General features: G+C 44.3%; 1 protein-coding gene and 1 long non-coding RNA gene across 2 annotated transcripts; both read right to left on the reverse strand.

Moving 5' to 3' along the window:
* Positions 1–13,590: 13,590 nt before the first annotated feature.
* Positions 13,591–41,159, reverse strand: LOC141092312 (uncharacterized). Its single transcript, XR_012232760.1, has 6 exons — positions 40,909–41,159; positions 22,539–22,643; positions 19,783–21,128; positions 14,195–16,552; positions 14,044–14,120; positions 13,591–13,724 (listed from the first exon to the last, which is right to left on the reverse strand). It is a non-coding gene; the product is annotated as an uncharacterized lncRNA (long non-coding RNA).
* A 690-nt stretch (positions 41,160–41,849) lies between these two features.
* Positions 41,850–44,446, reverse strand: RASSF10 (Ras association domain family member 10). Its single transcript, XM_073578349.1, has one exon. It carries the CDS (start codon positions 43,998–44,000, stop codon positions 42,660–42,662), a length of 1,341 nt encoding a protein of 446 aa, XP_073434450.1. The 5' UTR covers positions 44,001–44,446; the 3' UTR covers positions 41,850–42,659.
* Positions 44,447–72,089: the final 27,643 nt, after the last annotated feature.

A 72,089-nucleotide genomic window follows, 5' to 3' on the forward strand; every position in this document is an offset into this window, starting at 1 on the left:
TAACATCCATATTAGGAAGATATGTCGATTTTTGTGCTACAATCTTTTGGTTATTATGCTCAGACTCAGGGCCGGCTCCAGGTTTTTGAGGGCCCCGGGCTAAAGAGTCTCAGTGGACCCCCCCCCCCTTAACACATTCATGATGCACAGATACAGCAGAGAAATATAGGTATCGTACAATGCCAGATTTAACAAGAATACAAGAATATAACTACTATAATACTGCCGCTATGTACAAGAAAATAACTACTATAATACTGCCCCCTATGTACAAGAATATAACTACTATAATACTGCCGCTATGTACAAGAATATAACTACTATAATACTCCCCCTATGTACAAGAATATAACTACTATAATACTGCCGCTATGTACAAGAAAATAACTACTATAATATTGCCCCCTATGTACAAGAATATAACTACTATAATACTGCCCCTATGTACAAGAATATAACTACTATAATACTGCCCCTATGTACAAGAATATAACTACTATAATACTGCCCCCTATGTACAAGAATATAACTACTATAATACTGCTCCTATGTACAAGAATATAACTACTATAATACTGCTCCCTATGTGCAAGAATATAACTACAATAATGATCTTTTTATTTAAAAACTGGCAACCATATATTACAAAAATGTTACATTAAAATCTCAAAGCAATAAATAGTAAAGGAGATAAATGTTGTTACATCACTTAAACAATAGCATTAGCAAACATTGACAAATTCCGATACATGGATGTTCCTCCAGTTCATATTCCCTGGGGTCCCCTTTATATCCTTCTTATATACGGCCTTGAGACTTTCTAGGATCTTATACCTGACAGTATCACAGGACAGGACTTCCTTATTGATGAGCAGGCAGCACCGCGCACACCACAGATGGTAGATGGTCACCACATTTATTATATACAGAGAGCTTCTGTCATACGCCCTGAGCTTAGGTTGGAAGTCTCCATATAGCAGCTGACCATACGACTGTCCCACCAGGCGCGGCAACTTTAGGGACAAGGACACAGACTCCCATACCTGCATACTGAAGGGGCACTCTAACAGCAGATGGTCCATCGTCTCCAGTATATGGGGGCACTCTTCTCTGGGACAGGATCTGTCTGATACATTCCTGCACTTTAGATTATCTCTAACGTACATTTTACCATGGAGTGCCAGCCACGCTACGTCTCTCATATGAGGGGGAACTCTGGGATCGAGCACGTTTTTTACAGCCCATTTTACATCCAGACTTGGAGCGCCCCTCAGTTGTACCTGTACACTGAAGTGAGATGACAGGACATTCTTATACAGCTCCTTCCTACTAAGCTGCTTGACGTCATCATACAAGATCCTCCATCTGACGACCTTACTTATTATGTGGACACCATACCAAGAAACATTATTCTTTAGTCGTCCTGAGATTCTCTTGATGGGGTCCCCTACCGACCACAGAGACACAAACTGCTGGATCTGGCTCTTAAACAAACAAGACCATGGCACCTTCTCTGAATTTTTACAAAACGAAAAATTCTTCATGAGAAACAAAAGATTAAAGAAGAGCTCCGGACAAGGCATGGCGAGACTACCATCCTTGTGAGGGAGATAAACAATGTTTCTCCTGACCACATTCACCCTGTTGCCCCACAAAAAGTGAAAGAAGACATTGGTAAGTCTGGGGAGCAAATATCTGGCAGCGGGAACACCACACTGATATAGAGGAACAGCGGGAGCAGGAAGGTCTTCAGCAGGCGGATCTACTCCAGATATGTCAGCTTCCAGTGTCTCCAGCTCTGCACCTTCCGCTCACACACCACCAGCTTCTCCTCCCAGTTCACCTTCCCATCATCTACAGCACCAAACACAACTCCCAAAATCTTTATCTGATCCTGAACTGTTCTGAAGGGCACAGAGAAGACATCACAGTCACTCCCCAGCCACAACGCCTCGCTCTTCTCCATGTTCACAGAGGAGTTAGATACTTGGGAGAAGGCTGTGATCTCCTGCTGTAGAGCCGCACAGTCACCTCTAGAAGACACCACAACCGACACATCATCCGCATAGGCACAGAACTTTACCTCCTCTACCATACTTTGGAGGTGGCAACTCAGCCCTGTAAAATCTCTATGATCCTGCAGTTTTCTGAGGAAAGGATCCAGACTGAAAACATACAACAATGGGCTGAGAGGACAGCCCTGCCTCACCCCTGACATGATCACAAAGGGCTCGGCCAAGTGACCATTAATCAGCGGCAGGCTTATAGCTTCCTCATACAGAAATCGCAGCCACTGCACAAACCGCATCGGGAGGCCATACTGTAACAACACCTGATACAGGTAATCATGATGGACTCTATCAAAGGCTTTACTCTGGTCTAAGCCCACAATATACGCCCCCACATGGTGCTGCTTCATGTACGTCACGGCTTCTCTCACCAACAACAATGAATCCTCTATCGTCCGACCCTTCACACCACACGCCTGGTTGGCAATGATAAGCTCACCCGCCACCTCACTCCCGATAATACAAGATCTTGGCCAGAATTTTATAATCCGTGTTCAGCAGAGACAATGGACGCCAGTTCTTTATATCTTTTAGATTTCCTTTTTTGCCAAAAGGACCAGAACAGATTTATACTGGGACGGTAGAAGCTTCCCTGCAGAGAGGCAATCATTATAGACCTGCACCAGGTCTGGAGCTAATAAGTCCCTGAACTCTCTATAAAACTCGCTGGTCAGGCCGTCCAACCCCGGGCTCTTGTTGGCCTTTAAGGAGTCAATGCTCTTCTTCACCTTCTCCTCAGTTATGGGACCGGCCATACTATCTGCCTGTGTGGGGTCTAATGTTGGTAGGGACACCCCCTTCAGATAGGCATTAATGGCTTCCCTATCAACATTAGCCCCTTTATAGAGATCTCTATAATAATCAGCAATGATCTTGTGGACTTTCTCCGGCTCTGACTGCTCCACCCCATTCTGATCCAACAAACCAGTGATTAGCTTCTTACTGACCCTGTTTTTACAGGCAATGAAAGGATCTGGGTTATGAACGCCCCAATTATCAAACTGTCCCTCCGCCTTGAGAGACTTGAGGTGATCATACTGCAGCTCCCTCATTCGCTGCTTTATATGGCTGATGCTCCGTCCATCCACCTCCTCACCACCATTCATTCTGCTATATAGCCGGCTCAGTTGCAGTCTCAGGGCAGAGTATCTCATATAATCCATATTACTATGTCTCCTGGCTGCTCGTATAATAAACTGCTTGATGTCACTTTTCATGGTCTCCCACCACTCAGCTGTGTCATCACACATACATTGGGTGGTCCTACGATCGTTATAGAAGGTGGAGAAGGCCTCCCTGAACCGTGGATCTTGGATCATGGAGCTATTCACCTTCCAGTACCCCTTTCCACAGACCACAGCTTGGGCCAGATCCAGCGTCACGCTCACCATGCAATGGTCAGAGAACTCCAGAGGGCTGATCCTGTACTGAGAGCATCTCGCCTCTCTCTTTATATACACCCGGTCTATTCTGCTGGCATTACCACCCTTATGGTATGTGTATGTCTTACTGGTATGGTGGGAACCATAGGGGTCTACTAGGTGGGCCTGTTGGACTATATTATTAAGAAACGTCTCATCATATCTCAGTTTCTTGTGACTACTGGATCTATCCACATTACAAGACACATTATTAAAATCCCCACACAATATAAACACTTTAGAGGTAAAGCAATATGGCTTCATACGGTCAAACAGTTCCCTCCACTCTTTTCTTGTCTGCGGAGCATAAATGTTTATTGCTCTATAATGGATGGAGTCCAGTACAAAGTCCAGCATCAGATAGCGGCCTGGACAGATCTCCAGGACTCTGTCCACCTGGACATCCATGGTATTAAAGAGGATTCCCACACCGTCATTCCTCTCCAGCCCGAAGGACCAGAATGATGGACCTAGTCTCCAGTCTCTCTTGGCTGCATACACATGGGCATTACATTTCAGATACGTCTCCTGTAAGAAGAAGACGTCAGATCTCTCATCAGACAATTGCTGGTAGATCGCCTGCCGCCGGCTACCAGTCCTCACACTGTTCACATTAATAGAGCTTAGTCTCAGCCGCATCCTGATCACTTAAACTTTCTGGTCTTCTTTCTCCTTCCACTGCTGTCACCTGCAGTGCCCCATCTCTTTGTGGACACGGGAGAGTCAGGATCCACCTCATCAGAGTCATTTTCTATGATGTATGAAGAACCTTGCTCCATTTGTGCCTCTTCTTCGTCTTCTTCTCCCAGTACATTGTAATGTCCTGGACTTATCAGCAGCACTGGAGGCTCAGAGGTTTTCTGGACTGTTGTGATTTTCCTAGAGGAATCCACAAAGGCTTTTTTCCTTTTTATGGTCACAAAACCTTCGTCATCCACACTGGACACTGCGGACAATTTATCTACTTCTACAGATGTACTGGGATGAAGCTTGGATGGTTTGGTGACAGGTTTTCTAGACACCTTAGTGACTAGTATTTTAGGTCTTAATTTAGTGGCTGAACATTGCTTAGATCTCACTTTACTGGCTGATGGTGGCTTAGCTCTAGCTGGTGGTACTTTAGGTGTTTCTTCAGTGGCTGGTGGTCCTAATAGTGCAGCATCCATCGATATTATATCAGACTCTGGAGCAGGCTCGCTGTTACTGTGACTTATCACCTCATCAGTGCCGGCTTCTTGGACAACATCTGCACCTCTTGTGGTTTCTTTTCCCATAATTTCCAAGGAGGTCAGGCCATTATATTTATTATGCTCTGCATGAGGGCAATCACGAAACGTATGCCCGGGTCCTGAGCACAGGTTACAGATGACGGTTCCTGTGCATTTGTCCTTTGCATGCCCGAACTGTCCACACAATGAGCACGTGATACGAGAGCAGTTCATGGCGAGGTGCCTGCCCCCACATCTATGGCACAGACGTGGCTGACCGGGGTAATAGCATATCCCCCTCTCTGAGCCCAGGTAGAAGGAGTGGGGCAGATGTCTGGTTACACCATTCTCCTGTAGTAGCTGGATTTTAACAGAATATCCTCCATTCCATATTTCTCCTCATCATAGATCTTCTGGGGATGACTTTTCACCACGCACTGCCGGCTCAACCAGTGCTGCAGATCCGCCAGAGCCACCACCTCAGACTGGAACAGGACAGTGGCCGTTATTTCCTGCGGCTTAGACAGCTGGATACAATGGAGATGATCCCAGATCTCATCATCTGTAGTGTCATTATAGATGTTCCAGAACATATCCAGATCACACTGAAGCTTAAAGCTGATGTCATAGATCCTGCTGTATGGAACATGGATCAGTGCGTAGACCTCAGTTGCCTTAAACCTCATAAAGTCTTTCAGAAGAACTTTTCCAATATAAATTCTGGATGGGATGTTCTCCTCTGGTCCCGTGTACTTTATCCTGACTGCATTCCTCCTCTGAGATGGAGGGTTCACTAGTCTTGTTACATTGGAGAACAGTCTCCTGAACTGATGTTGGTCAGCAGGAGGATCAGTGCTGGAGCTCTCCCCAGCCGCAGGTGGAGCAGTGCTGGAGCTCTCCCCAGCCGCAGGTGGAGCAGTGCCGGAGCTCTCCCCAGCCGCAGGAGGATCAGTGCCGGAGCCCTCCCCAACCGCAGGTGGAGCAGCGCCGGAGCTCTCCCCAGCCGCAGGTGGAGCAGCGCCGGAGCTCTCCCCAGTCGCAGGTGGAGCAGCGCCGGAGCTCTCCCCAGCCGCAGGTGGAGCAGCGCCGGAGCTCTCCCCAGCCGCTGGTGGAGCAGCGCCGGAGCTCTCCCCAGCCGCAGGTGGAGCAGCGCCGGAGCTCTCCCCAGCCGCAGGTGGAGCAGCGCCGGAGCTCTCCCCAGCCGCAGGTGGAGCAGCGCCGGAGCTCTCCCCAGCCGCAGGTGGAGCAGCGCCGGAGCTCTCCCCAGCCGCAGGTGGAGCAGCGCCGGAGCTCTCCCCAGCCGCAGGTGGAGCAGCGCCGGAGCTCTCCCCAGCCACAGGTGGAGCAGTGCCGGAGCTCTCCTCAGCTGCAGGTGGATCAGTGCCGGAACTCTCAACAGCCCCATGATCACTGACACGTGTTTGTGCTGAAAAAATGCCCAGATCCACTACTGATTGTTGCACAATGTGATCTTCATTCATTGACATGGAGGGTTCAGAGTCCATTACCACTGACGGTTCAGAGTCCATTATTATTGCAGTGTGGTCTCCATTCACTGACATGGAGGGTTTCAGAGTCCATTATAATGTTTGTATCTGTTGCAGACATACATTCACTAGCACTAGTGAGCGGGGTCTCACTCACAGCACTGAGCAGGGTCTCGCACACAGTGACAGTACAGGGGACACTTACTTCATCACTTACAGGAGCTGAGCTCCCTTCATTGCTGTACACAGAGTCCACTGCGGTTAACCCCTTGGTTGCTGACACTTTCCTCTGCAGCGCTCCCAGCATTGTCTGCTGCCTCAGACCCCTCACATTGTGCGGCTGATATAAGTGCTGCATTTCTTACCAGACGTCCTTGCCCCACACTGTGCACAATTTCAGATTTAATGTCCTTACTAATGGAGTGTTTTCTATTCTCCTTCTGGGCTCTGGCTCCCCTCTTTTTCTCCATAGCCCAAGTTTCCTTTCTGGGCACAGAGTTCACATCTTTGTCCAGGTTTCCTTTCCGAATGTCCAGCTCTCGTCTGCAAACATCCAAGCTCTCACATTTCATCAGTTTTATCTTTGGATCAGTCTCATTCTTAATTTCATCTTGTAATTTGCTGATTTGCATTTCCAGCTTAAAAATGCTTTGCCTTGTAACTTTACCACTCAATCCAGCAACATAACAAGCAGGTTTAGAAGACTCACCAGCCACCATTTCCAGTTTTCCATTACCATCAGGTCCATGCGGCAGGCTAGGGGCTTTCCCTGGATCATCAGCCCAGCTTCCCTCCCCTCCACCTGGGTCAGAAGCCATGCCTCCGCCCTGCTGGGAGCTCACAAACACACGTCTATCCTCTCCTATGGACAAGAATATAACTACTATAATACTGCTCCCTATGTGCAAGAATATAACTACAATAATACTGCCCCTATGTACAGGAATATAACTACTATAATACTGCCCCCTATGTACAAGAATATAACTACTATAATACTGCCCCCATGTACAAGAATATAACTACTATAATACTGCCCCTATATACAAGAATATAACAACAATAATACTGCTCCCTATGTGCAAGAATATAACCACTATAATACTGCCCTTTTGTACAAGAATATAACTACTATAATACTGCCCTTTTGTACAAGAATATAACTACTATAATACTGCCCTGTTGTACAAGAATATAAGTACTATAATACTGCCCTTTTGTACAAGAATATAACTGCTATAAAACTGTTCCTATGTACAAGGCTTGGCTATGCCTATGACAATGTCGACTACCTTTGCTGTGTCATGCCTTCTGATAGCGGTGCTGCATTTCCTTCCCTTACAGGAGCATCTGTTTCTCGGTCCTTGTTCCTGGAGCTGGGATGAGTTATAGACGTGTTATTTGAGATGTTATTATTATAATTTGCAGATTTTCAATTTTATCACATTTCCATATCACAAATCTCCGGCTTCTTCTAGTTGGAAATTGCATTGACTCTAAAACTGTCATCCTGAATTAACTGCCCATAGATTACATTGTTGTAGCTAGTGCAACATGCTCATTTTTCATAGTAAAGTGTGCAATTCACCGACATATGGTAGCAGCACTTTTCTATTTTTCACCAACAAACAGTTGTGAATTCGCAGAGACATGTGTCACAGCACACCTATTGATTCATTAACTTTAGTGATTTCTGATAGTAGGGGGCAGTTTTTATGTATCTGCATTTTTTTGCACATTATTACTGTAATAGTCATATTATAGGCATAACAGGGGCGTAGTGATCAGAGTCGCAGAGGGTGTAACAACAACCAGGCCTTTGCCGGAAGGTTCCTCTTACGCAAGCTACCGAAGAGGACATTATACAAGGACATTATACCAAGAAGGGGCCTAGGATGGAGAACATTATACCAAGATGGAGCCCAGGATGGGGGAGCATTACACTAGGAAGGAGCCTAGGATGGAGAACATTATACAAGGACATTATACCAGGAAGGGGCCTAGGATGGGGAACAGAATACTATGAAGGAGCCCAGGATGGGGAGCATTATACAAGGAACAAGCTCAGGATGGGGAGCATTATACAAGGAACAAGCTCAGGATGGGGAGCATTATACAAAGTAGGGTAAGGGTTGCAGGATGGGGAACATCATAGAAGGGGCCCGGGATGGTGGTCATTCTACAATTAAGGTACACAGGATGGAGTCATTATACAAAAGAGAGATTCAGGATGGGGGACATTACAGAAGGATTTGGCCCAGGATGGTGGACAGGTAGGTGGATGAGGGAAATTATTAGAGGAAACAGCCAGGACAGGGGACATTATTGTATGGGAGGTGAGGTGAACAATCATGTCATTATAGGGTCTAGGGCACTGCAAGGGCCCATATATTTGCACATCTTGCAAATGAGGGCCCCAATCCAAATTTTGGAGAAGGGCCCATCAGACTCTAGTTATACCACTGGCACTACATGTACTACAATGCAGCAAAGCCAGATTTGGCTACAATTAGTGACAGCCCGAGCCCGACAGCCCCATTCAGACAGTTGCATCTAATTACGGACTTTTAGCTACTTTGTCTTCTGAATGCCTATGCAATTCATTTTTATAGGAATTGTAATTAAGCAGCCACACAGTCTCCCCCAGTCCCCCCTAATCATTTTTTCATTGTATACTACTACTACTATCACCCCCCCCCCAAAGCCAGAAATCACCTTTGTTTTGGGTTGAGAAGTCGTACTGACTGAGTCACTGCCAGCTGCCGCAGCAGGATCCACCACGGAGTGAGGACTCGGAGCCTCAGCGAGTGCCAGGCCCAGGAGCCGCCAGGAAACGAGGATACAAGCTCCGAGAGTCGGGAGATGTGTCAATGTCCGGTGCGGCGGTGCCAGCTGAGCTGCTGCAGCAGGAGACGGCGCCACGGAGCCTCAGCGAGCGCCTGGCCCTGGAGATGTGTCTGTCGGTGTCTGGTGCGGCGGTGCCACTGCCTGGAGCCGCCACTTGGAGCCTCAGTCACCTCAGCGAGCGCCGGTCCGGGAGATGTGTCGGTGTGTCCGGATGGTCCCTCCGTTTTCAGAGATGCGCGCGCTTCACAGCTGCTGTGTCCTCCGCCCGCCTCGTCCTGTCTCCACCTCGTCACTTCGTCCCTGCGGCACACGTGAGAAGAGACAAGGGAGGACCATTCACAGGAAGACACTCTGACTGTCTGGGCTCTGATTGGCTGACGGCGCGCAGTCGATGGCCTGCTGAATCACTGATATGCGTCTCCTGCCGCCGCCACGGCGCCTCTGATTGAAGGTCGCATTCCCAGCCAGACAGTGTGAGTGGGCCCCCCCGTCTCGCCAGGGCCCCGGCATTTGCACGGGTACGCCGGGCCTGTATCAGACTGCTAGACGCAGCAAAACTTATGTTTCTAACTAATACTTATATATGAACCAAAGGTCTTCCTCATGTTTGTTCTCTCATCAACCAGCCCAAAACTCAGCTAGTTGTGAAAAAAAGAACACCGGAATTAAATATTTAGTTTGCTCCAGTATTTGTCTGCTTCAGCTCTTGGTGAGTTTCCATGTCAAATCTGATTTGAAATCCAAGACATCTGCATGGGCTGATTTTGCTGCAGCCTGTGCTGCACTTAAATGGTGAATCCTGCAGTGAAACTCAGCAGTAAAAAAAAAAATGGCAGTTTTTTTTTTTTCATCATGTGGATGAAGTTTAGAAAAATTTCAACCACCTTTCTGCTTCTTTAAAACTCTGCAAATTTTCCGTCCACTCCAAATCCACATGGAAAATCTGCAGTGTCTTTGGCTCTGTAGACTTAATTAGATTGAGTAACTAAAGAAGTGGTTATACGGCATTATTTAAATGACCGTATGGTGGACATGTTTTATTGTCTGTGTTACAGCCACATTACTTCACTTGACAATGGCCGATGAGGTTGTTAATTCAAGTCCTACCATCACACCTGGGAACTGTGGCTCTATGAATGCTTGTACTCAGATATACAGTGGGGAAAATAAGTATTTGATACACTGCCGATTTTACACATTTTCACACCTACAAAGAATTTAGAGGTCTGTAATTTTCATTGCAGGTTCACTTCAACTGTGAGACAGAATCTTAAAAAAAAAAAAAAAATCCAGAAAATCACAGTGTATGATGTTTTACGTAATTAATTTGCATTTTATTGTATGAAATAAGTATTTGATACAATAGGTAAACAAAACTTAATATTTGGTACAGAAACCCTTTGTTTGCAATTACAGAGGTCAGATGTTTCCTGTAGTTCTTGAACACATTTGCACACACTTCAGCAGGTGTTTTGGTCCTCCTACATACAGATCTTATCCAGACCTTTCAGGTTTCGACGCTGTCGCTGGACAACATTTTTTCAGCTCTCTCCAAATATTTTCTATTGGATTCAGGTTTGGAGACTGGCTAGGCAACTCCAGGACCCTGAAATCCTTCTTATGGAGCTGTTCCTTATTTGCCCTGGTTGTGTGTTTTGGATCATTGTCATACTGGAAGACCCAGCCACAACTCATCTTCAATGCTCTTACTGAGTGAAGGAGGCCGTTTCTAAAATCTCTCGATACATGACCCCATCCATCCTCCCTTCAATAAAATGCAGTTGTCTTGTTCCCTTTGCAGAAAAGCACCCCCAAAGTATGATGTTTCCCCCACCGTGCTTCACGATTGGTACAAAGTTTTTGGGGTTGTACTTATCCTTCTTCCTCCAAAAACAGCGAATGAAGTTGATACCAAAAAGTTCAATTTTGGTCTCATCTGACCACATGACCTTTTCCCTTGTCTCCTCTAGATCATCCAGATGATCATTGGTGAACTTCAAATGGGCCTGGACATGTGCTGACGTGAGCAGGGGGATCTTGCAAGCCCTGCAGGATTTTAATCCATGATGGTGTAGTGTGTTACTAATGGTAGTATTTGAGACGTTGGTCCCTGCTCTCTTCAGGTCATTGACCAGGTCTTTCTGTGTTGTTCTGGGCTGATTCTTGACCTTTCTCAGAATCATCCTTGCCACATGAGGGGAGATCTTGCATGGATCCCCAGACCGAGTGAGATTGACAGTCATCTTGTGTTGCTTCCATTTTCTAATAATTACGCCAACAGTTGTTGCCTTCTCACCAAGCTACTTGCCTATTGTCCTGTAGCCCATCCCAGCCTTGTGCAGGTCTATAATTTTGTCCCCGGTGTCCTTAGACAGCTCTTTGGTCTTGGTCAATGGTGGAAAGGTCAGAGTTTGAGTATGTGGACAGGTGTCTTTTATACAGGTAACGAGTTAAAAAGGTGCAAATAATACAGGTAACGAGTGCAGAGTAGGAGGACTTCTTAAAGAAAAACTAACATGTCTGTGAGAGCCAGAATTCTTGCTGGTTGGTCAGTGATCAAATACTAAATTCATGCAATAAAATGCAATTTAATTATTTAAAAATCATACAATGTGATCTTCTGAATTTTTTTTCAATATTCTGTCTCTCACAGTTGAAGTGTACCTACAATAAAAATTACAAACTTGCAAAAGCGGCAGTGTATCATATACTTATTTTCCCCACTGTAGCTACACAGTGGATCTAATGGTAGATAGAAATTAATAAAAACATATAATTTTTCAAGCACAGAAAGTTTAGATCTCCCTGACAAGCAATAAATCTGTAAGTGCTCATAGCTACCATAAATTTGCATTGTATGGACATATAGCGTAACCATGACAAGCACGTAGTCCCTGTGTACATTGAGCTGGCACTCAGATTTTCCTTGTTACAGTGTATCAACTCTCGTATGTAAACCTTCTAATGACTCTCTGGTTCAAAAATTAAAGGTATTCATAAAATGATTTGTTAGCAGATCGAAGAGTCAATGCCCTTTTCAGCTCCTTCTATAAGCTGCTTTTCCCACAAGCTTGGTGTAGCAGCTAAGCAGCTCCTGATGACAGATAGCTCTTTTATCTCTTCTACTTCTTTCAATTTTCCACTTGTTTCAAAACTCCATCTACAAAGATGTGGAAATGCACATTCCTGTGGCTCAGCAGAGCAGGTCCCCTTCACGGCCTGTGCTATATGGTGCTATAGACACAACCCCTTGTTGTAATGACCTATTGTAGACAAATTATACAAAAGAGGCCTCTGTGCAATCAGCAAAGACCAGGTTACCTTAAAGAGCAAGACCTGGGACCTGAAAAATGCTGCTCTACATAGGTCAGCTCAGTCTTAGAGGGGACATTTCAGACATTCAAGGGGTCACCAAAGATTTATGTAAGCTTAACCATTGTACAATGAAAACTTCCCCAACCTAATATTCCTACCTAATATTACTTTTATACGTGAATACATGTATACTTGTGTAATATATTGTGATCCTCATTCATCACGCAATTATTGCCAGTTTTATGGCATAAATCTGTTTAAAATGCCTCAATTTTGCAAGGTGGTCATTTATTTACCAGTGTCAACCAGCTCTGGTACAGGAAAGATGTATATCTTTGTACCGTGTTAGCCAGTAGATAGAAGAATATTCAGAATTGTGAGTCCTCAGTAGTTGATACCTTTTAATGGCTAACTGAAAAGATGGTAACAAATTGCAAGCTTTCGAGACTACGCAGGTCTCTTCATCAGGCTAGACTAATACACAATTTCTTCAGATGTTGTATTAGTCTTTGCCTGATGAAGAGACCTGAGTAGTCACTTCGAAAGCTTGCAATGTGTTACCATCTTTTCAGTTAGCCATTAAAAGGTATCAGCCACTGAGGACTCTCAATTCTGAATATTCTTCAACCAGCTCTGGCAAATTTTCAAAAAAATGTAAGGAAATTTTTCAAAAGTGGGCACAACCGAGCAAATCCGGAGTATGCACACATATGAAATGAAGCTTTTATTACCTAAGCCCAGATTCAGTGCGCATGCCAAGAAAGCTAGTAGTCATTGCGCAAGAACAGAATCTGCTAGGGGATTTCTGTGACGTAGGGGGCAGTGGAGGGAATGTTGTGATGGGTGTGGAGAATTTGAAAACGCATTTGACTGAGCATGACTGGAAAGCTAGAGATCCCCTCCGCTATGACTGAAGCAAAAGGTATGTGGTGCAATCAAAGTTTAAATTTTTTTTTTTGTGAAAAATACTGGGATGTTTTGCTTGAGAAAACCATGTTAGTGAAACAATATGAATCATTAAGACGATATTGGGGGCAGTTTAATAGCCAAAAAAAAGACGTGACAAAGTCCCTTTAATGCAAACTCTGCCTTAGTAAGTGTTTCAGTGTTTGACTTTCTATCCCCAATACTAAGCTGTTGACTGTGCTCTTTCTATCCAGATTCAAAACAAAGTCTGCATTCCCTGCCTCTGCTTTCATATGTGCAATCAAAACTCACCGCACTCTTTATTGCTTAGTTGATGCAGGAACGTCTCATTTATTTGAGTCAGTGAAAACAGGAAAAAAGCAAAGCGCAGAAAAATAGTTATAACGTTACAGAGCGACTATCTCCAATTGCAGACGTTTCGACCCGTCCTAGGTCTTATTCATTACGTCGCTGTAAGAAAGAGAAATACATAAGTGACATGTTCACTGTAACAATAATTAAATAGCAACAATAAACATTCAAGACAATGAATTACATCTAAAATCAAATCAAAAGGTACTAAAGAAGTCAAAATCCCAGGTTATATACATTAGGATAGCATAATGACATACGCGTAACTTGAAGATGTATGGCATAAATTTGGTATGTACCAAGTGGGGTGGGGGAGGGTAAGAAAGGAGGTTTTCAATATAGCGTACACCTCCATGCGATGTGGAGGAGGTAAATACGTGGCAGAAGTGGCCGACCTGTAGACATGAAGGGTGCTTACTTGTATATTGCTGGAGATAGAGGCAACTGTGGCTCATATAGGGGTAGTCCCCAGTATGCAAGATTATGGGTAGAGAGCTGCAGAGAGAAGGGAGGGAAGAAATAAACACTGCAAAATTCAATGAAGTGGGTGATGTGATACAGTGAAATACCTGTATAGTCCTCAGTTCAGCAGAGTTGTTGTGGTATGCTGTTGGAGTAAGTGGATATAGTTAGAGAGTGGAGGCGGCATGAATTCCAGCTCCTGTACCTGTATTATAGGCTAATAGCGGCGCTCTCACGCCTTGCCCCTGTTGCTGGCGTACTGCTGGGGTGAGGTAGGGGATTTTAAATACCAGCAATTGACACCACGCCGGAAGAACGTCACTGGAAGTGACATGGCACCAGCGTGTCAGAGCCAGTGTGGTTAACATTGTTGGCAGGAGCGATGACGCGGAAGTGACGCGGGGCCGTGTATTCTTGTGCATAGATGTAAACCGAGGTGGTTATCATGGAGGCGGTTGTCATGGAAGAGCTGATGTTTCCAGGGGGGGTGCCTCCTGCGTCAGTCTAATCCCATGTATCTGATGTTATTTAATGGGGGATACGTATACAGTACAGTATAAATTAATATTGTTATTTTAGAATTCTAATAGTAGCTTAGAGGACTACAGGTGTGTGAGGCAATACTCACCAGGGACCTGTTATGAGGACAATCACTGTAGAACAGGAGAAATTTATGTAATAAACTAGCTGAAGAGCCCGGCGTTGCCTGGGCATAGTAACCAACTGTGGTTAGTTATAACAAATTATAATGATTATATTGCACATAAAAACCATGCATCTAATCCTATCCTGTGTGATACTGACTGCTGAGCCATGTATCTAATCCTATTCTGTGTGATACTGTCTGCTGAGCCATGTATCTAATACTATTCTGTGTGATACTGTGTGTTGAGCTGCGTATCTAATCCTAGCCTGTGTGATATTGTCTGCTGAGTCGTGTATCTAATCCTATCCTGTGTGTTACTGACTGCTGAGCCGTGTATCTAATCCTGTGTGATACTGACTGCTGAGCTGTGTATCTAATCCTATCCTGTGTGATATTGGGCTCCCCCTGCAGTCTGTGTCAGAAGGTGGTCTGTGTTGGCACGGTAATAATTTGTTTTACTTCCAGCTTTACAGAAGGACGATAACACCATTGAAAACTGTTGCTGATAGCAACCAATCACAGCTCATTTTTCATCTTTTAAACAGCTCTGGGACAGCGTGGCGAGTTTTGAGTGGCGACTTTTGTGTTTTGACTTTGATGTGGCGAGGTTGGTGTATGTGTGGTGAAATGTGTGCTGAGGTTGGTGTATGTGTGGTGAAATGTGTGCTGAGGGTGGTATATGTGTTGAAGCACGTGGTAGTGTGTGGCGCATTTTGTGTGTGTGTTCATATCCCCGTGTGTGATGAGTATCCCATGTCAGGGCCCCACCTTAGCAACTGTACGGTATATACTCTTTGGCACCATCGCTCTCATTCTTTAAGTCCCCCTTGTTCACATCTGGCAGCTGTCAATTTGCCTCCAACACTTTTCCTTTCACTTTTTCCCCATTATGTAGATAGGGGTAAAATTGTTTGGTGAATTGGAACGTGCGGGGTTAAAATTTCGCCTCACAACATAGCCTATGATGCTCTCGGGGTCCAGACGTGTGAATGTGCCAAATTTTGTGGCTGTAGCTACGACGGTGCAGATGCCAATACATACATACACTTTTTCCCCATTATGTAGAGAGGGGCAAAATTGTTTGGTGAATTGGAACGCGCGGGGTTAAAATTTCACCTCACAACATAGCCTATGACGCTCTCGGGGTCCAGACGTGTGACTGTGCCAAATTTTGTGGCTGTAGCTGCGACGGTGCGGATGCCAATCCCGGACATACATACATACACATTGAGCTTTATTTATTAGATTAACTGGGACACCTTGTACATAAACTGGCATGGTGATGGCTTTAAAGGGGAATGTCACATACTGATAACGGTACCAGTCGCTTACAGAGCCGGGTAATCGCTGGAGAACAAGAGAAATTTATGTAATAAATTAACTGGGAAACCTTGTACATAAGCTGGCATGATGATGCATTTAAAGAGGAATGCTGCATAAAGATATGTACCGTGCCAGTCGCTTACAGAGCCGGGTAACCTGGCAGAGGGCCTGTGGCATTGTGAGAGAATGACAGTACAAGTAGTCCAAACATGATGTATGCATGCAAAATGATTGTGTTGGACTATTTCAGGTACATGTAAAGGGACCGGTATAAGCCTGGTGTGTGTTGTGAACGGGTACTCACCGGTGAGTTGATGGAGGGTCATCTTGTTTGTGGGAAGAAAATGGAAGTTAGTTATTAGTTAAGCCAGTCCATATCCCTGTTGAGTCCCCTGGGTGTCCATGTTTGCAAAGTGTGAATCCAATATGTTTCCCTTTGTTTGAGGAGTCTGATGTGATTTCCACCACGTCTGGGTCTGGGAACTTGCTCAATGACCTGAAACAGTAAATACGCTACTGAGTGTTTTGCTCTGGAGAAATGGTCAGGCAGGGGCAGCCAAATCTTGCCATAGTGAATGGTTGACTTGTGGTTCACAATGCGGTCTTTTTAATGTGCTGGGTGGTCTTGCCTACATTACGTATAGAAGTCCGCAAGGTCACTTAACTACGTAAACAACAAAGTTAAGGGCCTTTTAGACATAGCGATATCGCTAGCGATATCGCTAAAGCGTCACCGATAACATGCACTAGCGATCCTGACCGGGTCATATCGTGGTCGGGATCGCTGGTGCATCGCTAAATGTAACGGGGCCTTTAGAGTCTCATGTATAGAAGCCCTTAATGAGATATGATTTACCCGTCCTGGGGTGTGTTATGTGGTCGGATTTGATCACGTTAGAACAGGTCGCACAATTTAAATATGGAAAGGTGCCATTTCTGCGGCTACTTAGGAAGCGTTGTGTAGGGACGGTATTCGTACTGCCAATGTCCGCCCTAACTATTTTGTCTCTGATGTTTGGGGGTATCCTTCTACACATCAGTGCGGGTGACCTAAATGCCTCTATGTCTGGATATGCTTTAGCCAAGAGGAGCCAGTGTCTCCTGATGGTGACATATATTCTGGGCATCAGGGGGAGACAGACGTGTACAAAGGGGACCCTGTCTGTGTTATTCCTTGGAAGGGGGAAGAAGGTTGTGTTGTGAGGATTCTGGATTCTTCCTCTCTAGCAAGGTCTTGGGGTAGCACCAGTCCTTGAATTTATCTGATATATCCCTGTCTGGCTGTGAGTAGGCTGTGGTCCGAGACGATGTGTGAGACCCTCTGGAATTGCGAGCGTGGGAGGCTATACTTGGTTGCCTTGGGGTGGCAACTAGAATAATGTAAGAGGCTGTTGCAGTCTGTTGGTTTAGAGTACAGATCAGTAGTGAGTAGGCCACTGGGATCCTTGATGACTAATGTATTCAGGAATGAGATGCGATTGGTGTTATGGTTGAGTGTGATTTGTAGTTCATGTCTGATGGAGTTGAGATGGGTAAATAATATTGTACCGTGCCAAATGCAAAAGATGAAAACCACGGAAAGAGGAAAAAATCCTCCAATATTCAGGAAAACACCAAAAACAGGCAGAGATGCTTACCTTTATGAACAGGCCTCAATACATCTGCACTAAACAGGGTGCAGCGGACCCAAGTAAAATGGCAACTGCACAGGTGCAAAATACCAAATGAGACAGCCAGCCTACAATCAGGGATTGGCCGAGTCGCACACTAGTGCAAAAAAAAATCCGTGTGTGGCAGTGTTCACACAGGGAATGCAGAGCATCAGGTTCACAGCCTCTTAGTAACACCACATAGGGGGGCTGCCCAGTGCTAACTATAATGCATCCCGTGTGAACAGAGGCCACAGTTTACAGAACCATTTGGGCGCAACTGCACCCTGAAAAAGATAAAAAGTGCATAAAAACATAAATATATGTAAGGTATTGGTTGATATTCTGGCCATAATACATAAGCTGGCAAACTTCGCCAAGGTTCCTTATACTTGCCAGTCCTACTGTAACATGAAAACCACAGAAAGAGGAAAAAATCCTCCAATATTCAGGAAAACACCAAAAAATGCAAAAGATGTTGCCTATGTAGCTATGGTAACTGATGGAGTGTTGTCTGAAGAGCTCATCGGTGTGGATGTGCTGCTCTTCAAACCTACTCATGTAGGTATTTGCATAAGCCGGTGCCACGTTTGAGCCCATTGCAGTCCCACGTTTCTGGACATAGAACAAGTCACCAAATAGAAAAAAAATCTCGTGAAGTATCAATGAGAAGAGTTCCTGACAGAATTGGGTGGAGTTGGTAGACAGATTAGACTGAGATAGGAGGTGTGACACGGCTTCAAGGCCTCTTTCGAGAGTTATGGAAGTGTGTAGACTATTGATATGAAAGGTACTGTCACACTTAGCGATGCACCAGCGATCCCAACCAGTGATATGACGCGGTCAGGATCGCTGGTGCATCGCTAAGTGGTCGCTAATGAGCTGCCACATAGGCAGATCTCACCAGCGACATAGCAGGGGTCAGGGGTCGCTACTTACCTGTCAGACGCGGCGATCCTGACGTCCTCCCGCCTGCGTCCACGCATTGCTGGTCGGTGCCACAGGAAGCCCAGCAGGAAGCTGACGACGAGAAACGGCCCAGGACGTTCTCACGCGATCAGCGATAGCCAGCGGGGGAGCCGGTCGGAGGTATCAGACATAGCGATATCGCTAGCAATATCACTATAACGTCACAAAACCAGTGATGTTATAGCGATATTGCTAGCGATATCGCTTAGTGTGACAGGCCCTGAAGAGTCACAACAAGGTTCTCCGGTGGTATGGTGGCAAGGTCCCTGATGATAGTAATAAAATTACCTGTGTCCATTATGAATGAGCATGCAGTCTTGGTAAAAGAGGACAGGATTTTCTCAAGGTAAATGGACAAAGGAGATAGAATGGAGTCTGTGGAGGCTACTAACGGCCCAGGGGGGTTATAGAGTGAATTATGGATTTTGGGTAAAACATAGAAAACCGGTGTCACTGGATGTGGGTTATTCAGAAATGTAGCTGTCTGTTGGACAATGGTTTGTCTGTCCAAATAGCGTGTGAGAAGATCCTTGATTTTGTGGTTGATTTTATTAGTGGGATCACTAGGGAGTTTTTTTGTACATGGAAGCGTCTGATAGTTGGCGGCCTATCTCATTGTAGTACATGGTGGAGTCCATGACCACAATGGCACCACATTTGTCTGCAGCCTTGATTGTGATCTGTTTGTTATTCTGTAGTGATCCAAATGCTCATTTCTTCTCTAAAGGGAGGTTTTGATGAGTGGGGAAGAGTTCCAGGTCATGCTGGTGTGACAACTGTTTGATGTCTCTATCTATCAGTGTGATGAAGGTTTCGGTCGCGTGATATGTGCATTGTGGGCCAAATGTGCTGGCATTACGTAGACCCAGTGAAGAAAGCTCTGGAACAGGGACGTCACCTGAGGGCGACACTCTGTTTGCGGAGGTCTCGTTCAGCAAGTCGAAATGAGTTTTCAAATGAGCCGAGCATTAGAAACGCTGGAGGTCCTTTTCCAACTGGAAACTGTCCCAGTTGGGTTTCAGACAGGATAACCCCTTCTGTAGTGCTGAGAGATCCGTAAGGGAGAGTGTGTAACTGGAGATGTTCATCAACAGGTTGGGTGTCTTACCTGGGATCGGGTGGTCATTCTTTCTCTTTGATCTTCTTGTTCTTTGCGTTGGTGTCCACCCCTGCAGCCTTTCCCTAAAAAGGTGGTCTGCTCTGTTCGGTAGAGGTGTCACTTCCGAGCTGAAAGACCTGTTGAGACGTGGATCTCGGTAGCATCGCCGTGAATTCATGCCTGGGTAGTCGTTCCGTCGATAGACCCGATTATTGGTGTAGTCTTTGTTGTCTCGTTATTATTATTTATTTATATAGCACCATTGATTCCATGGTGCTGTACTGTACATAAGAAGGGGTTACATACAAATTATAGATATCACTTACAGTAAATAAACTTACAATGACAGACTGATACAGAGGGGAGAGGACCCTGCCCTTTCGGGCTTATATGCTACGGGATGGTGGGGAAGGAGACAGTAGGTTGGTGGGTTGCAGCAGTTCCGGTGTTGGTTGATGTGATATCTCCGGTAGTGGTGAGAAAGAAGGAGGTAGCGGGGTCATTGCAGGCTGTAGGCTTTCTTGAAGAGGTGGGTTTTCAGGTTCTGTCTGAAGGATCCAAATGTGGTTGAATGTCGGACTTGCTGGGGCAAAGAATAGGGGCAATTCGGGAGAAGTCTTGGAGGCGGTTGGATAAGGAGCGAATAAGTGTGGAGGAGAGAAGCAGGTCTTGGAAGGACCGGAGATTACGTGAGGGAAGGTATCGGGAGATTAGTTCAGAGACATATGGGGGAGACAGGTTATAGATGGCCTTGTAGGTCAGTATTAGTAATTTGAACTGGATACGCTGAGGGAATGGGAGCCAGTAAAGAGATTTGCAGAGGGGAGAAGCGAGGAGAGAGATGAATTAGTCGAGCAGCAAAGTTAAGGATGGACTGGAGAGGTGCAAGGGTGTTAGCAGGGAAACCACAGAAAAGGATGTTGCAGTAGTCAAGGTGGGAGATGATGAGGGCATGCAAAAGCATTTTATTAGATTGAGGGTTGAGGAAAGGATGGATTCTGGAAATATTTTTGAGCTGGAGGCGACAGGAGGTAGAGCTTGGATGTGCGGTTTAAAGCAGTGGTCCCCAACCTTTTTTGCACCAGGGACCGGCTTCAAGCAAGACCATTCTTCCATGGCCCGGAAGGGCGGGGATGGAGGTGTGACAGGGGCGGGGATTTGGTCATAAGGGGGCGGGGCTATGGACACGGTTGTAGTTTAGCAGTGCACACTTATCATTTAATTATAGCATTTATAATGTGACTCAACTCACCATAGGTTTTGAATGAGTGGGAGCACCTGGCTTGTTTCTCTGTTTCAGTGGAAGCACTGGGCTACTTCTACTGATGACCGTCACTGCTAATGATGATTGGAGCCTACAAGGAAATGGAGCATTGAGCGCTTAAGAAAAATTGTACTGGAGTTCTGTACATGCTGATAATTTTCTAATCATGAGAAAATGTATGTGTGGTTCCCCCCGTCCTGTCCAGCTCTGTGTGGCTCCCCCTGTTGTATGCATGGCTCCCCTGTCCCATCCTTGTATACATGGCTCTGCTCCCATCCTTGTATACATGGCTCCGCTCCCACCCTCCCATCCTGTATACATGGCTCTGCTCCCACTCTCCCATCCGGTATACATGGCTCTGCTTCCACTCTCCCATCCTGTATGCATGGCTCTGCTCCCACTCTCCCATCCTGTATACATGGCTCTGCTTCCACTCTCCCTCCCTTGTATATATGGCTCTGCTTCCACTCTCCCTCCCTTGTATATATGGCTCCGCTCCCACTCTCCCTCCCTTGTATATATGGCTCCGCTCCCACTCTCCCTCCCTTGTATTTATGGCTCCGCTCCCACTCTCCCTCCCATGTATTTATGGCTCCGCTCCCACTCTCCCTCCCTTGTATATATGGCTCCGCTCCCACGCTCCCTCCCTTGTATATATGGCTCCGCTCCCACTCTCCCTCCCTTGTATATTTGGCTCCGCTCGGCTCCCCCATCCTCCCCCATCATACTTACCCTCACATCGCTGAACTTCCTTCCCATCGCTGAACTTCCCTCCCTGCATCTCGCGGCGCTTCAGCTCCTGTGCGGAGCAGTCACATGCTATCGCTCATTAAGGTCTTTGAATATGGATGCCACACCTATGGGAGATGAGTGGCGTCCATATTCTTGACCTTAAATGAGCGGTACACTTGACCGCTCAGCGCTGGATGAAGCCGCCGCGCCAACAGGGACCGCAAGGTATCAGCTGCTGCACCGCCGCCGGCTCCCCTTGTGTCCACGGACCGGCAAGGGCACTGCAACGGCCCGGTGCTGGGCCACGGACCAGTGGTTGGGGACCCCTGGTTTAAAGGACAGGGCAGAGTCAAAGGTTACTCCGAGGCAGTGGACTTCTGGTACTGGGGAAAGTGTGATGTCATTAATTGTTATAGCTAGGTCGGGTAAGGAAGATCTGTGAGATGGAGGAAAGATGATGAGTTCAGATTTGTCCATATTGAGCTTGAGGAAGCGATAGGAGAAGGAGGAGGATATGGCTGATAGACACTCTGGGATTCTGGACAGCAGAGAGGTAGATAAAGGTGGTACTGGAATCCGTGGGACTTTGAGTTGCTTCAGACCAAGTGTATAGATTGAGAAGAGTAGGGGTCCTAAATCAGAGCCTTGGGGGACTCCAACAGAGAGAGGGTGGGATGAGGAGGTGGTGTGGGAGTGGGAGACGTTGAAATTTAGAGCGTTTCCTTTATTGTAATAATTCTTGCAGAACACCAGAGATTGTCAGCCTTACTTTTGAGGTTGTTCCCATCGGCTGTGGGGTGTGTGGTTGTCAGTTGTGTCTCAATGGCCTGGATACTCCGCTGGGTCTCAGAGATAGCCTTTTGCAGATGTTCAACTGTAAGAATGATGATATCTAATGAGCATTTGTTTAGAATTTTTTGAAATTTCTCACAATAGTCTTGGTTATCCGCGAATAACGTAGGTCTCATGTGGCTCCTCAGACCCCTCTGAAAGGCTATGACAGTCCTTCCTGATTGGCTGTGCTATACCATGTGACATGATGGCCGCCAAGGCATTTTGGTGGAGCCCACCTAGCTATGTTCGAGGGTCATGTGAGCCTTCTCTGACAGATCTTCTCTAATATGTAAAATGATCAAGACCACTTTAGGAGAAGCAAATCACAAATTCTTTGAATTTGTCAGATTCAGAAAATCCCTAAGCTCTGACTCAAATTTAATTTAGCAGTAAATAAATTTGCTCATCTCTAATGGATATAAATAGTCAATCAAAGCACAAATTGGAGTGTCACTTGCTTGCAATATTTTATTCTCAGAAACCAACACCTTAGGCTACTTTCACATTAGCGTCGTGCGACGCACATCGCAATGCGTCGTTTTGGGGAAAAAAACGCATCCTGCAAAGTTGCCCGCAGGATGCGTTTTTTCTCCATTGACTTACATTAGCGACGCTTTGTGACGCATTGCCACACGTCGCATCTGTCGTGCGACGGATGCGTCGTGTTTTGGCGGCCGCGACGCACAAAAACAGTTACATGTAATGTTTTTTTGTGCGTCGTCTCCGCCATTTTCGACCACACATGTGCGGCCGAAACTCCGCCCCCTCCTCCCCGGACATTACAATGGGGCAGCAGATGCGTTGGAAAACTGCATCCGCTGCCCCCGTTGTGCTCAACTTTCACAGCGTGCGACGGTACGTCGCCCCGACGCAGGACAACGGCCGTCGCACGACGCTAATTTGAAAGTAGCCTTATATAAGTATGTGCATTTCTTATGCAATTTATCCTCAAAGGGCAGTGATCCAAATTTCAAAACAAATTTTTATTTAAATTTTTGTATTTTTCAGTGTAGGTTATAATATAGAAGCAGCCTAGCCGTCATGCTTTACATTGCCAAACACTGTTGTTGCTCTCTAGTAACTGCAATGTCTTCTATCTGAAGATGTCAGTGATTGAGGGCTGGATTTTCTCGTATCTGCTTTCGTACGGTCATGTGCAATCGACTTGTATGAGCAAAGTTATCTGGATGACAACATGTAGGAGTTTTGCTTACTGCGATCAGACCTGTGATCTTGTAATTACCTTCTTGGCTCCAACACAATCCTGTATAAGTATTTAACTATCACGTGGAAGAAACCAGCAATTTCAATGAGCAAAACGATTCTGGTTGTGGAGCTGCTTTTACATTCATGCTATTTACATGTCAGTCACCTATTTATATCTTTATAGACACATGATTAGTGAACTTGACAAACCAGTACCTAATTGAGGTGTTAAGGTGCTCAAGATGAATCCAGGCTCACTTCAATATTTTTAAATAAAGGGTTCTATAGGATTTCATAAATCTGGTCATAGATAAATGGAGTGGTTTAAGGGATTCTGGGACAGGCCCTTTGTTAAATTAACAAGGTATTATAGTTTTAGCTACAGTGCAGTTATCAGAGCTGTCTTACAATGAGCTGAAAACCTATGTCCATCAAATGAGCTGTCACGATCCATTTTGGATCTGTCAGATTCTGGATTCTCTGATGTAGACTTTTTTCCTTTCGGGCCATCGGGGATTAATGTTGGTTTTTGCCCCCAGTGGCCGCTGGTGTTACCACGTTTAGTCTGTTGGTGGAGACCACTCTCGCCTTCCTATATAAGGTCACCTGGCACACCAGCTGACTGTTGGTAATAGCAGGTCCTTTGCAAACCAACCTTTGAGAAGAGAGGAGCTATCTGGAGCAGAGCTTTTTGCAGCATATCTGGAGCAGTGGTGTTTCTGCTGAAAGCTGAGTTCGGGTGCCTTACTCTGCTGCCTCGAAGTATTGGCAGCAGATAAAGCTAAGTTGTTTGTTTTTCCCAGTCCGTTATTTTCCCTTGTGTTGAATTAGTGCAGCGGTGGGACCAGTTTCCACACTTACCAATTCCCTACTGAGGGATAGGTGCAAGGTGAGTGAGGGACTGAGGTATCCGGGTCGGCGACAGGTTGAAAGAACCAGTATAGGGAACGTGAGGACAGTTCAGGGAACTTCCTTAGGAGAGTGCAGGAGGTGTCCCTTTCCCCATTCCCTATTGCAGGGCCCACCGTTGTAATTGTGTCCCCAGTGTCCCCTTGTCTGTCGTGGTTGTTTCAGTGACCGACCGATCATCGGGTCGCGTCACACAGGGCCAAGTCACATCGTGACATTATTACCAATACCAACCCTGAGAGGCGGAGTCCTCGTACGAGGAGGGGTCGGAGGAGGATGGTAGTTCCCTCTCTGAATTGTGGGGGTGTGAGTGTTGTGACACAGGGGGACGCCTCTGTAGTCAATTCCGTGAACAGTTCACCATCTTGTGGCAAACGAGTGTGTGGCAATAAACGTTCAGGTCCAGACCTGTGTGTGAACGAGTATTTATGGGTGTCCACCAAAAACATCCGATGGAGGTGTGCTGCTGTGGTCTGGAGTTCTAAGGTGATCGGGCCGTATCGGGTGTCGGCCGTTCTCGGCTCGGGGACTTACTAGCTGGAGTTACCCCCAGTAATGCCCATTCACAACATGTTCCCCAGGTCGGCGCTCTGGAGATTTGTGGTGCCTCCAAAGCATACAATGCCACTTACATCTGCCCATATTTGCCTAAACCTGAGAGTCAGGTAGTTGCTGAGGTGAACTCTGGTGGGGCTGGGCGTCCTCACCATAGTTAGTTTTCTGCTGAGGTGCAGTGTTGAGGGTCCAGATGCCCCTCATTGAAGGAGGGATACTGTCACAATCCATTTTTGGATCTGTCAGGTTCTGGATTCTCTGATGTGAACATTTTTCCTTTCGGGTCGTCGGGGGGGTTAAAGTCGGTTTTGCCCCCGGTGGCCGCTGGTGTTACTACATATTTAGTCTGCTGGTGGAGACCACTCCTGCCTTCCTATATAAGGTCACCTGGTACACCAGCTGACTGTTGGTAATAGCGGGTCCTTTGCAAACCAATCTTTGAGAAGAGAAGAGCTATCTGGAGCAGTGCTTTTTGCAGCTTATCTGGACCAGTGGTGTTTCTGCTGAAAGCTGAGTTCTGGTGCCTTACTCTGCTGCCTCGAAGTATTGGCAGCAGATAAAGCTAAGTTGTTTGTTTTTCCCTGTCTGTTATTTTCCCTTGTGTTGTATTAGTACAGCGGTGGTACCAGTTTCCGCACTTACCAATTCCCTACTGAGGGATAGGTGCAGGGTGAGTGAAGGCTGCGGTATCCTGGTCGGCGACGGATTGAAAGAAGCCGTATAGGGACGTCAGGCTAGTTGAGGGACACAGCCTCAGGAGAGTGCAGGAGGTGTCACTTTCTCTGTTCCCTATTGCAGGGCCCACCGTTTTAATTGAGTCCCCGGCGTCCCATTGTCTGTCTTGGTTGTTTTAGTGAACGACCGATCGTCGGGTCGCATCACACAGGGCCAAGTCCCATCGTGACATAAGCAGGACAGATTTGTAAGTACTCAAATTAATCAGTGAATGACATCAAGCAGAGATCTTGGAAACTGCAAGCAATTGATAAAGCATATTGACAAATTGTTTAACTTTGCGCTTGGACCGATTTGCATGAGCCCTTACAAATACATTGGGTACGGAAAGTATTCAGACCCTCTTTAAATTTTTTTCACTCGTTTCATTGCATCCATTTGGTAAATTTAAAAAAAGTTCATTTTTTCTCATTAATGTACACTGCACGACTGAAAAAAAACAAATGTAGAAATGTTTGCAAATTTATAAAAAAAAAATAAAAACCGAAATATTACATGGTCATAAGTATTCAGACCCTTTGCTCAGACACTCATATTTAAGTCACTTACTGTCCATTTCCTTGTGATCCTCCTTGAGATGGTTCTACTCCTTCATTGGAGTCCAGCTGTGTTTAATTAAACTGATATGACTTGATTTGTAAAAAGAAAACTTGGCACTCAGCTTAGTGAACTGTAGAGTCATTTTAATGCAGTCCACAACACAACATTTCGGTCCCAGAATGGACCTTCAAAGTACCGACTGCTCAATGTTATGATGTCCAATATGGTGGGTGATGAATGATCGGTTAGTTAATAGATATTCCTTCAAGAGGTACCAGTAAGTGGTCAGTCAGAATACTGACTCAAGTGGCTACGGTGCATTTAACATAGAGTTCAAGAGTCCACTTGACTCAATAATAATTATTATTATTATTATTTATTGTTATAGCGCCATTTATTCCATGGCGCTTTACAGGTAAGGAGGGGTATACATAAAAACAAGTACAATAATCTTAAACAATACAAATCATAACTGGTACAGGAGGAGAGAGGACCCTGCCCGCGAGGGCTCACAATCTACAAGGGATGGGTGATAATACAGTAGGCGAGGGTAGAGCTAAAGGACTAACTTGTGTTATTCTAGGCACCCTTATGATTCCAGATGATATTGTAGTGGAACTGACCAGTGGTGGTCAGTGGGGAGTGTGCCCGGCTCACAACGCGGTGTCCACGTTGATTTGTAAGGGCGCACACCTGTCTATATAAGACCTCATAGCTCACAGTGCACATCAGACCAAATGAGAATCATGAGCCCAAAGAAACTGGCTAAGGAGCTCAGAGACAGAATTGTGGCATGGTACAGATCTGACCAAGGTTACAAAAGAATTTGAGTTTTTTTTCTCATTAATGTGCACTCTGCACCCCATCTTGACTGAAAAAAAACAGAAATGTAGAAATTTTTGCAAATTTCTTAAAAAGGAAAAACTGAAATATCACATGGTCATAAGCATTCAAACCCTTTGCTCAGACACTCATATTTAAGTCACATGCTGTCCATTTCGTTGTGATCCTCCTTGAGATGGTTCTACTCCTTCATTGCAGTCCAGCTGTGTTTAATTAAACTGATGGGACTTGATTCGTAAAGGTACACACCTGTGTATAGAACACCTCACAGCTCACAGTGCATGTCAGACCAAATGAGAATCTTGAGGTCAAAAGGAACTGGCCAAGGAGCTCAGAGACAGAATTGTGGCAAGGCACAGATCTGGCCTAGGTTACATAAGAATTTCTGCAGTACTCAAGGTGCCTAAGAGCACAGTGGCCTCCGTAATCCTTATATGTGCATGGAAGGACTCACATCCAGTTGAAGTGTCTGCTAACATCGCTGCTCACCCTCACGGGCCAAGTTGCCATCAGACCTCTACTATCGTTACGCCCCTGCATTTAAGACCTTTTGATTAACCAGGTACCTCTACACCAACATTCACTAAATAAGAACTCAGCTGCCAGTAATGCAGCTCATTGGCCCTTAGGAGTCCTCTGGTACAATATACAGTACAAAGAAAACTCAAATGTTCTCTTTAGACAAACTTAGAATCAGAAAATTGAGTTTATGCAAAATGGCTTATTGATGTTGGACTAAAAGTGCTGATAAAGCAGTGAGTCTCTTGACTTAGGGTACCGTTACACCTAGCGATGCACCAGCGATCCCGACCAGCGATATGACGCAGTCAGGATCGCTGGTGCATCGCTAGGTGGTCACTAGTGAGCTGCCACACAGGCAGATCTCACCAGCGACATAGCGGTGGTCGGGGGTCGCTACTTACCTGCCAGACGCGGCGATCCTGCGTCCTCCCGCCCGGCTCCACGCGTCGCTCGTCGTCACAGCAGGAAGCGGCCGACGAGAAATGATCCAGGAGCTTCTCGCACGATCAGCGATAACCAGCGGGGGAGCCGGTCGGAGGGAAGTATCACATGCAGCGATATCGCTAGGCTCTTATGTTTGTATGATACTGGCTTATCCAGTAATGCTGAGTCCTCGGATCAATAAAATCTAGTATAAAAGCGGTTTTATATGATAGGATGCAGCACTGGGCATCATGAAACAGAATTACAATTTACCAGCCGTTATAAAATTAGACAGCAGGGTGTTCCCGGGTCACATTATACAAAATTACAGCACGTTTATTATAATGTGTTTGCTCACTTCCTTACAAGATCAGGATTAGCTGCATTTGATATTTTACATTAAAGTATTACAGATGATATCTTACATCCAGGGTGAGTGCATTTCTTGGGATAGGCTGTGCTAATGAGTTCTTAGGGTATGTGCACACACTGCAGATTCACCTGCGGGTTTTTTCCCGCGGAACCGCAGGTAAAGTGACCTGCGGTTTTGCAGCGGTTTGGCCTGCGGTTTTGCCCTGCGGTTTGTCACCTGGACAATGGATTAGGTGGCAAACCGCAGCAGAATCCGCAGAAACAATTGACATGCTGCGGGAAAAAACCAGCAGCTTTTCCGCAGGTAAAAAACCGCAGCGTGAGCACTGCGGTTTTGAAAACCCATAGGCTAACATGGTAAAAGTACCATGTCTGCGGAACTGCTGCAGTTCTGCAGGGCCAAAACCGCAGCGTGTGCACATACCCTTAATGTTCACAGATTGTAGCTAAATAGTATTATAGGGAGAAGTGTAACCTTTAAGAGAGTTGGCATTCTAGAATATATTTTGTGTCATTGTTGTAGCACTGAAAAGCATTAAAATTTAATTCTAGCAGAGTTGGATATGATGCATGTCACTGGGACTTTTGAAGGACTTAATCCAAGAGGGCATTCACAGACAACCTACATCAACTCTGTGACGGTGTATTTACACCAGTGGATAATAGTGAAGAAGCATTGTAGAATCATTATGTCCCGATTATCCACCATGCCGTGATTAATAGACAAACTAGCACCGATTGATTGTATCAATTATATGCTAGAAAAAAAAATTATTGACAGCACCTTGCCCCATATAAACAGGGAATGTGCTGCTGTTGACATGACACTATGGTGAAAAAACGATGTAGTACAGATTTGTGTTGTCAGCTTGTGCAAAAAAAAAGTCCAATAAACGCGCACAACGTGCCCCAGTAGGGTAGGTTCACACGAGTGTATAAAAAATAATTTTCATCCAGAAAAGCGAGACGATTTTTCGTCTCACTGGTCATCCATGTACAATCATTTTTTTTCTTTACAGCTGAAGCTATTAACCCCTTTACCCCCAAGGGTGGTTTGCATGTTAATGACCAGGTCAATTCTGACCACTGTCCCTTTATGAGGTAATAACTCTGGAACACTTCCATGGATCCCGGCGATTCTGACATTTTCTCATGACATATTGTACTTCATGTTAATGGTAAAATTTCTTTGACATTACTTGCGCTTATTTGTGAAAAAAATTAAAACTTTGAAAATTTCTCAATTTTCCAACTTTTAATTTTCATGACCTTAAATCACGGAGATATGTCACACAAAATCCTTAATAATTAACATTTCCCACATGTTTACATCAGCACAATTTTGGATCCAAAATTTTTTTTGTTAGGAAGTTATTAGGCTTAAAAGTTAAACAGCGATTTCTCATTTTTACAACATCATTTTTTTTGGGGGGGGGACCACATCACATTTGAAGTCACTTTGAGGGGTCTATATGATAGAAAATACCAAAACGTGACACCATTCTAAAAACTGCACCCTTGAAGGTGCTCAATACCACATTCAAGAAGTTTATTAAGATATGTGGTGAGCACTTTGAACCCTCAAGTGCTTCACAGAAGTTTATAATGTACAGTCGTAAAAATACAGTGCTGTGCAAATTAATTGGGACAAAGCATTTTTTTAAGTAAAATCGGAAATTGGTTACCAGTCAGTGATTCAAACCACTGACTGGTAACCAACTTATGATTTTACTTAAAAAAATGCTTTGTCCCAATTAATTTGCACAGCACTGTAAAAATCATATTTCTTTTCACAAAAATGATCTTTTCGCCCCCAATTTTTTTATTTTCACAAGGGTAACAGGAGAAATTGGACCCCAAAAGTTGTTGTCCAATTTGTCCTGAGTACACCTATACCCTATATGTGGGCATAAATCACTGTTTGGGCGCACAGCAGAGCTCGGAAGGGAAGGAGCACAGTTTGACTTTCTCAAAGCAGAATTGGCTGAAATTGAGATAGAACGCCATGTTGCGTTTGGAAAGCCCCTGATGTGCCTAAACAGTGGAAACAACCCAATTACAACTCCAGCCCTAACCCCAGCACACCCCTAATCCTAACCCTAATACCAACTCTAGCCCCAACCCTAACCCTAGCCCTAACTTTAGCCCAACTCTAACCCTAATGGAAAAATGGAAATACATTTTTTTTATTTTATTATTTTTCCTTAAGTAAGGGAGTTGTTTTACAATGTTTTTTATTATGATCACTGTGATAGGGTTATTATACGGTTAATAACGGTGATTGCAACACCGGAGTTGATAAAAACCGACCCGAATCATGTTCTCTGGGGTCTCTGCTACCCCTGGCAACCGAGACCCTAGAGAAATCCCGACACTGGGGGGCGCTATAACCTTAAACCTCAGCGCCATTAAAAAGCGGCGCTGTGGTTTAAGTACCCTTAACTGCCACCGTTAAAAGACGTATCGCTGGAAGAGCAGGGGAGAATGATGAGAGCCGTGTTGAGCGCCGGAGAACAGCGCTTACTGCAGCGCTTCTTCCCTGGCGCCCGTCCATGTGGTACTGATGCGGCACACAAGTGCCACAAGTATTACACAAACAGACACTGACATCTCCGGCACCTGAAATATCAGGATGTGTGAAAGAGGTGTTATAGCGGGTTTTTATGTTTGGCTGCTGTCACATGCTAAAATACGCTTTTTATTGCAAAAAATAGTTTTTGCATCACCACATTTTGAGAGCTATAATGTTTCCATATTTTGGCCCACAGAGTCATGTGAGGTCTTGTTTTTATTGGTACCATTTTCGGTCACATGACATTTTTTGATCGCTTTCGATTCCGATTTTTGGGAGACAGAATGAGCAAAAACCAGCAATTCATGAATTTCTTTTTTTTTTTGGGGGGGGGTTACACCGTTCCGTGTGTTGTAAAATTGATAAAGCAGTTTCATTCTTCTGGTCAGTTTGATGACAGCAATACTTCATTTATATCTTTTATGTTTTGGTGCTTTTATACAATAAAGACTATTTTATATAAAAAATAATTTTTGCATCGCTTTATTCTGAGAGCTTTAACTTTTTTTTTATTTTTTTGCTGATGACGTTTTAAGGAGGCTTATTTTTTCCGGGACAAGATGATGTTTTCAGCGGTACCACATTATTTATATCCGCTTTTTTGATTGCGTGTTATTCCACTTTTTGTTTGGCAGTATAATAAAGCATTTTTTTGCCTTGTTTTTTTATGGTGTTTACTAAAGGGGTAACTAATGCAACAGTTTTATAGGTCAGGTTATTACGGACATGGCTATACCAAATATGTGTACTTTTATTGTTTACATTTTTTTAATTCAAATATTTATTTATTGATAGAATAAATACTGATTTTTATTTTTTTAAATATTTTTACAATTATTAAAAAACTTTTTTTAATTGAATTCTTACTTTTACACTTTGTCCCACTATGGGACACTCATTTTGTGCAGGCTGATCGCTTCTATAGCATGCATATCTGCATGCTATAGAAGCTGTCAGCGCTGCAGCTTCTGCACACTGACCTGAGAGACTTCCTGATCATCACTGCGCATGACAGGAAGTCGCTCAGCTCTGGAGACCCCGATGTCGTCATGACGACATCGTTTCTCCATGGCAGTGATCGGGACCTCGCATCACGCCGCGGGGTCTCTGATCCAAAGGCAGAGGGGCTATGAGCCCCTGTGCCGGGTCCGGAACGCTTAGATCTTATTTGATCTCAGTGTTAAGGGGGTTAAAGTGCTGGAAGCGGTCTGTGACCACTCCTGGCGCTTAGTGCCGGGTGTCAGCTGTGAGAATCAGCTGACATCGGCCGTACATCCCCATGAGCGCGGCTGATCGTTAATGATGTACTATCCCATCCATGGGCAGTAAGTCCCAGGGCACATGGATGGGATAGTATGTCCACTGTCAGAAAGGGGTTAATCATTTACAAGACCATTTACAGTTTCCTATGTTATAGAACTGCAATGTAGTCATAAAAAATGGATGGTATACTATGGCTCCATATGACATCAGATTTTTTTTTTTTTTTTTTACACACCCATAGACTTGAATGGAGGAGTCCCATTTCCGGAAGGCACTAGTGCATGTGACAATTTTTTTTTACTTGCAGATTTGGTCAGCGAAAAAAAACTGCTAGTCTGCACTGCCCCATTAAATAATATTCGTCCGAGTGCTGTCCTCTATTTTTCAAGTGTGAATAAGCCTTAGGAGAGATTGACTACTATGGGGAGCTATTAGTGTGTGATGGGAAGATCAACTGAATGACCAGGTGGTAGAGAAGGCAGCCCAGTGACATCAAATATGGCTGACAGTAAATAACTGTAGTGGTTCATATATGTTGGCCAAGAATCATGTTGTAGAATTGCTCATTTTCAATTGTCCCATCTATTCAGGCAGGTGAAATGCTTGTTCATTAGTAGCTGCCATGATTTTGAGAGCTTAGGGACGGAAGTAGAATGATAATTTGATGACCAGTTGACTAAAAAGCCGCCTTCACATAAGCAAATATGGATGATAGAGAAATAAAAAAACACTTTGATATCTACTTTCTGTCGGTCAGGTTGTAATATTTGAAGCCAGAGAGAAATGAATTGGTGGCACTCCGTGATTCAATAAAACAATTCTTCTTTATTCAGGACAATCCATACATGGATGCAGGGGAGCAGGTACACAGGGGGACGATGGCTGTTTCTCGTCGCTCAGACGCTTCAATGGTTCCAATTCTTTGGAATCAGTGAAGTGTCTGATTGACGCATAACGGCCATCATCCACCTGTGTACCTGGAGTGCCGCCAATTCATTTCTCTCTGGCTTGAATTTTTCACGACGCCGCTCGTTCCAGGTGCTGCACCTGTGATCATGAAAGCCCACACACTGCTGTGTCCGCTGAGTAAGCTCCAGAAGGTATGCTATACATTGTTTGGTGCTGGTTTTTCGCAATTGCTACAGGTTCTAATGTTTAGCTGCTTCAGGCTTCACTTCTCTTTTACTGTGTGAACTACTTGTCTTGTATATGGAAAATATTTACTGCAATTACTGTATACAGCTTTGGCTACTGTCACAATCATCTTTCCTGTGCGATCTTTATACACATACTGTATTATCAGAGGTATCCAGACAGTACCTAGCGCTGTCACTTGGGTGTCAGGATGATTACTTTGTTCTGCAGATCTGACAGGTTTTCATGAGGTTGAATTATTTAAGATGACATCATAAGATCGAAACATGCAAACGATTTCAACACGCTACAATGCTTTGAAGTGCTTGTCGACAAGTGCAGAGATGTAAAAAGGCACATCTGAGTTCTAGGAGGACAATTATCCTATAATAAACCACATTCCAAGGCAGATGGGATTCAAGGCTTGTACTACTCTCAGAGATGAAACTAGCAACTCTCCCCAGAGCTGGCAGGAGACCAGAAAATATATTGCTGCTGACATTCTTAGGGTTTGCAGACGCACAGTGGATTTTGGGGCTCTTATTTCTATACTCTACTAGCTCCAAACTGAAAGTTTTGTTTATTCTTCCAGAGAATGTGAATATGACATTTTCCTCAAGAATTGCAGCATATGCAGTTTGAGTATAGGTGTGGAATCAATTTTGAGATAAAAAAAAATGTCAATATGTCACACAGCTTTCTAGAACTCCTGACTGTCCAATCTGCCCAGGTATGCATTACAGGAGTGAGTGTTATCATTTGACACTTGTGGTAAAGCTAAAGAGTAAAAAAAAAAAAAAGCGCACAATAGGTCATCACTAGGGCAATAGATGATGTTGATTGTGTTTATTTCCTGATGAAGGTGTTTGTTCAACTCTGAAATTCCTAGATTAATAAAATTGCTCTGTGTTCAACACCATAATCTCCACTGGATATCTTCTTAATCAGAATTGCAGCAGATTTATCCATATATTCCTTTCTACTATAACATTTGCCATTTAGGAGTGAGTATAATCCTGTGCAACCTCTTCCAATGAAGTTGTAAAGGTCGGCTTATTAGTTTGCAGGACAATTGGGATTTCTGAGGGTAGGTGTACACGGTCAGTAAACGCTGCGGATTGGACGCTGTGTACTTGCGCAGTGTCCAACCCATAGCGTCTAGATGTTACAGCATAGTGGATGGGATTTCAAGAAATCCCATGCCCCCTATGCATCCAGAGATGCCTGCGGATCACCCGCGGAGATGGACATGCAGCGTGTCTTTCCAGACTGCAGCATGACAATTTATCTTGAGGAGACGCGAGCCTCCGCAAGATAAATCTCACTCGTACAATGTGTTGGACGCGGTGATTCCGCATGGTTCAGTAACACATGTGGAATCACCTGCATTCAATAGCCCGCAGCGCTTTGGACGCAGCGGACATGTTCTGCTTCCAAAGCGCTGAGAACCTGACCGTGTGCACCTACCCTCAATATTACCATATATACCATGAAAGTATCCAGTGATTTCTGTGTATTTTGCTGGGTGGTTAACAATGTAACAAGACTGATAACATGTCTGGGAGCTGCAGAACATAATACAGTAGAGATCTTGGCTGCTAGCAGAACGGTATCTAGACAAAAAATGCACTGCTGAAATAGATTGTTCTGAGTTTGTTTTCACATAGGCTAAAACAATAGATTTTCAATAGAACACGTATCAACAAGTGATGAATACAGACGCGCCACAAACACTGCAAGAATGTAGATGTTTTTAGAAACCCTATTTCCTCGAGGATGAACATTTCTTCATGATCTAGGAATTGATCAGTGGTTATCCTATACAATATACTACAGATTAACAGAAATGTGACATATGAAAATTACACACAGTTTAAATCGAGTTATTACGGTATATATCTTAAACAAATGTTTGTAATTTTCACTCTGGCCACTGTTTAATATAAAGCTCATACTTCCCCCTCCTGTATAGATCACTTCTCAGCAGCCATCTTCTTATTATCATAGACAGGACTACATCAGAAGATCGCACCCATATTTAGATGACACGGAACCCACCATTCACAATAGGTATTGGACACAGCTCACCTCCTCCCCCTCCCTGCACAATGACCTCTGCACAGAACACAAAGCATTCCCATAATCCTATGCCACTAAAGTTAATGATCTATTTCCTATGATCCATGTGGCTCCTATTAAGCATATATCTGAATACTGTTAACAGCAGCTCAGGCAAGATGGTCACTCTATAATCTTATGCCCAAAAAATTACAATCAGAAAGCGCAAATAAATTGGAGAAAGAATATGCATCACTATCTGGTTACATCTATATATATATATATTTAATATTCTATGTGATATGTGATACACTTCCTTTTTAAAGCTATGGACATGTATCACATAGATTTTATTTTTACAAATCTTGATGGTTACCTATTAGTAAAATAATACATGCTTCATTAATTTATTCATTTTCAGACCTACATATATGTAGTTTGTAGCTTTTTTCAGGTTCCAGATTTTTTGTGTGTGTCTCTCTAAGTAATATAGGCTGCATATGAGATCTGTATGTATCCAGGATGCTGCTGGTTTTCACTGCTCATATATCGACACAGCTTCTTACCTGCACTTATTTCCTCTTCATGTATGTCCTATCAGTATGTCTTTGGAGTGTGGGAGGAAAATGGAGAACCATGCAGAAACCCATGCAAACACGGGGAGAACATACAAACTTGGTGGAATTTGAACCAAGGGCCCCAACGCTGCAAAGCAGTGCTAACCACTGAGCCATCCTTGTCCCTTTTTTTTTTATTGATCTGCAATTATTTCCAGTGGTGTACACTAATGTGAATTTACGATAGTTGGTACTTTAAGGCCATGTGCACACGTTGCGGATTCTGCTGTGGATCCGCAGCAGATTTTGCAGCATTGTACAGTACCATTGTATTCAATGGAAATTAAAAAACGCTGTGCACATGCTGCAGATTTTTCCGTGCGGATTTGCTGCGGTTTCAAATCCGCAGTATGTCAATTCTTTGTGCGGAATCCGCAGCGGTTTTACACCTTCTCCATTGTAGAGGTGTCGAACCGCAGGCAAACTGCAGGTCTTTTGACCTGCGGATTTTTCCAAATCCGTGCGGAAAATCTGCATCACCTTCCACTACATGTGCACATGGCCTAATATGCTAATGTAATGCCGATTTCTGACTACCAATCCTTTTGTTCTCACACAGATAAGCCATTGCCAGACAAGTCTGGTGGCTCTCATAGAGATCACAGGAACACTCAGCCAAGTGAGCGCTCCTTCGTACGGAACAGATGGCCGAGATAGTTTCCGTCAGAAACATTATTCGGCTGACCACTATGAAACGTCTAATATGGGCTTTAAGTGAATGTGTCAAATGACCTATTGTTTGGGTCAAGTTTTTGTGTTGAATGTAGTTTTTCTAAATTTGGGCATTTTTTAAAATGTCCTCTTTATTAAAAGTAAAAATGAGAAAAAATGGTTAGCTGGCCACAATAGTCAGACCAGATCCTATCTTTTGTATTGAAGTGTCAAATTCTGTGCAAAGGAAATTGTGAAGGAAGAGTGTACAGCTATGACCTAATTGGTGGATCCTGTGCTATCAGCTGTGCATAAAAGGTGTTACCTGTCATTGTACTCCTGCCTTTGATAATATGGAGCCTCTCTGTGAACCCTTGCTGGAAGAACAGGTATTATAATAAGTCTAAAAAAGCCCTTGTGGCAAATGTAAAAATGATAAGGTTACTAAATATATATTATGTAAAAAAAAAGTTTTTTATAAAGATCACAATCTGAAATAAAAAAAAATTGAATTTTCTTTTTTCAAATCCAAGGCACACAAAAACCTTTTTTAAACAAATACATAATTTTGTGATGATGCACTCCCTTTAAAGCTCTCCATAAACATACAATAACATCAATTTCCCATGTTCTGCGTGGCCAAATGTTGCTTTAATAGTGTTAAGGAGATACATGACTTTCTGGACGTATTTGTCTTCGGGGGAAAAAAAAAGGAACATTGCGACTTTCAACCTTGGCTAGCTGTGCATATCCCAGACATAATATTTTATTCTTGGCCAAACCCAATAAAATTAGTCATACTAAAACTTCATGAATATCTGCATATCCCGTAGCATAGCATATCCCATATGTGCAGTTTCAGACTGAAATGAACAAGCTCCAGTGAACACAAGTTGTAGGAATCCTTCCCTGAAGGGGCCCTGCTGCATCTATGATCTTTATTGCTGTTTGCTTACATTGCAACCCATTTGGGGATGCCAAATTCTGTGACTGATATCAGCTGCTTCTATATACTGTTGTAGCTTTGTATTCTGTAGTACAAACATAAAATGTAGCAGACCTTGGAAGAATTAGCTAAGAAGCTGCTCTTACATTGACAAAGTAATTTTATTTGTGGACTAAGCTGAAAAGGCATGTTTTTAACCCTTTTCATCATATAGAAACCAACAAAGCTTTAATTAGTAACTGGACTGAAGCCAACCAAAAAGTCACACTCCATCAATGCACATTGCATGGATACAATACTAATAGCACCTTTCAGCCAGGCCAAATTCTCTGGCCTAATACCTCAAACTTCTGCAAACAATGTGTGTTTGCTAAGATTTTAGAAAATCTTTTAAGACTTTGTTGTCCATTCCTGATTTATTAGCAAAACAAGGCTTGAACAAATACACCAGGAGGCAGGTAGCAAGTCTAGGACTGGATAAAGACCATTATTATTTATTTGTTAGTTTCTTTGGGGGAATTGGGGGCATGTAAAAAAAACCAAAAAACGTATCTAAACTCAAGACTGGACACTGACGTTAGACAGATGTCCACTAATGATTCTCAAACCAAAGCCGCCATGCTTGTCTGACGATTTTATATTCGCAAAGCATGTCAATTTATGCTTCTGATATCAATGTGACTCTCTACCTTCACAATGCAAAACTCGTATTGGTAGAGCAGCCATCAGGCCATACATTGTGGTCCAAGATTGGATGACCGAAATCCACGGACGTGTAAGTAATCCTTAGCAGCCGAGTTGTATCCAATTGTAAACCATGAACCTGATTCGCCAAGACTAGCATTTTGCACATTAGTCTTAATGAACAGGACCACAGGTGTAAGATCCACCTAATTTATTAACAGGAGCACATCACTTAGGCTAGGTTCTCATTGCGTTAGTGGCATCCATTTAATGCATCCGTTACTAAGTGACACGCTATGTAACGGATGCGTTAACGCACCCATTGCCAGCCATTATAGTAACGTATCCTACCGCATGTCAAATTCGGCATGCACAAGCGATGTTCCGATACTTTGAGACGCACCCGAGAACGCGGTCTACCATGTTTTCGGGTGCGTTGTGTCTAATGCACAGCGATCGGAAGCGTTCGCTGTGCACAAACCTCCATTGCTAACGCATGCCGACGCAAGGATACCTTGCGTTAGCGTGATTGACGAAAATGGTCAATTTTGTCCATCAGCGCTAGTGCATCAGTTAATGGATTCCACTAACGCAATGAGAACCTTGCCTTACCAAAACTCTGCAGACAGTTTGCGTTAAGTAAACTACAGGAATTGTCAGGTTGCCACCGTTATTCTGGCTAAAACGATACCTTGATTGATGACATTCATCTTGTGGTTGTTGTTTAATCTGTATTTGTAGTTTTCAGTTAATGAGATTCTCGTGCTTTGGGGCAGCCTGTGGATGGGGTTTTATGTGGTGCTCAACTTATGACAGGTCACTGATCCTTCAGTGACCAGTCTCCTATTTAGCATAATGCACATAAATTATAGGCTTAGAAAAAACAGGAAATCCACGAAAATGGCGGCGGCGCATGCTCAGTAGCAGCTATCTCTTACCAATAGATTCTACTGCGCAAGTGTCGCCACCGGCACCATTTTGCTGCAGCCAAATTTTTTTCCACCCTTCAGCAAAATGGCGCCGCTGCCAATTTGCTGTAGGAAAAAAAATTTGGCTGCAGCAAAATGGCGCCAGCGTCAGTGCTTGTGCAGTAGCATCTATCCGCTTGCCGACACCATTTAGATGGAGGGGGGAAAAAAATTGGTGCTGTAGCGATTGCACAGTAGCATTTATTGGTAAGCGATAGATGTTACTGTGCAGGCACCGCCGCCGCCTCCATTTTGCTAAATGTACATTTTTTTTTGTAAGCCTAGAAATGATATGCATTATGTAAAATATGAGGCAGGTCACTGAAGGATCAGTGACCTGTCATAAGCCAATACAGATGAATATGTAAGCGGAGCACCACAAAGCCCCGCCCATAGGCCACCCCGGAGCATGAGAATCTCATTAACTGAAAACTGCAAATGCAGATTAAACAACCACAAGATGGATTTCATCAACCAGTGTATCATTTTAATCAATATGATGGCGCCGACCTGACACTGTCTGTAGTTTACTAAGCACAATCCTGCTAACACGCTCGGTTTAATGAATTAGGCACGTCTTACAACTTGCGTGTGTCTTTGCCATAAATGTTTCTCCAATCAAGGACTAGAGTACATTTCTGAAATAATTTACACCAAAGTGGCGTAAAATGACAAGTGTCACATTTTTGTGCAACATCAAGTTGAGCAAACACTTTGCGACATTTGAAGGTGTGTTAAGAAAGCGCCTTCATGAATAGAGCTCAATGATCTCTAAACCAAATAGTTTGGACTCCAGTGGATTCATGTTAAGCTGCACTGATACATTGTAACAAACGCAGGACATCTAGAGAGATGGATATTGCCGCTGTGTACTTGATTCACAGAGGTACATACTATATAATGTTAATAAACTCAGTTGATAGAAAAATTTGGTCTGTACAAGGTCTCAGTTTCTGGATTTAGGCAAGGATAAAAAAAAATGTTGCTGAGTTGCAATACAAAGTAAATTAGAAAATTGCAGAACTTCTCATTATACAAAGATTCCTTTTTTTTTTAGTTTACATCACAGCAAACCACCCTTTTTAAAAGAAAAGGCATTTTGTAATATATTATTTGAGGCTGAAGAATGTGGAACACTGGGTCACTATTACCATGGGAGCTCTCATGCTCCAGGAGCTTCTACTTCTGGACCTACTTGAGTTGTAGTTCACTATATAGTCTATATGGCAACTTTCCTATAGAACACTTTGTTGACCGGCATGAGATTTACCATATACAGCCTTTTCAAACAATGTAACAGCACTTACCGGGTTAAACATGAATAATGTGGAATCATTTCAGAAGAGAGAGGTCAGCACTGTGCTTTCCTGACCTTGCATTCAAGCAGCTAATCTACAACAGGAGCTTTGCACACTCAGAACCCAGGAATTTTCATTTATTGCATATGGCCAGATCTGCACTATGCAAGTGACTCCTTCTTTATTAAGCCTGTGAAACAAAGTATAGCTGTGAGCAGGAAAAAGTCATCATGATTGCAGCAGGAATAAAGAGCTCACTACAAAATTGTCCCACTGCACACTGCCAATGAGCTGGACCACCCAAACTCTTCACCATTATCTTTCTTCAGACACCCAATCCCTGCATTACAACAAGTACAACACCCTTGGACATCCGCACAGATGTCTGAATTATTTACAGAATAAATCTTTGGCCATAACCCGGCTTGGGTATTCCCTTGCATTTTTAAATAGGTATAATCAATGTACCAGTTGTGCAAAACAAAACTCTGTATGCAAGCAACTGTCTGGTTCTGATCCTGCCTGCCATGTTATGGGATCTATTGCACTTACCTATGACAGGCTAGATCTGGACCACTCTCTAGTTCACAAATATTACTGTTGCAGGACAGTAAAAATTTGGACTCTACACTTAGTACTTGAAAGTAGTGGGTTGCAAGCAGGAGCAGGCAATCATTGGTGCAACCTGAGCAGCTGCAAACACCCAAGAGGTAAGGAGGCCACAAGCAGCTTCTGTCATAGACAGGGTATTGGACTGCAAAGGATCCATATATACTTTTGTTGTACAAAGGCTCTTTTCTGTCTGTATCCACCCGTGTTTGCAAGTACAATATAATGTAATATTTTGCATTAGCTTTTTCAGCTAGGTGTTGTGGGGGGCGAAAGAGAGCACATTTACGTTTTATGGGCATTTCACTAATTAAACTTGGCAAAAAAAATATACACAAAACTTTGGATTTTTAAATAAGTCATATATTACAGTAGTGGCCAGGACCACTTTGTCAATTACAATACATGTAAAAATATTCCATTTACTCTCAAATACATGGAGTCCGTTGTCACACAGTAACTACAATATAACATTCAGGACATGGTAATAAACATTGGCTTCAGCATGATATACTCATGTTCAAAGCCGCGCTCTTTTAACTTGCTGGAACAAACAGAGCTTGTAACTTGGAGACTAAGCGGACATGTAACTAAAGGAATAATGAGGATGTATTATTTACCTTGGCTGAAGTACTGGGCTGGGAAAGAGTTTGCAAACCTCAAAAATCAGCTCAGGACAGATTGACCAGTCAGATATAAGGGCCTACAGTCACCATGTACAAGTGCATATTGTACAAGTGACTGGTGCTACTTAACTATATATAAAGGGCACATTCTCTTTTATGCCTGGGCACCTATATAACCTTATGGTCCCTAATGGCAATGCATTAAGATTTATAGCACATGCACATAATTAAAATTAAGCACATATTTTTAGAAAACTAAGTTTTTTTTCCTGGGCTTCTCACGCGTCAGCCATGTATTTTTTAAGGCTTGTGCAACAAGGATACAGTGGGACCTTTACAACAAATCGAGTACAATCCAACAGTAGAGTCCCAGGGGTCCACAGGATGTGTTGGCCTCTCATGTGCAAGTAGAAAAGCGATAAATATTATAAAGTTTACTTAGAGATAGCGATCTCTTGATAAAGAGGAGACCTTGTGACTTCAGGTCCTAGTGAGAACCCTGAGTTTGGTATTTAGTCATGTCAGCTACACCAAGGACTCACAAACTGGTGTGGAGTCAGAGTCCTGACTGTGCATGGAACTTAATCCTGTGTCTGAATCCTCATCATTCCCTTCAGAATTAGTACATGGACCCATGTCTTTTTCAATCCAAACCCCTGAGCCCTCACTACATGTCCTCTCTACAACCTGTGAGCAACCAGGCCTGAGCTCCTCACATGTATCCTGTGTCTCTGACAAGTCTAAGGCACCAAGGTTGTCCAAGAGACTTTGTAACTCTTTCTCCTTTTCATTCCATACTTCTTGGGAATAATCCAAATCCACCTTGATCGCCTCCAGGTCTGTGTTCAACCTCAGTCCTATGTAGAGACTGGCACTGAGCTCAGTTTTAACCCTCTCCTGCTGAAGAAGCAATTCATTTTCACATTCCCCCTCATCTGCAATCCTTGAAGTAGGTTCTTGGTCTTTTGAGGCCAGCTCATCCTGACGTCTACCCATCCATCTTTTGTTTAGTTCCTCTTGAATCTGGATAGTAATTTGCTCAATCAAAGCCTCCTGCTGGGATATTTGATCTTGCAGCAGTAAGATTCCCTCACATTTCCGAGCATAGTCCTCAAAGTCTACAAAAAGGTCTTCATCAGGACATTTGTCTTCTGTCTTGATGTCACAACAACCCTTATCGGGAACAACACCAATCAAATACGTGTCTTGGACATAATTAACACCATGTCTTTTCATCCTGTCAAAATGAATTTTAGCCTCATACCTTTCTATGTCCCTGTCCAGATCCTTAACCCTCTGTACCTGCTGTCTGATGGTGTGATCCTGGGACAGAACTAGATGGACCAGAGTTTCCATCTTCTCCACTGCAGTGGACTCTTTGGACAAAGTTTCTTGCCTCCTTTTGTTCATCTTGGCCAACTTTCGAAAAGCTTTCCTTACCACCCTGCGTTGTTTCTCTTGGTTGAGGTCCATGGTGGCTTTGGTGGCTCCTTTAAAGGGACATGGGCTTTCTCTACTGAGAACCACTTTAGCTTCAGCACTCCTGGGTCCGATATTAGGCAGAGAAGCCTCATTTTTGACCAGCACAAACCTCACATTCTCCTGCTCCTCACCCCAAGCTGTCCAAAGTCTCAGTATCTTGGTTTTGTTTGGAAGGATCCTCTCAAACCCCCTCCATTTTTCTACAATACAGTAAGAATGAGTTGGTGCCAACATCATGGACCCCTCAACAGATTGCTTCTGATTGTGATCATCCAACAGGACCTTGACCACATCTGCACAAGTTGTGCGCCTGGTGAGTCCAGAGACCAGTTTCTCCTCTTCACATAACCAGACAGAAATCTTCCACTCCTCCTCGCTTTCCATCTCTTTCCCAGGTCGGATCACAATCTGCGCTTGGAGAATATGGGAACACAACTATAATCCATAGAGTTTAGTGCGGTTGCACAGTGAAGTCCGGAGGAGACCTCCAATATCCGGCTTGGGTAGTCCCTTTTAAGATCGCTGCTTCTGCCAAAAGTGTTCAAACTGCCCCTGATCTCAGGCGTGGGGCGCCCACGGGAGTGCAGGACTAGCTGCGATGTCCTTCTCCTTGCTGCGCTCAGAACTGCGGAGCCGTCTCAAGGGCAGTCTGCGCCTCCGGGACCAAGCCAGCCTCCCTCTGTGCCAGCAGCACAGCTCAGGCTGAGGCTTTTCCTCCAGACACACGAAGCTTTCCCCGCCCCACACTGGGATCAGCCAACACACAGACTGCAAGTCCCTGCCTCGCACTCGGCTATTGGGAAGAGATCCTAGAGTCACAGGCGGGGGAGAGGAACTTCACAGTTGTATTTTTGCTTCAGAATAAAGTCACTTTATAGTGAACATTGTTCACAACAATGGAAAGTAGTAGATGTAATGAAATTACTCAAATGTGTAAAACTAAAGCCCCTGATATCTACATCCTTCATTCATTCGATCTGATTCTTGAAATATGTAACACTAGTATAATACTTAGACTAGTCTAGATTTTTTTTTTTTCTTTCTTTGCACAAAATGAAATTTTGGAAGAATTTTTATCATTTTTTTTTTATGTGATTATAATAATTTGATTAACAGATTGAATAGTTAAATGTCTCCCTTTTAACCTTTTTGAGGCTTTTCATATGTAAAACTGACCAGTCAGCTTTTCTGATATGTTTATTATAGTCAATACTTAGACCTTATTTTTTTTTTTTTTCTTAGACCTAATTCAGACATCCTGTTTTTTTTTTTACATATGTGGAAAATTGGCCTGAATTTTCAACAGTGATTTTTATCAGAGTGTCAACAGATTTTCAGCAGAGTTTGCTCAAAGATTCATCATTTTTTTTTTTCACCGATGAGAAAAAAAAACGTATTCACCTTCTCCTTATGGCCACTTTTATACGTTCAATATTTTACATTGGTATTTGTAAGTCAAAATCCGGAGTGGATCAAATAGAGGAAAAGTATAATAGAAACACATCACTAGCACATGGATAACATTCGAATGCTGTCAGATTTTTTTACTGAACCAGAGACTGAGGGTAAGAGCACACGTTGCGGATTGTGCTGCAGATTTTTCCGTGCAGATTTGGCAAAATCTGCAGGTCCAAAGACCTGCATTTTATCTATGGATTAGCCTGTGGTTTGACACCTCTACAATGGAGAAGATGTTAAACCGCTGCAGATTCCGCACAAAGAATTGACATACTGCGGATTTAAAACCGCGGAAAAATCTGCAGCATGTGCACAGCGTTTTTTATTTTCCATAGAAAATAAAGGTACTGTACAACACAGCACACAGTGCTGCGGATCCGCAGGGCCAAAAACACTGCAGCATAATCCGCAGCGTGTGCTCATACCCTTAGGGTGTGTGCACACGCTGCGGATTTGTCCGCGCAGATTTAGTAAAATCCGCAGGTCAGAAGACCTGCGGTTTATCTGCGGATTACCCTGCGGTTTTGCCCTGCGGTTTATCATCTCTACAATGGAGCAGATGGCAAACCTCAGCGGAATCCGAAGAAAGAATTGACATGTCATTTCTTTCTGCGGATTGAAAACTGCGGAAAAATCCGCACCGTCTGCTCTGCGGTTTTCGTTTTCCATAGGTTATAATGCTACTGTACACCGCAGCAGAAACTGCTGCGGATCTGCAGGGCCAAAACCGCTGCTGATCCGCAGCAGAATCCGCAGCGTGTGCACAGACCCTTAGGCTATGTTCACACATTGCGTTTTTGCTGTGTGTTTTTTTTTTTCTCAGGCAAAGCCTGCTCTTTTGGCATTAAATAAGCTGCTTATAAAAAGCAATTTTAGCTGTGTTTTTGCTGTCTCTTGTGCATGTTGATAAAGTTTAGTGGCCCCCCAAAAAAGCATGATTTAACGTCCTTAGGGTTTTCCACCAAAAACGCAGCAAAAAACTGGTTCCTGCCTTATTGTACTTACCCATTGTTTCCCATCTGTGGAAAAAATGCTGAAAATACAATGAAAGAAGCGACATGCTGTAGTTTGGAAAAACAGCAGTTTTCCAAATCAGTCAGGAAAAAAACAAACAATGTGTGTGCATGAGATTTCTGAAATCTCATAGACTTTGCTGGTACTGTAAAAAGCTGAAAAGTTCCATTGAAAAAGCTGCAAAAACGCAACATATGAACATAGCCTTACATTGCCGATTTTGATCAGACACTCAGATCAATATCAAACATGTCTCGTAAATTTTGCACAGATCAATCAGTCAGAGGAAAAAATCTGACATGTGAACAGCCTCATAGACTTATAGGTTTGAATGCTATAGGTTTAAAAAAAAAACAGATGGAACTTATATGTGAAAAATTTACATAAATGAACCTTAGAATTAGAATTCTCCATTGTGCTGTTTTTCTCTTAGTCCGATTTCACACAAGCATGGAAAATGTTCGCTGTCCTTTACGTCACAGACCCATTCATGGACATGTGCATTTGTCCACAAATCGAACCAAACTTGGACATGTCTTTTTTTTGCCAACTATTAGTCCACCAAAAAAAGGAAATATTAATTGGACCATAAGTTACAATGGGTACATGTGCTAGCTGCATAAAAACAACTACTATAACTCATGCAAAACTCGAAATGGGAATGTGGCCTTACACCAAGAAATGATCAGTAAACTGATCATCATTCACCATTATCAAAGAAAACATTTTTATTTGGAGTCAGGATACATGTGTGCCATATGGACAATGGCTATTAAATGTGTACATAAGCAACGTAAAAAGCTTCAAGGGAATCAAGAGGTGGAAGAAAGATGCGTTAGGGTGCATTTAGAATATCTGACCCATGGCATTAAATGACCACCGATCGGCTACACAGAAGGCGCTCATTTAATTACAGGTTGACTATCCTTCCCATGTGCACAGAACAATCGGTAATAGATCATTCTGTTTGAATAGATTGTTATTGCTCTCGACAGCACATGTCCTGTTTATGCAAGATAATGTGCTGCCAAGAGCGATGATACATGCATCTGCATAGGTGCTGCATTTGCAAAACTAATAGATTTTATTTCTGAAGAAAACATATCATCACAATTTAACCTGTTAAAGTAAATGTATGGCCATAATGGCCCTCTTACACTGATTTAATGGATACCTGTAGTGAAAAAGTCTATAGCCTGGTTCTTTTTAAATTCGCTTTAGAAGTTTTGGTGCAATAGCTTCTGCGTTCCTTCATGGCGGGACTGTGGGTAGGGTCTTTGGCTCTGCCATGACTCCTCCACATTTGTATGAGCTTTCTTTTTAAATTTAGTTCTAGCGCCACTGGTGCACATTCATGTTCAAGCATTTTCCAGCAAAACGGTCCCGGAGCCAGCGCATGCTCAGATTAACCTCCGGTGGTCTCCAGCAAAATGGTGTCAAAAGCGCAGGTTGAGATCTCTGTTTGTCATTGAGCTGAGATCCCAATCTGTGCATGCACAGGCACCAGCGTTTTTATGCTGGAGACTGCTGGGACATGAAAATACACAGGCAACGCTATCATGAAATTTAAAAAAGGAGGCTCATAAAAATGTGGAGGGGTCACGGCAGAGCCGAAGACCCTACCCACAGTCCCACCCCAATGCATGAAGAAGCTATTGCACCAACATTTCTAAGAGGAATTATTAAAGAGCCATGTTATGGATTTTTTCACTACAGGTATCCATTAAATCAGTATATCAGGGCCATTTTGTCCATACCTTTACTTTTAACAGGTTAAATCATGACGACAGGTTCTCTTTAAGGAAAATTGAACATATATTTTTGATGTGTTAAAACAGTAAAAAAAAAATGTTGGCAAAAGTGTGTGTACATGCTTGTATAAAGAAAATATTTTCTTTTTATAATTTTATTTCACCAACCCAGCAGGGTTTGCTATTGAAATCTCATATTCTCTTGCTTTAGACTCCCAGAAGGAGCTACTCTTCAGACCTGTGTGACATCCTGCTCTACTTCAAGGTAAACCAATATATCTAGTTATTGAATCAGCAGCAAAGTGGTGATCTGCATAACTGAATGGGAATATATTCAGGGAGCAGTTATCTAGGTCATACAGGCTGCACTATAATTATGTGAGAGGGATATATACACACCATCTATATATTGGCAGCATCTCTCGATATAGGCTTTAATCCTTCATCACACTCTCAAATTACTTAGAAGGTGCAAGTAAACCTAAACCACAATGTTTCAACTAATGGGAGATCCCTGGGTTTAAATATAAGGGCTCTCAACTAGTTTCCTCCAAACCACAGCAAGAGATGTTGGTTAACCGTTCACCATAACATGTTTTTCTACTTTACATCTATTTGGACCCAGTCACAATAAAATACCTACTTTTCATAAATCCATAGATGTCAGTAATCAGAAGTCTAATATTGGGTCTCAAAGACCTAAAAGCCAAAATGTTTTGGATAACCTATAATTAGCGGTGATGATCTGAATGTAGAAAAACAGAAGATTAAATGAAAAAGCTTAATTTTCATTCCTTGCATTTTTACGATGCGCTGTAAAAATACTCTAAACTTTGGGCTTGCTTGGCTTGATTTCATTCACACTGGGAGGGCACTAGCTCATCTATTTGATAGAATAAAAGGGAGCCTGTTAACATTTTTCTTTTTTTTAACATCTGAAAGTAGTGCTGGGAGTATGGCTGTTTAGGCACTCTTCCCTCAATAAAAATGACACAATTTTTTGCTATGATCCATTGTGCCAGTCATGAAAAGTGTAAAAGTGTAGAAGCCAAGTCAGGTTGGAAGTACAACAGGTGTGTTCCAATGTGCTTGAAAAAAGCAGACCATGTTCCTCAGCATGCCATCAGTACACTCCTAGCCTGATTTTTATATAGCTTCTATGCTTAATTTCTTATGGATCTTTACAAAAAAAAAAAGAGAAAGATTGGTTCCCCATTGTTTTAAATGGGGTTCTGGTTGGGGAATTGTTGGGGGTACGATACCTGGCATCCCCGCCCATTAGCTCTTCCCGGTGTATGCACACTGGCCACAACTGCTCAGTTACAGAGCTAAACAGCACAGTTCCAGCAACAGATACTGCACATTTGTCCTCCATGATAAGACATTGTTGACCTAATATTAAAGTCCTGGAAACTCCTTTAACCACCTCAGATCGGTAAAGATTTACCGATCAGTGGTTGTACCGTCCCGCCGGTCAGTCCGGATTAACGGACCACTGCTCTGTAAGTTGGTGGATCTTCTTTCTCTTTACCTCTTGTGCCCCTGTGCGACTGCAAAGATTGCACCAATGGTATGTCCGCCCCTGTGCTACAAGATATTGCTTTGATAACTCTATTGCTACAAGAACCATGTTCACTACTTATTCCAGAAGAGACACAGCTTAAAAAACCATTAAAGACTGCAGGTCCAGTTTAGGATCAGTGATTGAGGTTTAATTGTGTCATCTGGAAGAAATATTAAATATAGTTTGTATTATATATTTCTAATTGTTCATTGGCTTATAGTATAGGTTAGTAGCTGCAATATTAGTAAACTGGTCAAAATGTTAGTTTTTGCCCTATTGCATATTGGTTGTATTCATCAAATATCTAAATTATATCACACGGTGATATATGCGCTGTGTAAAGCTGGCCATACGCATTAGATTAATGTTGGCCGAACCTGGAAATTTTGTTGCAACCAGTTGTTTGACTGAGTTTTGGAACAAGCGACTGTCTTTTTATCTAGATGAAAATATCCGTAAACTTTTGAAACTCTGCTAATTGAATTCACCAAGCCGCCAAGACTTCTGTTGCCAGCAGACAAGGTTAACCAGTTGTGTAATTATACAGAGGCCTGTACCCAGTTTCTTTACTGTCGAAAGCACACTCAGATCTGGTGACACGTCTGGGGTCCTGAACTTGCTTTAAACATGAGGCGGATCAGTTGAAATTTCACTTGTGGTCCAGTGCATAAATATTTGATGGCAGTGAATAATACATGATCTTCCCTATCAAATATAGTCATGTGTGTCCCTGTAGACACAAACCAGCTTAGCTGAACTGTCCTCCGTGTCTTGTATGACTTTTCCTCACTTTAGGTACGTTCATTAGTAAATGCTTAATTACCCGTGCTAGCAAAGGATGTAAATGTTATATATGGGAGGGACAGGGTTACACATGATTTCTCAGAAGTCTGTAAATTCTCCTGGAGTTACATTCTGTATTTATGAGGTTGTTATATGGATACCGCCCAATTTTTATTTAAATGAGAGTATTCACTTAAAGGATCATTTCATCCAAAACTGGACTTTTCATACAGAAAGTCTAACTAAGTCTTTGTCATGTGTTTTCAGTTCATGTCCCTAAATCATGTTGTTGAGCTGAAATCTGTCACATTAGAAATGCAGTCCAATCTGCAGGCAGTATAATAAAAAGCAGGAGGAACTGAGCAGATTGATATATAGTTTAATGGGAAAAAAAATTATAACTTTGTGTTTTATTTATTTAAACTTTTGCTCATTTTGGGATTATGAGTCGAGTAGAAAGATCTACCGTATTTTTTCGGATTATAAGACGCACCCCAAATTTTGGGGAGAAAAATAGGAATTTTTTTTTAATAAAATGGTGGTGCTTCTTATAATCCATGTGTCTTATTGCTTACCGGGGGTGGTGGCTGTGGTGAAGCAGAGTCCCAGGGTTGCTGCTGTAGGAGGAGCAGAAGTGGAGTGATGCTGCAGGCCACAGGCTGGGATGAGGGGGTGTTCTGATGTGCGGCGCGCCGCTGCGGATGTCTCCGGTCCTGGCAGTCTTCACAGTTAAACATTACCCCCTAGACCCATGTTAAAGAACTCGTACCAAGCCAACCAGTACCTTTGTCTGCACTGATGAGGGGTAGAAACCTGAAACATCTGTCTACAGAAGTGGTCATTTCATTTGAATTGTCTGTTTTGGCTTATATCCATAATTAATTTGCAAGGCTTGTTGAAGGGTTATACATTGAATTATTGCTACCTCCAACAGCTTTCTTTTGGTGGAGCGCTAATCTGCATAGAGATTGATGTATTTACATAATACTGATGTTGCACATCCTATAATTCTCTAGCTGCAGCCTCTTATTATCATGAAAATTTAGCAAAATGTCCATTGTATCAAAATGATATTATGAAAGAAATTGGGTGTTCCCTTTCCTCCCTTCCTTTGGCACTTGAATACTCAGCTGTCTGGGCACCTCCATAAGAAATACTCTGCTGCAGAATGGCAGAACATTGTGCAAAGGGAGAAGAGATTGGTCACTTATTCACAGGAAAGGTGATAACCTGTTGATCGCTAGGTGTCCCACTGGCACTTCCACCAATACAAAGAACAGAGTCTAAAATGCCTAGTGTAAAAAAAAAAAAGATGGCCATCGATGCCCAATGACGCTTTCTTCAGCAGTCTTATAACAGTGAATGGAAATGGTGACGCAAATGTGCATTCGTCACTCTATTTACAGTTCTTGGAATTGTTATAGGTCCTAGTGATCAATAAATTATCACCCATACTGTGGATTAGTTATAACTAGCTAAGCCTCGTGTGCCTAGTCTTTACTGACCATATTACAGACCCATGGACGCTCTACTGTTGTATGATCCCTCTGTGAGGTGACATAGCCTTCACATTTTTTCCCATTCAGAATTCTGTTAAAACTATCTTCATGCACACTGTATTAAGAATCCGTACAACGCAGATCTGTAAATGTACCAGTGTGCATGGGTCATAATAACCTAGATCTTTTCTTCATCTATAGTAGCTTTTCAGTTCATGTGATATGACAGCTGCACAAACCTGGAGAGTGACCAAGATGTGAACTGGAGTGTATCTATAGAATAGTTTGATTTAATCACATTTTGTTTTAATGTTTTGACAGCTTTATTCCAGTCTCTCTCATTTTCCTTCCTATTTCAAATATTTTACCAACTGTCTAGAAGTTTTCATGGTCTGATACTAATCCGAAAATGTATTATGATTGAAAGAATTAGACCAAGCCAAATTATTTGTACTACACAATCTAGAGGAAGCCTGCATAAGTTTCAAATTATATATTTATGTATTTATATATTTAAAAGGGTTATGCAACTTAAAAAAAATAAATGCAAAGTGCTTTAACAAAATGAAATAAGGCAAACATACTGGCTTTATACCCCATGGGTCCAGTACAAGATGCTCCTCTGGTTTGCACCTTGACGGGAAGGAATGATATCCCATTCTTCGATTATTTAGCTACACATTTTCCTGTCTGATGTTTGGTAAAACGTTCTGCATCTTTCTTTCTCTCTTGCTTGTTCTTTCTTTTTTGTCTCTGTGAGACAGCGACCGGTGTCACATGTAGGGGTCGCTGTGTGTTCCCCCCCGGATGCGCACAAAGGTGTATTAAGGACACTGGAGTGCATTGCAGTCACACATAGCTGTGGTTGTAATGCAGAATAAAAGTGAGTATAGGTCTTGGGCAGCACGGTGGCTCAGTGGATAGCACTGCAGCCTTGCAGCGCTGGAGTCCTGGGTTTGAATCCCATCTGCAAGGAGTTTGTATGTTCTCCCTGTGTTTGCGTGGGTTTCCTCCGGGTACTCCAGTTTCCTCCCACATTCCAAAGACATACCGATAGGGAATTTAGATTGTGAGTCCCATCGGGGACAGTGATGATAATGTGTGCAAACTGTAAAGCGCGGCGGAATATGTTAGCGCTAAGTAAAAATAAAGATTATTATTGGACATGCTGGTGGTCCAAAGCAGATTTAGGGAAAACCTGCTCTGGACTTTTGTGTTTTGAAGCGGACTACAGAATAATAGTGGGGGCAGTCTGTTTAATTCCCGGCCCGGGTATTCCATGTGGCCCATGGTCACAGATTCTAGTTAAAAGCCCTGCGGTGGGTTTGTCAGGGTCAGTGTCAGTTTGGTATTTACAAGAGTGCAGATTAAAAGGGTCTGTAGAGCTCCACCTTTGTGAGGCAACATAGGCAAGCGGAGCCAAACAGCCAAGATAGCTGAAAGGCCTGGCACCCACAGCATACACAGCGGTACGGACACCCACGGCAACCGGTCTCGGAGGTGGACTGACGTTTTAATTGGCTGCAATCTGACGGACTGTCTTGTTTCCAGTCTGCGATCCGGAGGATATCCTTTTGTTTTCTACTTTGGGAGTACGCTGAACATTAGATTTTTGTTTTGGAACTTTACTGTGGTCACTGCCTGTCTATCACACTGCATCAACCCCACTATACTACATCTCCTTTTTCTTTCCCTCCTCTTACTTTGTCTCACCATTCTTATTCTCTTCATTTTTTCTCTACTTCTCTACTTCTTTCTCTTTTCACTATTTTCATAATCTCTACTTGCTGTCAGAAAATAGAATAAAGCTACAGAATTTCTTAAATTGCAGCAACCATCATTGTATTGTCCTTTAGGGTGTGTGCACACATTGAGGGATCTGCTGCGGAATTTTTCTCGCGGATTTGTCTAAATCTGCATGTCAAAAGACCTGCGGTTTATCTGCAGATTTTCTGCGGATTAGCCTGCGGTTTGACACCTGTCATGGGGCAGGTACCAAACCGCTGCGGAATTCGCACAAAGAAGTGACATGCTGCGGATTTAAAACCGCAGCAAATCCGCGCAGAAAATTCCGCACCGTGGGCACTGCGTTTTAAATGGCACTGTATACCGCAGCAGAATCCGCAACGTGTGCACACACCCTTAGCTGCATAAAATCCAGGTTCACCTTACTGATTTCATTATTTTGGTGACACAAATGGTGTTTCCTTACCCTCTTCACTGCTTCAATTCCTCAACTCCCCCCAGCCAGTTTACTCTTTTGCAAATTACCTCTGTGGTCCCAGCCCCCCATTTTATATTTTCGGCCTGTGCAATTTGTCATAGTGTTTTATTCACCTGTTTGTTTTACAACACATATGGATGACTGTGAGACATGGCCAGCATGTTAAGAGCATCCATTACAGGTTCTTTGTGGCATTGGCCAACTCATGAGCTTATGAAATAGTGAAGTGGCTACTTGAAATGACAAATCTTCTTTTCAGATATTGAGTTTTATGAATGCAGTAACAGCAGCCAGTAATGAGCGTCTCCTGAAATCCACCTCTGACTGACACAGCCTTGACTCGATTGCTCAGACTGTCTGACGTTTTAACACTCATTCCTAAATTATGCTTCTTTTCTTGGTTTGATGGTGGAACAAAGACGTCTTTTTCAGGTATTCTTGTATAACATGCTCCCTCCTCTCTGGTGAATACTGAGCATAAAACCAGAGCTTTGGCAAATGCTCTAAAGTGGGTAATTTAATATCTTCCAAAAGTCAAAGGAACAGTTACCAGCACAGGAAGAGTCCCATTATAAATATGTCTTACTGTAATAGCAAAGTGATCATTCTCAGTCTTGGATTGTCAGTGACTTCAGACATCTGGTTTGTCTGTTACCTTCCCCTCTTCAGTAGGATGTTTGTCTTTACTTCAGAGCTTTCCCCTACATACAATGCTGCCCATTGTTGTGGTACTTGAGCCTAGTTGTTTTTTGTGAAGAAAAAAAGTTTTTATCAATGCATGATACAAAGTTCTGCAGCTTTTGAAATACGGTATTTTTCGCCTTATAAGACGATCCGGATTATAAGACACACCCCAAATTTTGAGGAGAAAAATAGGAAAAAACTTTTTTTTTAATAAAATGGTGGTGCCTTTTATAATCCAGGCATCTTATTGCTTACCGGGGGTGGTGGGAAGTGGGGTCCCAGGGTTACTGCTGGAAGAGGCAGGAGTGGAACGTTGCTGCTAGGATGAGGGGGTGTTTTGATGTGCGGGTGTCCGATGCTGCTGCTGTGCTATGTCCCTAGTGTTGCCGTCACCGCGCTCTGTACCTGGTGCTGCTGCCCGCTCTGTGCCCCGATGCTGCCACCGCGCTCTGTACCTGGTGCTGCTGGGTGATGCCGCCCGCTCTGTGCCCCGGTGCTGCCACTGCGCTCTGTACCTGGTGCTTCCGCCCGCTCTATCCCCCGGCCGGGTGCTGCCGTCACCGCGCTCTGTCCCCCTGTGCGGACGGGTGCTGTCTCCACCGCGCTCTGTCCCCCGATGCTTGCCGCCGCTCTGTGTCCCGTGCTGCGTGGGAGGGCTCTGCCGTTCCATCCATGCTTGCAGTACCCTGTGCGGTGGATTTCAGCGCTGAAATCTCATCTCCCGAGATTTCAGTGCTGAGCTCTCCATCTGCACTTGTGCGGCGGACATTTTCCAGGAAGAAATCCACCGCACAGGGAACTGCAAGCATGGATGGGACGGCAGAGCCCCCCACGCAGCACGGGACAGAGCGCCGCGGCGGCAGCAGCACCCCGCCACACCGGGGGACAGAGCGCGGCGGCAGCACAAAAAAAGTTATATTCGCATTGTTAAGATGCACCCCTATTTCCCCCCCAAATTTGGGGTGGAAAAAGTGCATCTTACAAAGCGAAAAATACAGTATACTCCGTGCTGCGATTCCCCATTGTTTTCATTGATTCTGCTTGATGCCACTGAAAGGAAAACTTAGAGAACCTGACAGCTAATTCATGCTGCTCAGTCATTTCAGGTAAATATGTTTTACTCTAAAAGTCAGCTATGTTTCAGAGAAACTATACATTTAAAAGCCACTCGGGTGACTAGTTCAAAAGTCTGGTCCCTTGCAACTTCTCACTGATCCAATTCCCCTTAAGTGACAGGTCTGTCTTTAACATGTGTGTGTATAGGGAGAGATTTGTCACTCAAGAACAGTAGGGTGGGGTAGGAAGAAACTGCTGGGAACCGGCCTCTTGGACTAGTCTCGCAAGCAGCTTGTTCCCTGTCTGACTTTTAGGTCTCACTCAGACTGGCATATAGCCAGCGTATAACTCGGATGTTTCTTTATTTCTCATAACGAGGGTACTGTGACGCCTCAAAGAACGAAACTACCTAGAGTGGACCCTCTGGACCGTGGAACAGACCCTCCCCCTGGCGAGCTGGGCTTAGTGGAACCGACCCTTATACAGGGACCGTCAGGGGAAAGTCCAGGGGACTCAAGTACCACGGCAGCTGATACCGAGAGGGGCGGCTCATAGGAGGTAAAGGGTAGGACGGGATAGCAGATTGGGGATCCAGGAGAAGACAGGGAAAATGTGGCGCCTCTGAGGCTCAGTCGCCACAGAGGAACTGCACCTTCTCCTAAGGTGTGGTGCCCCACCATCCAGGTTAGTTGGAGGCTCCTGACCACGCTCCAACACTCGCACCCCACACAATAGAGTAGTTCAGCAAAACCACATTGCGGCTCCTTGCTTAGAGAGAGGCAGAGCACCTTTGGTGGTTCCCTGCTTGGAACACTAGACGTGCTGGGAGGTTGGTGGAGTTTAGAATACATATAAAAGAGCGGGACGGTTCCAGGATTGAGGTTCAGTTGAGTTCAGAGGTTGAGTAGGAGAGAGGAAGCCACTCGGGAGGAGTGGGGATCCCTGGAAGAGGGATGGAGGAAGGAGTGCTGCAGCTGCCTCAGTGATCTGAGCCAGCTGGCACGGGAAAGGAAAGAAGGAGAAGGACATTGAACTGAAGCCTGAGCTTCCATAGAAGGTAAAAGACAAGTACGGAACGTAGGAGTAAAAGGGAACATAGAGGACATGGGTTAGAGGAAGAACCCTGCCTAGAAGTTCTAAGCGCAAGGCCGGGGCCCGGTCCCAGAGGTTGTATGGACACTAATGGTTCTGCAGCAGACACCGGTGGAGTAGTGGGCTGTAAATGCACTACTCCCATCTAAGACTTGAGGGCACAAAAGCAACACGGAAAGAGAGCCGGGACTCAGGAGTAGAGAGTCCCCGAAGCAGGCTACAGCTGTCTGCCGTGCAAGTAGAGTTCTTGGGAACATCTGTCAGGAGGAACTCCAGTGTAACACAGTATTAGGAGATCTTCACACTTAAAGGCGCTATAGAGGAGACGTTCAGAAAAGGCACATAAGTTGGCGGAGCGTGAAAGGGAGCATTCCATCTTGCCTGGAGGTTGACTGGGACCCTGACCCAGAGGACACGGCACAGAAGCAGGCACTACACACTGTGAGTAAAGCTTTGGAACTACATGCCCTGGTGTCCTCCATTCCTTCCTGCGTCCGTCCGCCTGGCACTGCTACATCCCCTGTGCCAAACACTACACCATCTAAGTGTCTCCACATCTACACTGCCCTGGGGACAATAGCCCTGCTTGTGGAGGGCTATAACATCATTGCTGCACCACACCATCTGTCTCTGTCCCAGAGGATCTGTCTGCAGCGTTGGCTTAACACCTCCCTTGCCGAACACCACAGGTGGCGTCACAAACTATTCATCTAACTACATTCCACCATTCAACATCTTCCTATTACTTGGGCGCCCAGGGCCATGGTCCGGGTCACCACCGCTGTGACACGTCCCACTGATACCGGCCCGGTACCGAGTACCCCACGGCCCTGGGAGGGTGACCCAAAAACGTAGGTGGACTAGGGGTACTGGAGATGAAGGAGGAGAGGGCTTAAGGGCCAGGGATGTGGACCAGCTGGACAGGAGCAGAGACTGAGGACCACCAGGGAGTAACATGGAGACTGCCGACAGAGGCAGGCAATGGAGACAAGCTCTGTGGGCAGAACAAAAACAAACTGAGTAACAATATCGCATAAGCAACGCAGGGCAGCGGAAGCAAAACCGGGATCCAAGTATTAGCAGGGAAGCCATGCAATAATCAGGCACCTCCTCTCGGAAGAGACAGCCTGATATACCCAGTCCTTAGTCCCCATAGGCTGGATGGGGCTTCCGGGTCAGGGCACGTCAGACCTACAAAAAGCAGGTGATGAGCGCCCGCGTCCAATGCTGTCCAGGGAGCGCGTGCAGGTGCCGTAATCTCGCCGCCGTCCCCGACAACAGAAGTGCAGGGGAAGCGCGGCGACACCAGTCACCAGCAGCGCACCGGGACGCCGGAGCAACAGCAGAGTGTAAGGGGCTTACATTGCTATGGACAGCAGAGACACGCTGCTCCTTTAAGAGACAGCACCCCCTTGGCTGATGCGATGGTACATTCGATTCTCCCCTTCAAAAGACTGCTTTGGTTTGCTCTTCCAGCTATGGAGAGGGGAGGGGCTGTTTTCCCAGTGAGTGTTTTGGAGCTGGGAGTCTGCAGGAGACTGACGTGAGGAGAAAAACGTGCAGCTTAGAACTGACTGAACCTGTGGAATTGTGTATACCCTTCTGGGGATAACGAAGGTGGTTTTCCTGTGTTACTGCGAGGAGCCACGAAAATCTACAAGGAAGGAATTCAGAAGAGGCAGTTCACCGTTTCTAGGAACAGGTTCGGAATCGTTACACAAGGACAAGACAACCTTGCACAGCGCTTTCAGGGAGGACATGGCATAATCTTGCAGAGAACTGCAGGGGGCCCCCAGGAAGGAACTGAGACACCAACTTTACCCTGAGTGTTAACCCCACGTGCGCACATGTTTAGGGCTTAGGATAGGCTGCAATAGACAGAGCACGATAGCTGTGTGGCCGAAGTAGGAGCGGCCAGTCAGGCTAGAATTAGAGTATCAGCATACTGTACTTTATTGTATTGTTTTGCCTTTTGAAAGAATACACTGATCTGTAATAGTTGGTGCACCGTGCCATTTGTATGGCCCAGCTAGAGTATATCACTTTTGTAAATTGTTTTATGTCATTGCATACCCCTGTTTACACTTTCCTAACACTGTACTCCTTGCCTGTAAATAAATTAACCCTTTGTTTGCACCTCATCTTGTGTACCGTAGTCTCCTTGCATTGTGGTGGCCCCCCAGCCATGGCTTCAAGGGGACCAAGCAGCGGCAGCACCAGAGGAGGACCGGGCAGCGGCGGTAACAGTACCCCCTCCCTTATATCCCCTCTTTTTAAAGGCCAGAAAGAAATCTCTCAAGAATACAGGGTGCAGTGATGTTTTCAAGCGGCTTCCAAGATCTCTCCCCCAGGACCGAAACCTCTCCAGTCAATTAAGAAAAAGGTTCTCCCTCTGACGTTCTTCATGCCTAACACATCTTTCACCTCAAAGATGTCTCCAGCGCCAACGGGTGGAGGAGTAGTACCAGAAAACGAATGAAAGCGATTAAGAACCACAGGTTTAAGAAGAGACACATGAAAGGCATTGGGGATACGGAGCGAGGCAGGCAACTTCAACTTGTAGGCAACATCGTTGATTCGCTCAAGGATCTCAAAGGGACCAATGTAACGAGTGCCTAACTTGTAGGATGGAATCTTTAGTCTGATGTATTTGGAAGAGAGCCAAACTTTATCACCAGGAGTGTAAGGAGAGTCCAGATGCCTCTTTTCTGCATGCCTTTTCATTCTACCACCAGCTTTTTCAAGCACTTCATTGGTGTCTTCCCAAATCTTAGAGAATTCTACGGACAGAGATTCGGCTGCAAGCACCCCCGAATCCAGAGAGACAGGAAGAGGCATACATGGGTGTTGCCCAGAGACGATGAAGAAGGGGGACTTGGTAGAAGATTCACTGGAGTGATTATTGTAGGTAAATTCTGCCCAAGGAAGCAAACCGACCCAGTCGTCTTAATGAGCGTTAGAAAAATGCCGCAGATAGGAAGTTAAGATCTGATTGGTTCGCTCCACTTGACCATTGGTCTGAGGATGATAAGCCGAGGAGAAATCCAAGGTGACATTCATAAGCTTGCAGAGGGCTCTCCAGAAGCAGGAAGTGAATTGGACACCCCTATCGGGCACGATGTTTTGGGGGAATCCATAGTCTGATGATGTGACTGATGAAAATTTTTGCCAACCCAGGAGCGGAAGGCAAACCAGGCAAAAGAACAAAATGAGCCATTTTTGAGAATCGGTCCACGACCACCAGAATAACAGTACAGCCGGAGGAACATGGTAGGTCGCTAATAATGTCCATCTCAATATGTTGCCAGGGAGCTGATGGAACAGGGAGGGGACACAACGGCCCAGAGGGTAATTGTCTTGGGACCTTGTTCCTGGCACAGGATCGGCACGAGGCAACAAAATCTTTGATGTCTTGATGCAGAGTAGGCCACCAATAGCAGCGAGCAATGAGGAGAAGAATCTTCTTTAGCCCGGCATGACTGGCCAGTCTAGATGAGTGTCCCCAAAGTAATACCCTCCTCCTGTTGGCCTCTGCCATGAAAGTTTTACCCGGCGGAGGAGTTACTAGACTCACGGCAGCCACAGTGATGATCTTGGAGGGCTCAGTGATGTGTGACGGTTCCTCCTCCATATCGGAAGACTGGAAAGATCTACACAGCGCATCCACCTTGATATTCTTGTCGCCTGGCCGGAAATGAAGTTCAAAGTCAAAGCGGGCGAAGAGCAGAGACCACCTGGCCTGCTGGGGGTAGAGCCTTTGTGCAGATCGGATATAAGCTAGATTCTTATGATCGGTGAAAATTATAAATGGATGTACAGCTCCGTCAAGTAGATATCGCTACTCCTCCAGGGACAATTTTATAGCCAAAAGCTCCTAATCTCCAATAGAATAATTGTGTTTCGAAGTAGAGAACGCCTTGGAGAAAAAGCCACAGGTAACTAGCCGACCAGCAGAGGACCTTTGGGAAAGCACAGCACCGACTCTCGTGGAAAAAACCTCCACCTCAAGAATGAATGGTCTGCTAGCCTCCGGACGATGAAGCACAGGGACTGCTGCGAAGGATTGCTTCAGGGTTAGAAAAGCGTCCTCGGCCTCTGGAGTCCATGCAAGTAGGACTAGTCCCTTTGCGGGCGAGAGACTAGATAGGCTTGGTCAAGGTGGAGAAATAAGGAATGAACTGCCTATGATAGTTGGCAAAACCAAGGAACCTTTGAATGGCTCTTACACCAAGGGGTCACGGCCAATTGAGGATGGCGGACACCTTCTCAGGATCCATCTTTAAGCCAAAGTCGGAGGTTATATACCCCAGGAAGGGTAAGGAGGTCTGTCCGAAAATACACTTCTCGAACTTGGCGTATAGACGATTCTCCCTAAGATGTTGTAAGACTTGGCGAACATTTCTCCTGTGGGTCGGTAAGTCTGAGGAAGAGACGAGGACATCTTCCAGGTATACCACGACACAGTAACATAAGAGATCCCAAAATATATCGTTAACGAATTCCTGAAATACTACAGGGGCATTTCAGAGGCCGAAAGGCATAACTAAATGCTCCAATGTCTGTCCTGTGTGTTGAAGGCGGTCTTCCACTAATTTCTGGAGCAAATGCGAATCAAATTGTAAGCACCACGAAGGTTGAGTTTAGTGAAGATCCGGGCCTGCCCATAGACGATCAAAGAGCTCTGAGATAAGTGGTAGAGGGTACTTATTCTTGACCGTGATGTCGTTCAGACCTCTGTAGTCTATACAGGGACGAAGAGAACTGTCTTTCTTCTTGACTAAGAAAAACCCCGCGCCAGCAGTGGAAGATTTCCGAATAAACCCCTTGGCCAGATTCTCCTGGATGTATTCAGACATGGCCAGTGTCTCAGCAGGGGACAAGGGATAGATCCTACCCCTAGGAGGAGTGGAACCCGGAATAAGCTCAATCAGGCAGTCATATGGCCGATACGGAGGAAGACTCTCAGCCTCTTTCGTGTTAAAAACATCCACGAACGACCAATAGGCTGAAGGTAGCCCAGCGGGAGAAAAAGAGGGCTGTGAGGCATTAACTGGATGAACAGACTGCAGACACCCATCCTGGCGGAACTGTCCCCATCGGAGGACATCACCCCAACGCCAATCGAGTGTAGACTCGTGCCCTAAGCCAGGGCAGACGGAGAAGGAGCGCGCATGAGAGAGATTAGGCAGGACATACAAGGCTATCTTCTCTCGATGAAGGGCTCCAACCCACAACTCCACCTCTTCACTAACCATGGTAATGGTCTCTTGCAAAGGCCTGCCATCCACCGAAGCAATCTGATGTGGTCTCTTCAGCGTTAGAACCGGAATCTGGAACCTCTTAACTTCCTTAAGCCTAATGAAGTTCCTCGCCGTGCCTGAATCCACATAAGCCACCTCAGAGTAGTATTTTTGATTAAGGACCACCTAGACAGACAAGGTAAGGGGTAGAGATGAATCACGCACACCTAGGGAGGCCTCTCTTGCCTGTCCTAGGTGGAGGAGATTCACGACCTCTCGGGACAAGAACGGAGCAAATGAGATGCACTTCCGCAGTAAAAACACAAGCCTTGGGCAAGTCTCTCCCTCCGACGCTGTTCCGTCATTTTCAGCCGATCTACTTGCATTGATTCAGGTGCAGTAGCAGGGATGGGTGCGAGAGGTCATGAGCTAAGTGGCCCATGACTGGAGGAAGCTGATCGGACAGATCTCTCCTGAAATGATTCGCGAGAGCGTTCCTGGTCATGCAAATCAATGCGCGTGGCTAAAGAGATTAGGTCCTCTAGGGATGTAGGGGTATCCCGACCTGCAAGCTCATCTTTGATTCTGCTCGACAAGCCACATCAGAAGGCTCCGACCAGCGCCTCGTTATTCCATCCCAACTCGGAGGAAAAGGTGCGAAACCGGATAGCGTATTGACCGACCGTAAGAGACCCTTGCTGGAGATTAAAGAGGGACTTGGTAGCGGAGGCCAGCCGACCTGGTTCATCAAAAACCTTACGAAAGGTCTCCAGGAAAGTTGGCAAGTGAGACACAGCGGGGTCATCACGCTCCCACAGTGGGTTTACCCAGGCCAAAGCCTCCCCCTCTAAGTGATAGACTACAAAAGCCACTTTAGCTCGGTCGGTGGGGTATTGCTGGGGAAGCAGTTCAAAATGGAGGCGGCACTGGTTTAAGAAGCCTCTGCAGAGTTTGGGATCGCCATTATACCTAGGCGGCTTTCCCAGGCAAGGCGGAGGGTGTGATACAGGTACAGATTCTGGATCATGAGATATGACCTGAGCAGGAGCAGAGGCTGCAGACTGAAGATTATATAGACTGTCATCCACTGAGACCATATAACTCAGCATGCGAGACTGCGTGTCACGCTGCTGAGAGAGTTCTTACTGGAGGCCAGCGAGCTGTGTCGTGTTTACCGGGTCAGAGGCCTGCAGTGAAGTCAAACGAGTCTCCAAGGTTTGCATAAAAGGACATAATACGATTTTGGTTTTCACGCGGGTATACCAACTCCTTTTCAGCGGAAAAGGCGGAACCGGCCAGGCCCATTGCCTGATTATTCTGTGACGCCATAGGGAGGCAAACTACCTAGAGTGGAACCGACCCCCGGGCGAGCTGGGCGTAGTGGAACTGACGACTATACAGGGACAATCGGGGGAAAGCCCAGAGGACTCTAGTACCACGGCAGCCGATACCGAGAGGGGCGGCTCATAGGAGGTAAAGGATAGGACGGGATAGCAGATTGGGGATCTGGGAGAAGACAGGGAAAACGTAGGTGGACTAGGGGTACTGGAGATGAAGGAGGAGAGGGCTTAAGGGCCAGGGACGTGGACCAGCAGGATGGGAGCAGAGTCTGAGGATCACCAGGGAGTCACACGGAGACTGGCAACAGAGGCAGGCAACGGAGACGGCCTCTGTGGGCAGAACAAAAACAAACTGAGTAACAATAGCGCATAAGCAATGCAGGGCAGCAGAAGCAAAACCGGGACCCAAGTATTGGCAGGGAAGCAATGCAATAATCAGGCACCTCCTCTTAGAAGAGACAGCCTGATATACCCAGTCCTTAACCCCCATAGGCTGGATGGGGCTTCCGGGTCAGAGCACGTCAGACCTACAAAAAGCAGGTGGCGCGCGCCCGCATCTTATGCTGTCCAGGGAGCGCGCACGGGTGCCGGAATCTTTCCCCCGAGACCGGAAGTGCAGGGGAAGCGTGGCGAGACCAGCCACCAGCAGCGCGCCGGGACGCCGGAGCAACAGCAGAGGACCGAGCAGCGGCAGCACCAGAGGTTGACCGGGAAGCGGTGGCAACAGGTATCAAGACTCTTCAGTGCTACAGACAACTACCCAAACGCACTAATACACGTAGGAAGAAATGACACAGTAAAAAAGGACCTGGAAACTATTTGCAGAGACTTTGAAGATCTAGATCGGAAAGTGAAGGTACTAGGAGCACAGATCATCTCATCCATCCTCCCATTGAATGAATATGGACCAAGGAAATCGAACAGGATTTTACAGGTGAACAACTGGCTATATCAATGGTGCCGTGAGCAATGTTTTGGGTTTTTCGACCATGCAGTGAATTACCTGTATGATGAACTACTTGCTAGAGATGGGTTGCATCTTACAAAAACAGCAAAATACATGTTTGGTAGATTCCTATCTACGCTCATCAGGAGAGCTTTAAACTAGAGCAATATGGGATGGTAAGTAAATGGCCAGGAAAATGCAGCTATTTTTTGAGAACCCTCAAAGTGGAAAGAAAGAACAAAAACAACAAATTTTGAATGAAACGAGAGGAGCAAGAGAAACCGACTACATACTAAAATGTTTCTATACAAATGCACAGCATGGGAAGCAAACAAGGAGAAATGGAGCTACTAACACAGGAAGAGAGATATGATGTCATATGCATCACTGAAACTTGGTGGGATGTGCACATGATTGGAATACAAATCCTGAAGGCTACAACTTTATTAGAAACAGGATTAAGAACGGAGGAGGTGTTGCATTGAATGTTAGGAAAATGTAAATCTCCACAGAGATCCAAGCTTCAGAGACTGGTAGTGCCGTAGAAACTGTTTGCGTAAGTATTCAAGGAGAGAAGAACAGAAAGGACACTATTGTAGGTGTTTACTATAGGCCACCTGGACAGACTGGAATATATGGATGAACTCTTTTTACATCAGATGTCTCTGTTCTCAAAATAGTACGACATAGTGATCATGGGAGATTTTAACTATCCAGATATTTCTTGGGAATCTTTGTCAGGCAAAAGTAACGGGTCCAGAAAACTCTTAATAATAATGATAATAATAATAATAAAAAAATTTATTTTTATAGCGCCGACATATTCCGCAGCACTTTACATTTCAGAAGGGATTTGTACAGACAATAGACATTACAGCATAACAATAATCACATACAGTAGATTATAACAAATACCAAGAGGAAAGAGGGCCCTGCTCGCAAGCTTACAGTCTATGAGGAAAGAGGTACACATGAAAAGTGGGTGGTAACAGTTGCCCTGATTGTATGGACCAGCCATAATGTTAAGTGTGTGACAGTACAGACACAGAGGGCTAATGGATGCATAAAGCATGTGGGAACATTATGCGGGAAATCTGGTTATGGTAAAACTTTTGGCTGTGCCACACAGGGATAGATTAGGTTAATGTGTTGAGGCGATAGGCCAGTCTGAATAAATGCGTTTTCAGGGCACGCTTAAAATTTTGGGGATTGGGGACTAATCGTATTGACCTGGGAAGTACATTCCAAAGAATTGGCGCGGCACGTGTAAAGTCTTGGAGATGGGAGTGGGAGGTTCTGACTATTGAGGATGCTAACCTCAGGTCATCAGCAGAACGGAGGGCACGGGTAGGTTGGTATACTGAAACAAGGGAGGAGATGTAGGGTGGTGCTGAGCCATGGAGGGCTTTGTGGGTGAGGGTAATAAGTTTATACTGAATTCTGGAGTGGATGGGTAGCCAGTGTAATGACTGGCACAAGGTAGAGGCATCAGTGTAACGATTGGTGAGGAATATGATCCTGACTGCAGCATTCAAGACAGATTGGAGAGGGGAGAGTTTGGTAAGAGGGAGACTGATTAGAAGAGAGTTACAATAGTCCAGACGAGAATGAATAAGAGAAACAGTAAGAGTTTTTGCAGAGTCAAAAGTAAGAAAAGGTCGAATTCTAGAAATGTTTTTGAGGTGCAGATGACAAGAGCGAGCCACTGATCGAATGTGGGGGGCAAAGGAAAGCTCGGAATCAAGTATGACCCCAAGCCAGCGGGCCTGTTGCTGGGGAGTAATAGTGGAACCACACACAGAAATAGCAATGTCGGGTATAGGTACATTAGTAGAGGGAGGAAACACCAGGAGTTCAGTCTTTGACAGGTTCAGTTTCAGATATAGTGAGGACATGATGTTAGACACAGCGTTTAGACAATCGCCGGTGTTTTCTAGAAAAGCTGGCGTGATGTCAGGAGAAGAAGCGTATAATTGGGTGTCATCAGCATAGAGATGGTACTGGAAACCAAATCTACTGATTGTTTGACCAATAGGGGCAGTGTACAAGGAGAAGAGGAAGGGACCTAGAACCGATCCTTGGGGGACCCCAACAGTAAGGGGAAGGTGAGAGGAGGAGGAACCGGCAAAAGTTACAGTAAAGGAGCGGTCAGAGAGATAGGAGGAGAACCAGGAGAGAACGGTGTCCTTGAGGCCAATGGAACGGAGCATAGTGAGGAGGAGCTGATGATCCAACTCTGACCTTCTCTTGCTGACAACTTCTTTTAAAAGGTAGAAGAGAGAACATGAAGATCTGCAATCTTCAACCTAATTCTTACCAACAGGGAGGAAATGATTGGGGACCTAAAGGTGGCCGGGAATTTAGGAGGCAGTGATCATGCTATCCTCAAATTTTGGATTACAAGAGGAGGAAAACCAGTGAGGACTCCGATTTTAAAGTTGGACTTCAGAAAGGCAAATTTTAATGGACTCAGAAAAGAGTGTAGGAAAGGTCCCAACGGCTGGATGTTCTAAATTCTCAGTATACAATCCAAAACAATCCTGAAAATAAGGAAGAATTGGAAGCATTTAAAGAGACCAGGGTGGATGACCACAGAACTTATTCACTTGTTAAAAAGGAAGAAAGTCATATATATCAAATGGAAATAGGGGAGCCTATCTAAAGAAGAATATAATGCTGTTTGCATGCTGCTATAGACAGAAACAGCACAGATGGCTGAATGAGCATTCATAGTCAAACTACAGAAGCAGGTATATGTTTCTTTAACCCCCCTCCCACCACCACCACTCCTCGAAAGTAGGAAAAAACGTGAAATGCTAACATTTTGGATTCCTGAATCAGCCACTAGAGGGAGCTCAGGAGTTTACTGCCTAGGAATGCATTGAACACCGTAATAAATCCATATGTAGTTAGCTGCTAAACCGCAATTCGTGATGACTGCAGGCAGTCAGAGTTTTGTAATGTCTCTCCATCCATGTCTTTTAGTTTTTGAGCTCTGTAAAAATGTAGCTCTCTGATTGGAGAAGCAGGAAGCTCATCTGCATATTTCCGGTGCATTCTGGGAAGAGAAGAGTCGCCTTAAGCTGATCGATCGCTGGGACTTGCCGGGTCTCGCTGTTTGAGGACATCGCAAAACCAGGGATTGGAGAAGCAGGAAGCTCATCTGCATATTTCCGGTGCATTCTGGGAAGAGGAGAAGAGTCGGCTTAAGCTGATCGATCGCTGGGACTTGCCGGGTCTCGCTGTTTGAGGACAGAGCAAAACCAGGGATTGGAGAAGCTGAAAGCTCATCTGCATATTTCCGGTGCATTCTGGGAAGAGGAGAAGAGTCGCCACCAATCATAGCCTGCATCAGCAATATGGAAGAGAAGAAAATCCACATGGTCACCTGCAACACAGGCTACATGTTTATGGATCTTCCGGCCCAAAAACTCAACTTTACCTGTCAGAAAGTGCAAACTTGTTGCCCTCTTAGAGGAAAAGGTGCAGGGACTGGAAGAAAGAATAGCAACATTGAAGGTAATTAAAGAACATGAGGACTTCTTGGATGAAGCAGAAGCAACCATTCAGGATTTGGAAAGTGAGAAAAGCTTCAGAGCACATACAGAGGCTGAAAAGTGGAGCCATGTGACGAAAAGAAGCAAACGGATCAAGTGGTCATCACCACCCACACAGCTTAGCAACCAATATGAAGCCCTCATGCTGGAGAACGAAAATGGCACAGCTCAGGATGATACCGTATCTACAAGAGAAGACACACTATCAACAAAAGTTACTCTGTCAACAAAAGCGGAAACAAATGACACTCAAAAACACTCACGAGCAACAAGCAGTGAGTCTGGAAAGAAAAGAAGAGTGTAGTTATGGGCGACTCGCTACTAAGAGGCACGGAGGCAACTATCTGCAGGCCAGACATTACCGCACGAGATGTATGCTGCCTCCCAGGAGCAAAAATCAAGGATGTAGCCAACAGGATACCAACTATCCTCAAATCCAAGGACGACTACCCTTTCCTACTGACACATGTAGGCACAAACGACACGGCAAGAAATGACCTACCAACTATCTGCGAAGACTTTGAAATTCTGGGGAAGAAAATAAAGGAACGGAACATACAAGTTTTCTCATCAATCCTCCCAGTCGATGGCTATGGCATCAGAAGATGGAATAGGATACCAGAGGTGAACAAGTGGCTACGACGGTGGTACAGGCAGCAAGGATTTGGATTCTTGGACCATGGCGTGCATTACCTCTACGATGGACTTCTCGCAAGAGATGGGATACACCTCACAAAACCTGGGAAACACACATTCGCCAGAAGACTTGCCACACTCATCAGGAGGGCTTTAAACTAGAAGAAGAGGGGATGGGAGGAAAAACAGCAGACAAGAACATGCAGCAGAAGGACAAACTAATCAAGGATACTAGATGTGGTAAAGAGGACCCAAGACGGGGTACTCAGAAGGAAGCTAAGAAAAAGGAAGCAAAACTTCTTTCCTGCATGCTGACCAACGCAAGAAGCCTGACCAATAAGATTGAAGATCTGGAGTTGGTAATGTATGAGGAAAAATACCACATAGTAGGAATAGCTGAGACATGGTTAGACGACACCTATGACTGGGCGGCTAACTTGCAAGGATATGATTTGTTTAGGAGGGATCGTAAAACAAAGAAAGGGGGTGGAGTCTGGCTATATATAAAGTCCACTTTAAAGCCCACACTAAGAGAAGATATACAAGAGGGAAATGAAGAGGTGGAGTCTCTATGGGTGGAGATACAAGGAGGGAAAAGTAATAAAATCCTCATAGGGTTTTGTTATAAGCCTAATATAACAGAAACCACTGAAAATGTATTATTGAAACAAATAGACAAAGCAGCAAATCACAATGAGGTGATTATTATGGGGGGCTTCAACTACCCCGACATAGACTGGGAAACTGAAACCTGCGGATCTCAGAAAGGAAACCAATTTCTGTCAGTGACCAAGGATAATTATCTGTCACAACTTGTGCAGGGCTCAACTAGAGGGACGGCCCTTCTGGACTTAATTTTAAGCAACAGGCCAGATAGAATAACAGAAGTGCGAGTCGACGGGCACCTAGGGAACAGTGACCACAATATAATACAATTCCACTTGTCCTTCAGTAAGGTGCCCTGGAAGGGGGTTACGAAAATGCTGAATTTCAGGAAAGCAAAGTTTGATCAGCTTAGAGAGGACCTTCGCCGAATTGATTGGGACAATGTCCTCAAAAATAGGAGCAAAGAAAATAAATGGGAAATATTTAAATCAGTTTTACACACCCACTGCGAGCTAGCCATACCGTACAGAAATAAAAGGGCTTGGAACAGGAGAACACCAATGTGGCTAAATAAGGATGTAAAAAGGCAATAAATAACAAGAACAAGGCATTTAGGAAGCTAAAACAAGAAGGCAATGAAGAAGCATTAAAAAGTTATAGAGAAAAAAATAAAATGTGTAAAAAAACAAATACATTTAGCAAAAGCGGAAACTGAGAGACTCATTGCTAAGGAAAGTAAAACAAACCCAAAACTATTATTTAATTATATAAACAGTAAAAAGATTAAAATTGATGGTGTCGGCCCTTTAAAGAACAATGAGGGTGAAATCATAGAGAGCGATGTGGGAAAAGCAAATGTTTTAAATGCTTTTTTCTCAACAGTGTTCACACAGGAAAAGGATTTGCCAGGGGAAATGCAGAGTGATAATGTAAACTCCCCATTAAGTAATACCTGCCTAACCCAGGAAGAAGTGCAGAACTGCCTTAGTAAGATTAAAATTGACAAATCACCAGGCCCTGATGTCATTCACCCTCGGGTATTAAGGGAGTTAAGTAATGTGATAGACAGGCCTCTATTCCTTATATTTAAAGACTCAGGTCTGTTCCTTTTGATTGGCAACAAGCAAATGTGGTACCAATATTCAAAAAGGGGTGTAAAAGGAAACCTGGAAGCTATAGGCCGGTAAGCTTATCATCTGGTTGTGGGTAAAATTTTTGAAGGGTTTCTAAGGGATACCATTATGGAATATCTCAATGTTAATAAATGTTTAACTCCATATCAACATGGATTTATGAAGGATCGCTCCTGTCAAACTAACCTGATCAGCTTCTATGAGGATGTAAGCTCTCAAGTGGACCAAGGAGAATCATTGGTTATCATTTATCTCAACTTCTCTAAAGCATTTGACCCTGTCCCACATAAAAGATTGGTAAGTAAGATGAGAAAGCTTGGGCTAGGGGAAAATGTGTGTAGATGGGTAGGTAGCTGGCTTAGTGATAGAAAACAAAGAGTGGTTATTAATGGGGCATCCTCAGATTGGGCCAGAGTTACTAGTGGGGTACCACAGGGTTCTGTATTGGGCCCCCTACTATTTAATATATTTATTAATGATCTAGTCGATGGCTTACACAGTAAAATATCAGTATTTGCAGATGATACAAAACTATGTAAGGTAGTTAACACAAAGGAGGACAGTTTGCAACTACAGACAGATTTGAGTAAATTGGAGAATTGGGCTGAAAAATGGCAAATGAGGTTTAACACAGATAAGTGTAAGGTTATGCACATGGGAAGGAGAAACAGATGCTCAGATTACTTACTAAATGGGAAACTGCTGGGGAAATCAGACATGGAAAAAGACTTAGGCATCTTAGTCAATAAGAAGCTAAATTGGAGTGCCCAGTGTCAGGCAGCTACCACCAAAGCAAATAGGGTCATGGGATGCATTAGAAGAGGTTCTGGGGACTCGAGATGAAAACATAATTCTCCCTCTATACAAATCACTCGTCAGACCACACTTGGAGTATTGTGTGCAATTTTGGAGGCCGGTGCTCAAGAAAGACATTACTGAACTTGAAAGGGTTCAAAGGCGGGCTACTAAAATGATAAATGGAGTTGGTTCACTACAATACCCAGAAAGATAATCAAAATTAGGTCTATTTACTCTAGAAAAGAGAAGACTTAGGGGAGACCTAATAAATATGTACAAGTATATCAGAGGGCAATACAGAGATCTTTCCAATGAACTGTTTGTACCAAGGACTGTGACAAGAACAAGGGGGCATTCTCTTTGTTTGGAGGAAAGACAATTTCTGCACCAGCATAGAAGAGGGTTCTTCACGGTAAGAGCAGTGAGGCTCTGGAATTCTCTTCCTGAGGAAGTGGTGATGGCCAGCTCACTGAATGAATTTAAGAAAGGAATGGAGGCTTTTCTTGTGAGTAACAGTATAGAAGGTTACGAATAACATAATATTATAGGTAGATGGTTGACCCAGCTTAGGGGAAGGAATTTTTTTCCCTATGGAGAAAATTGGCTTCTACTCTGTGGGTTTTTTGCCTTCCCCAGGATCAACAATGCAGAACAGCTGCACTAAAAATAGGCTGAACTAGATGGACATAAGGTCTTCCTTCAGCCTTCAAAACTATGGTACTATGTTACTATTAGGACGAATTTACATAATATGCAAAAATGTTGGCTCTAATAATGGTGTTAAAAGGTGGACATTCAACTTTGTGGTATAAATTAATACAAAATAGTGCAAACTCTCCTGGGACTGTAGACGAGCAATCACAGCTTTTTAATGTGCGGAGCAATCTGGAACGTGGCATTACTGTTGTGAAGCAGAACAATAGCGTTGCTTTTACACCATGGGTAACAATAAACATGAACTTTCATACAGAGTAACCCTCGCATTGCCAAAGCACTGTGTGAAACATTAAGACCAGAGATACTGCATATTAGTAGAAAGACTGTTGTGACTGCGAATGTTATTGTATTGTGATATTTATTATATTTTAATTA

The sequence above is a fragment of the Dendrobates tinctorius genome, unplaced genomic scaffold (assembly GCF_039654945.1).
Source record: "Dendrobates tinctorius isolate UK_male_01 unplaced genomic scaffold, ASM3965494v1 ptg000059l, whole genome shotgun sequence".
Taxonomy (NCBI): Eukaryota; Metazoa; Chordata; class Amphibia; order Anura; family Dendrobatidae; genus Dendrobates; species Dendrobates tinctorius.

What these genes read in the sequence shown, in the direction of transcription:
- RASSF10 (XM_073578349.1), bottom strand. Translation starts at nt 44,000, where the DNA reads ATGGAAAGCGAGGAGGAGTGGAAGATTTCTGTCTGGTTATGTGAAGAG.